At 37.5% G+C, this 72089-nt stretch overlaps 1 protein-coding gene across 6 annotated transcripts; it reads right to left on the reverse strand.

The window, feature by feature from the left end:
• Nucleotides 1–6858: 6858 nt before the first annotated feature.
• On the reverse strand, nucleotides 6859–31913 carry LOC145788984 (uncharacterized). Of its 6 annotated transcripts, none has more exons than XM_082883396.1 (5): nucleotides 31468–31891; nucleotides 30650–31164; nucleotides 28809–29197; nucleotides 27963–28212; nucleotides 6859–7047 (listed from the first exon to the last, which is right to left on the reverse strand). In XM_082883396.1, exons 2-5 carry the CDS (start codon nucleotides 30873–30875, stop codon nucleotides 7022–7024), a joined length of 891 nt encoding a protein of 296 aa, XP_082739522.1. In that variant the 5' UTR covers nucleotides 30876–31164; nucleotides 31468–31891; the 3' UTR covers nucleotides 6859–7021. The 6 variants fall into 6 exon arrangements, with proteins under 6 accessions (XP_082739522.1, XP_082739520.1, XP_082739517.1 ...); XM_082883394.1 differs by lacking the exon at nucleotides 6859–7047 and adding an exon at nucleotides 7444–7514; XM_082883391.1 differs by lacking the exon at nucleotides 6859–7047 and adding an exon at nucleotides 19877–20442 and having other exon boundaries at nucleotides 31760–31913.
• Nucleotides 31914–72089: the final 40176 nt, after the last annotated feature.

Genomic DNA, 72089 nt, shown 5'->3' on the forward strand with positions numbered 1-72089 from the left:
ATTGGTGCAAATATTTTTGTTTTGGGATTAGCTAGGTTTTGAACTTGATACATGAGATTTATCAGTAAGTTCCCCTAAAAAAATCTACGCCGTAGATTAGAGAAGATTAGTCCAAATGGGATATACTAGACTGCTTCTTATGTTAAACATACAAAACAAATACAAAAACAATTTCTATTTTTGAAATTTTGATTAGATAATGACATTTTACATAGCGTTCTTGATATGATTTTGATCTTGATATGATTTTGATTATCACTCATTTAATGGAAAACGAAACAGTTTTGCGGGAAATTTGTTTGATGTGATTTTGTAACCGTTCTTAATTTATTATTATTATTATTTTTTTTATGAATAAATTACAATGACTTTTTTAAAACTTAGAAAACATACATGGGTTGGTTTAGGACGTGGGTTGGTTTTTTAATTTTTTGATTATTTTAATTTGGGTTAAAAAATCTCGTTTGTGATGAGTTTTTTGATTTTTTAACTTTTGTGAACGAAAAAATGAAATGATTATAATTTGAATGTGGCATTTTGTCTGATTAATTTTTTAGTCTATTTTGTTATTTTGTGACTATTTTAGCCAAGATTGGAATGTCAAACGAAGGCTATGTCATAACTTTAGTATAATGGGGGCATTCTAATGTTACGGTGCATACTCTTCAAAAATGTATATTATATGTATCATTATTATGTATTTTTATGATAATATTACATAAATTTGATAGAATTATGATAATTTAAGATTCAAAAATAAAATTACGTATTTTGTCGTAATGTTACACATTTTCTAATTATAAATTATTTGAATATAAAAATTTGTAACATTACTACAAAATGCATAATTTTATTTTTAAATCATAAATTATTATAATTCTACTAAAAAATTAAATATTGCTATAAAATACGTAACATATACTATAAAAATATATAACACGATTGATATGGTACATACTTTAGTGTGTGTACCACAAATTTTGCTACTAAAATAGACATTCTCATATCATTCTAAGAGGATTCCCACCAGCCTACTTAAATTTTACTCTAAAATATTATTAAAAAATTCATTCCCTATTTTAAGAATCACTTTTTCATCTATTTCTTCCAACAAACTTCTTATTCTTTCCCTAAAATATTATTAAAATATTTTTTCCCCATTCTTTTACTTTTTCATCTTCTTCTTGGATTTTCTGAACTGGGATGGTGTTCACCCAGGTTCTCTCTCACAAGTTCTTTGACAAATTGAAATATATATACTCAGGTACTTTGACAAATTGATATATATACTCAAGTTCTCTCTCTCCATCTATCACTATTTGTTTATATCTATACAATATATGCTTCAATTATTTGGTTTAGTTGAGGATAGACAGAGTAAAGCAGAGCAGTGAAAGGGGTGGTCAACCGGCCGAACGTTCGGGTGGTCGATCGGCGAAGTAAGTTTTGCCTACTTCACTCAAATATAAGGGAGTTACAGTGACTCCCTACAAATAGGAAGTCACTGTAGCAAATATTAGTTTAGAGAATTGTTTAGAGTTCTGCTAGAGATATATAAAACGATTTCAACTCCTTAAAATCGGTAAGGGGTGGGTTTGGGGGGATTACTGGGGATGCTCGAATGTTACATCCTACCAATTGTGTGTTGGAACAATCTTCTGTGTAAATAAAATAAATTGAAATAATTCAAACAAAATAAAATAAAACTTACAGAATTTATTTTGTTGAACCGAATCAATAATTAGAGACTAAGTAGAGTGTGCGACACTCTGTCCTTAAGACAGATTTGCCCCGCTATGGTGCTTACGGTTGAGTGGCATCTATCTCCCAAGATACAATGATCTTAACCAATTTATAGTAGCACTCCAAAACAAATTGTTCGGCGAACCAAAACCCGTGATCTAATTCTCTGAATATTTATTCTAAAACTAGAATAAAGAAATAATGCAAAAGGAAAATCTGGATAGCAAGAGAAAAGATTTTCAGACTGATTTTTCGGATGTCTCTAAGTGTAAAGACTGCTGGAATAGAATCTCAATTTATAGGCAACATAGTCCCCGAACAGGTACAATAATTTGAATGAACAGATGCATTTTTGAAAGAACAGGTGTAATAGTTGAATTCAAACAATTCTAACCACTGTACATGAATACTACTAATCAAACATTTGAAAAGCGTCCGTTGGTTCCGGATCTTTGTTGAGTAAGAACGAGTTTAGGTTACTATTTGAGAGTGATAAATTTGTACTTACTAAGAATGGGATGTATGTAGGAAAAAGTTACATATTTGATGGCCTTTTCAAGTTAAATGTAATGACCGTTGTACCCTCAGTTATTAATAATAATACATCTTCTTCTTACTTGCTTGAGTCTTCAAATTTATGGCATGGTAGACTGGGACAGGTTAATTATGGATCTTTACGTAGATTAATTAATATGGAATGTTTACCTAAATTTGATATTGATTCAAATCATAAATGTGAAATTTGCGTTGAGGCAAAATTATCTAAAACTCCTTTTCATTCAATTGAAAGAAGTACGGAACCACTTGAATTAATTCATAGTGACATTTGTGATTTTAAATCAATTCAAACAAGAGGTGAGGAAAAAGCATTTTATCACTTTTATAGATGACTATACTAGATATAGTTATGTTTATTTAATTCGAACCAAAGATGAAGCTTTGGAAACTTTCATTCAATATAAGACTGTTGACTTTTTGGCTTTCGAAGGTTATTATTGTAATTGCGAGCGTGCCAGCAAGGATCAATCAGTCCTTACAGAAATTTAATTGCCAACCAATTATCAGACGATTGTGTTTTAGTTCTCTTAGCCTCAATGAAGAGGATTTTTACTAGTGGCTTGATTTAGGAAAATTAAGCAAAAATATCAATCAAATAAAGAACAACTGAAGCATTTCATTAGAATGAAAAACTTACAATGATTCAAACTCAGCCTCGTAGAGGTTTACAGCGATAATCTACTTGAAACTACTCCTATGAATGAAATGCAGTGCAAAATTTAAAGTACTGGAATGTAAAGAACAGGAAATGTAAAACTAAGTAAAGTAGAATAAGACTGGTTTTTTGGATCTGAGTCTGGGGGGCTTTTCTGGGACCTTCTCTGCTATTTATACTGCTTAACGATGACCATCGAACTGTATTTCCAACCGTCGAACTGCTCCTCCATGATCGCTGATCATGTTGCCTCAAAATTAGCTCCATTACGCCATCACTTGCAGTTAAGCTTCCCTCTTAAATTTGAATTCAAATGTGAGTAACCGATGATGCCACATCACTTTGTATCTCTCTGCTGATCCACTGCTACCCAGATCTCGTAACAACCAATACTAACTGCCACATGTACAATCAGGATCGAAAATTTGAATAGTCTTCCCGTACTACCCTTACTTTGCCACGCGTCGAATTGTAATTGGCTTATACAAAATATGTAGCTAACATTACCCTCCGCACTAATATACCCAATACTCGGTGATATTAGTGGATCAAGGTCTTTTTCCCACGTCTTAGAACGTGCATGGGTATTGCATTTTTCTAGAAATGCAACTGTCATTTACTATCTGCATTAAACTCTCCTTCAATCTTTTGAACCCCCCACCACCTTAGCATTCGAACAGATTAATACATTTTATGGCCGAATCAATTTTCTCCTCTAATGATCGAACACACGAAGAGTCATATGACGATGTTGTTCCTCCTCAAAAGAACCTCTATGCATTAATTAGCCAACTTTACCCACCTTTCTATATTCAGGTCATGGATGCCTTTGAAAATTATCAACCCTTGGACTTCGAACATATTGCCCTTAATCCTTCGATTCAGAAACTCACAAATATGGTCATAGGAAGTTCTTCTTCTGACTCACCCTTGGACTACGAACAAACTGCTCTCAATCTTTTGATTCAGAAAGTTGCAAATATGGATATGGAAAGTTCTTCTTCACAATCCTCTACATGGGACAAGGCTGCGACTTCTTCTTCTTTTGGGGCTTCCGACTGGACAAGCTGGTCAAAACCTGAGGCCTGTGATTTGAGGAAACGAATCAACCATCACTTTGTCGAATTTACTGACCCTTTAGAGTTCCCTTCTTATGCGCGAAGCTCGGTGGTCTATCCCTACGTGCCCATTGACCATCGACGCAGTTTGGAGGAGAATTTGCTTGTGGCATGGTATACATCCTCCATACCTACAAAGATAGTACACATCGCCTGACGCTTAGAAGAGGCATAAGGGTACAATCCATCATTCTTAGCCCAGAAGGCAAAGATTTGTTCTTCTGACTGGCTCGATTATATTAATGCCCTTGTTCCTTCTGCCCTTGTTCCATCTGCTGAAATAGAAGCATCCACACCTTCCCCTCCGCTAAATCCTTGTTGGACAGAGAGATTGAGGCTTGCCCTTTCCGCAGATAAGATCTTTCCACCCTACAAGCCTCCACCTTCCCCTACTCCAGCTGAGCGGAAGCAAGCTCAACTTCTGCTCGCGGCTTTTTCTCACTTGTCATTCAATGTTCTTGAGGACGAAGTCCCTTTCAAGAACCTTCGATGGGCTTGTGATATTCTGACTCGGGGTCATGTCCTCAATCCCCTCGCCCAAGCAGAGCTTCACATGTTTTTGGACCAACTTCCATTGCTTCTCCACTGGCATCGGACCTCTATGGCCACCACACAATCTTTAGACCAACTTTGGTCCCTTCGAATTCATGCCCAGTACGAAGCAGAGAACTTTATTGAAGAATTCGATGATTTCAAGAATAAAGATTCTGCGTACCGGGATGACTTAGAGATAGACGAATTGGAACAAGGATTGAGAGAAACAGCATTCGAAATAAAGGCTCAAGAGCTCTTTTACGAAGTGCGAGCACATCAACTCATGCAGCCAATGTTAGAAGAAATAGAGGATAGAATAAAGAAAGAACAGAAATTCATTGATCATTGTTGGACTAAATTTCATGATCTTGTTATTTATTCCATCCCCTATTTTTATGAGCTTGAGTTTGTACCCAAATAGGGCCATTCGATGTAATTGCTTTGGTTTTTAATACCACTAAGACTTTTTCTTTGTTTGGTATGGTTTGATCTTATCTCCATTTGTCTTTTAAAAGCAAATTCAGAGCTTCGAACTGAACAAGCTTATCCTTCGAACTTGGACTCGATTGTTTTAAATGAAACACTAAAAGAACCAACAATGAACCTATCCAATTTATGGAATATAGTTAACAATTTTTGTTGATTTTTATTTAAAATTGGTGCTTCGAATTTAACAATCTTACCCCTTAAAGCTTGTTTCGATCATAGCCAACATATGGTCATGGTCAGTATGATCAATCAGTTTTAAATTGACCATTTTTCCTTAGAATAACAGTCCATACTTTCAAAAAATATGAAAGCTCCTTTTTAGGGCTGCACTGTTTTAGTCTAAAAAAAGCATCTTTCTTGAATACAAACCAATTATTGGTTTTGATGTTTCGAACAGCAATTCCCACCCATAAGGGATCACAAGTCCTGCTTCGAAGAACATTACTTTTATTAAGAAACCTAAAACAGGTCTTTAATCCCTTTGAAGTAAATGAATACTTGAGCATTCTTGCATCCATTAGGTATGGAATGTGCTTCGAAGCCGGATTCGTAGTTTCAAAGCCGTTGTTATTTGACTCTTGGCGCCAAAATCTGGTTTCGAAGCCAAATATTTTATTTCGAAGCTAGTATTATCATCTGGGCTGTGTTTTTCCCTCCAAAAGTATCAATATTGAAGGAAACTCTTCGTATTCGTACTTTTAGCACTTAACAAATTACGCGATATATTTTCCAGACACAAAGGCTTTTAAAACCCTTTTATTTCGTGCTCTGAAATCACTCAATCGTTCAACACACAAACCCTTCTCCTCTATTAACCCTCTTTTCCTTGCCTTTTCCTTGCTGCTTGTCACCAATGGCTTCTTCTTCTCTCAAAGTGCTTGTTGGTGATCGTATAAGCCCAACCATGGCTTTGAAAAAATGCATTGATGAAGAGATCGCCAAGTTAACAACTAGTGAGTCAAGCGCCATAGACGGCCGTCTCTTCGTCCCTCGCCACAGTAACAAACAAGAATACATCTTGGGCCCCATCTTTCGAGAGGCTCCTGCTCAACTTCCAGTTTTATACCCTCGGCTGGAGGACCATTTTCTTCTCTACGAAGAAGGGCTCGATTGGGGAATTTGGAGGGTGACCCGACCTCATCGCTGCTGGCCAACATTGAGAGCTGAATGGAAAGAATGGTATGACAAAGTTGTACCTGTGCAAGAAGACGACCTGCAAGAGCTCTGTATTCTTGATGCCCTCCATCTTTCCAGGTTTATCATTCCTGAAGACCTTTTCTTGATTCCTGCTGCTCTTTGTTTTTGAAACATGGCCTTCAATTTTTTCCAATTTCAGTGTGGCATGATGGCTCCCACCGTTCTTGATATTTGCCATCTTTTAGGGCTTTCACCCCTTGGCTCTCCTTTCACTCCCAGTTATCCAGACCTCTCTGTTAAGTTCTCCCTTCCACCCTTAAACTCCTCCTACAGTGATTTTGTAAAGGCCGAAAATAAAAAGGTAGGTCCCGTGAGGGATTGTCACGACCCAAACCCGGCCCTATGGGTTTAGCACCGTAACCGGCCAGTAATCCGAGATTACCGAAGGCCTGCAGAACAGTAGTACAGTAAAACAGAGTACAGGGCCTGGCGGAAGCCAATACAGTAAAGAAACAATGCCCAATGAGCTGTGACAATCTGTATGCAAAAAGACTTTTCATACATTCATACATAAACAGTACAGAACAGTATACACAATATTTACAATCATTCAGACTAGGGACTCAATCCCTGCATAACAGTACGGTAAACATTCAGTCTATACAGAACAGTAAGACGGTACAGAAGGGGGAATCTAAAACACCCCTAAGCCTTGGCAAAATAGGCTTGGAACCTCGCAGTGAGGCACATAGGCTGGCTTGACAAAACTGGAGTAACCCTGACGCTCCTAGCCGCGGTCTGGTGCCTGTACACCTACACATATATATGAACAGTGAGCTAAAGCCCAGTGAATAACATAATGCGTAAAGAGGTTAAGAATGAATGTCCTTACAGTATGAAAGCAGTTCATTTAAACAATATTTTAGTCATTCAGGCAGTACAGTCATATACGGTACATCCATTAGCATAACAGTACAGTAAACAGTAGGTCTTAAAAGACCGAGCAGTAATTGATGGCCATCAGTCAGTAACAGTAGTGGTTCCAACAAGGGAACCGACAGAGATCTCTGTAACAGTAACAGTAAACAGTAGGTGCTAAGAATGCCACAATACAGTTCAGAATATAGGACATACATTCATTCAATTAACAGTAATCAGTTCAGAAAACAGTACAGTTCGATTGTTCAGAAGATAATCATTTGTGAACATATCTTTACACAATCGTTACTCACAGAGTTCGGGTGACAGTATGCTAGACCGTGTCTCCCCAGTCGCCAACCCTACACAGTTAACAGATTGAACACACTCTAAGCTACACAGTTGGGAAAGATAATAACTTAATCCCTACTTTGCCTCGGTGTGTTCTACATCTAAGCCCTCAATGAGATGCCTTAAACTAGGCCTAAGAATGCCTAGGATGGGATGAGGATGCAAAGATGTACTCAAAAAGCAGTTTCAGAAGTTTCAGCAAGACAGAGTCCCGCTCGAGCGCAGGTTTACCCGCTTGAGCGGACATGCAACAAAGGTACACGCTCGAGCGTCAACTTTCCCGCTCGAGCGTACTGTAAAAGTACTGGATGGGTGAAATCTCCGCTCGACTCCCGCTCGAGCTTGAGACACAATCCTCTGCTCGAGCGCCCAATCCTCCGCTCGAGCGGACTGTAAAACAGTGCAGAGAAATACTGGATGCTCGGATTCCACGCTCGAGCGCCACTTTCCCCGCTCGAGCGGAAGTGCAAAATCTGGGAATTCCAGATTGCACCTCCAAGCCAAAACCAAGTTTTCACAATTCAAAACTCGACCTCTTGGGCTGAATTTCCAGAAAACATTTGTAAACACATAGAATATCACGGTTCAAAGCTCAATTTTGAGAAATCAAAGCCCAAGGGTGTTTAATTGAAACCCAATTTCAAACCAATTTCATGAACAATATGAACATGCAAATATGCATGAATTCAAATCATTTTGAAGCTCCAATTTGATGCTCTAAGGAGCCAATTGTTTCCAAAACATGATGAAATCATGGCCTACACTCAAAATATGGACATGCATGCAACAATTTGCCATGAACTCAACTCAAAATCCAACAATACTAACACGCATGCATGAATTATGCTCTATATCAACATGTATGAACTAAAACAAGGCTTAGCTCTACAATTTAACATGAACCATGCAAGAATTAGCTCAAACACAAGAATGAGAAGATGAAATCCTTACCTAAGTCTTGTAGTCAAGGTTTGGGGGCTCAAATATGCAATCTATACTTCAATTACCAAGCAATTCCTCAAGAACAAATCTACTCTCTCTCTCTCTCTCTCTCTCCCTCAAGGTCGGCAAGAACAAGAAGAGGGCTGAGGAAAATGTTTGTTTCAAGTGTATACAAGGCTCACATGTTATATTGAGATAGTGGCCACTAGGGGTAGTTTGGTAAATAAGGCCAACTTAAGCAATTGATCAATATTTATTCTAATTTAATCATACCTAATCAGTTTTCAGATAAATATACCATAAAATCACATTAATTATGATGATCATAAAACATCAATCAATTCTGGCTTCGGCCGCCGATAAGCCCTTCAATTAGCAGTTTAAACACTAAAATACGAACAGATCAAATAAACAATCAACAGATAGAATGCAATTCCACGTACATACTCCGTCAATTCAGTTCTAGTTTTCAGTCAGTCAGTTCAGTACTTTAAGCAGTTCGGTTATCAGTCATAATCAGTTCAGTTTAACGGTAATCAATGGTTAACGGTAAGCAGTGGTGAGGGTTATTACAGGGATAGAGAACTTTTTTCCTTCATTTTGTACTGGTTGTGTAAATTTCTTTTTTGTACATCATCTCAGAGGATTATGCCTGAGTTTACTCCACTTGCGAAGGCACTTGTTTTGAAAAAACGTATAGCCCTGGCTCCTTACCTCTTAGGCCATGTTTATAGAGCATGTTCCCAATTTTGTGAGAAACCTCTCGATGTGAACGAAAGGGATCCCCTTTGGGTGCTCCAACTTTGGCTCTTCGCCTATTTCACTGACTTGCATCCCAAATGCTTAAGATTCCTTGTTCAGGACCCTAGCACTTATGGGGAGAAGTATGCTAGGATTGTTCTTTATCCTGCTTCATTTGCTTATTACCTCACATTTTTTCACCAACTCTCTATTTCTCCATCTCCCACCTTCTTTTGTCCCTTTGATGCCAGCAAAGGACCTGCTTGGCTGTAAACCTTTTTGGCTGATAAAGAATGTTCCATTTCACCTCACAAAGATATGTGGGCTTCTATTTTGCTACCAAGGGAGCTGTTTATTGGCACTTTAAACCCTCAAGCTTATAAATGTATAGCTGAGGTGTATTGCCCTTCTCAGTTTGTCAGGCAATTTGGGTTTACTCAGGAGATTCCTGTTCCACTTTGCAGTCTCTTGAATGTCCATCTTACAGCCGGAGACTTGAGAATACCCAGATCAAAGCTAGAGGTAGCTACATTCAGACTGCTGAAAGAATTATATGAGTTCACATTTGTCCCCTTTCTTCCATATGGCTTGGTTTTGAAAAGATTCCAAAACCGGTGGTCAGTCAACATGGAAGTGCGCCTATCAGCACACCCTCACGATTTACTGATAGGGTTAGGAGTGACTTCTAGGGCTAAATCAGCAACAGCTAAGAACATGCCTTCTCTTTCCACAGTTGCCCAAACTGTTCCTGCAGCCTCACCCCCTCCAGCTAGAGTCACTAGAGCTGCTGCAAAAAGGGGTAAGTAATTTTAGGTCACTTTTCTTTTCGACTCTTTTGTTTGCTTCCTTTACACTCATACATTTTGGTACAGGGTCTCCACAAGAAGAATCACCTAAGAGGACTGAAATTCTAGCCGCTCTCAAGGACAAACAACAACAGAAAAAGAAAAGAAAGTTGATACTTACTCCTGAAGAATCTGAATCCCACACCAAAGAGAGGGAGATTGAGAAAGAACAGGAGGTACCATTGCAGAGGAAAAAGAGGAAGCAGATGACTACCTCTTCTGCTGATTTAGTCGAAAACCCTATTCCTGGGACAGCTACCAAAGCAGCAGAAAAAGAACTTGCCCCTGAAGAGTCTGAATCCCATCTTGAAGAGAGAGAGGTTAAGAAAGAACAGGAAATGCCAGCACCAATAAGGAAAAGAAGGAAAACGACTGTCTCTCCTTCTGACTTCGTCGAAGACCCTATTCATGAGGCGGCTGCTAAGGTAGTGGAACAAGAACATTCCAGGGCCATAATTGTCTTTGAGAGAGCTGAGAAAAGACGGCAGTAGCAATTCTTAAGAGATGAAGCTGCTGCTGCTGATGCAATCCAGAGAGAGGCTGCAAAAAAGCAACACATTGCTGAGCACTACTCTCTTCGAAGCTCTCCTATTGCTGATATCACTTTTGAAACAAGTAACTTCTTTCAAGCCTTTATTGTTTCCCTCTTATCAAATTTTGGTGTTGAACTTGACATTACTGAGCCTATTCTTGGTGTTTCTCTTCTTTTGCAGAAACAACTACTGAACCTATTCTTCCAATGAGGACTCCCTCAGTTCCAGTTGAAGTTGAATAGATGCAAAATGTGAGGAATCTTCAGATGATGCTCACACTTCCTAGGCCTACATTCAATGTATCCTCCTTGAGGCCAAGCATTCCTGCATCTCTTTTTTTTGGATTAAATCCATATCTTCCTTACTTGTCTTTGGATCTACCTCAATTCATTTCTCTTTCGAGCGTTGCCCTTCTCCCTCCTCCTAAGGAAGTTTCACCTGCTGCTCCATCTCTGATGGTAGTTGATTCCCCTACAGAGGGTGCTGGTAGCTCTCCAACCCATGGTTTATTACCTTTACCTACTTCCAGCCCTTTTTCTCTTGACCTATTGGTGGCTAGGACCATAGAGACTGCTGAAGATGCTCCATCTATTTCTCCTATCCCCATGCAGTCTTCTGTGCCTTCCACCACTACCCTTTCTGCATCCCTCATGTCCACGGTTGAGGTAGATGTCTTTGAAGCGAGACTAGCCAGTCTCTTTGACATGCCCTCTACTTCTCCAATAGCCAATGATGAAGCTGAGCCATTAGTTTTGGCTGACTCTTTACTAGAAATTTTTTAGAGTCCTTCTTCCAGTAGTAAGCCTTCTACACCTCTGATAGATTTGGACAACTACCTGGAACTATTGATATCTTTTTCAAGGATTCCTTTCGAGGCCCTAGAGAGACCTATAATAAGGAATGGCTTCCTTTAGTGTTGCAAAATTGTTGAGCAATCCGGCATGTCTGTCGCAAGTCATCTATCTCAGGCAGCAGCTACTATTGACTTCTACATCAATATTTATTGTGCTGCCAAGGTTGTAGAGGAGAAATTGGTCAGAGATCAGGACCTTGTTTCAACAGTACATGCTGAGATATCAGAGCTGAAGGGACAACATTCCTCTGTCTCCCAATTTCGCACTCAACTACTGGAGATGAAGGCTCAACTTGAGGAGGAGTTATCTATAGTCAACCAGGCTTTAGCCCAAGCTGATACTAAGTTGCTGATCACCAACCAAGGACTGGCCGATCGAAAGCAAGAAATGACTACAGCCATTCAGTTGTTTTCATCTTTTAAAACTAGAACATCTATTGTAAAAGAACAACTGAGGCATTGTAATGATTTTTGGGCCAATTTATGGCAGAATGTATTCAACTTTTTATGAAAAACAAATTCTTATTTATCATTTGAGTATTTTTGTGTTCTTGTACTTGGCATTTATTTTTCTCCTTGTGTTTCCCATATAGTTGGAAAATAAGGCTTCAAATACCTGCCATTAATCTTTTTAGGATGTACATATCCATTCAAATTTCTCAAATGGTATGCTCCAAAAAGAAGGACTCTATGGACTTGGTATGCCCCCTCCCAGTTAGGTGAACATTTGCCAAACTTATGGCTTTTAATCCCTATTGGGAGTATGGTTTTCCACACCAAATCACCTTCATCGAAGCCAATGTGTTTGACTTTCTTATTGTAAGTTTTGGCTACTTTCTTCTTTTGAAAGAGAATGCTATTTAATGCCAGAATTCTGGCTTCATCTATTCCTTCTAATTCCAAGCACATACTCTGATGGTATTACTCAGGATCTAGCTGGTCTTGGCATCTTACTCTCAAAGACTTAACATTAATTTCCACAAACAATACAGCATCATGCCCATACACCAAGGCATAAGGAGTAACTCATGTGCTTAACTTTGGGGAAGTTCTATAAGCCCATAATACATCCAACAATAAGTTATGTCAATCCCTAGGATTGTCTTCCACAACCTTTTGTATTCCTTTCTTCAAGGACTTATTGGATGATTCAGCCTGGCCGTTGGCTTGTGCATAATAGGGGGTGGAATTAACAAGGCTAATTCCAAACTCTGCCACAAAAGACCTCACCATTTTCCCATCAAACACAGTCCCATTATCAACAGTTATAGCTTGTGGGATGCCAAAGCTATGGATTAAATCCTTGATGAATCAAATGACCTCAGTCTGGTCTACAGCCTTGTATGGCTTAGTTTCGACCCACTTGGTGAAGTAATCAGTAGCTACTAAAATGAAACAATGATGTTTCGAAGAGGGTGGGTGTCTTTTCCCCATCATATCCATGGCCCATCCTCTGAATGACCAAGGCTTTACTACTACATGCAGGTCAGCTATGGGCACATGCCTTATTGTGCCATGCTTTTGACATGCTTGGCAACCCTTTGCATATTCTATGCAGTCTTTAAGGAGAGTTAGTCAATAGTAAGAATGCCTTCGAAGCAGCCATTTCATTTTCACACCAGGCTGATGAGCACCATAGATGCCTTCATGAACCTCAGCCATAGCTGTTAATGCTTCTTTTTTGGGCCTAAACATTCCAGCAATAAACCATCTCCTCCCTTTTTGTAGAGAGCATCGTTATATATGATGTATTGCATAAATTGTAATTTAATTTTTCTGCTGGCCTTTGAGGATGGGCCAGCCAAGTACTGCATTATTGGAGGCCTCCAATCTTGTTCCTGCAAGTCATTATGATTGACTTCCAGGACCACATTCCTTTTATTTAAGGGTGATATAGATTTCTGGTATGTTGTTTGGCTTATGTCCCTTTGAGTATTATCCCTCATCTTGAAATTCGAAGCTTTCTGAGCCACATCATTAGCTCTATTATTCAAGAATCTTGGGACATGAGTTACATTTTCTATTTGAAATTGAGAAAGCAGATGTAATGCAACAACATAGTATGGCAACGTGCTTATACTTTGACATTTGAAAATCCCTTTCACTTGGTTAACCACCAATTGAGAATCTCCAAATATGTCAACTGCATGTACTTGTAATCCAATAAGAATTTTCAATCCCACTATCAAGGTTTCATATTCAGCTTGATTATTAGAACAAGTAGTTTCATCCACTCTAAAACCATGTGTGGTTTCTATTCCTTGTAGTAACTTAATCCCTATACCAATTCCAATTAGGCCATTGGCTTTCGATCCATCGAACCACATTTGCCACAGCTTAACACTAGCCATACCAAGTTTCATTATCTCTTGGCTCTCTGTTTGAGATGGATGGTCTGCCAAAAAATTGGCTAAAACTTGTCCTTTCACTACCTTTTGGGGAACATATTCTAAATGAAATTCTAACAAGGCTAATACCCATTTACCAATTCTTCTCCTCAACATAGGTCTAGATAACATATACTTAACTAAATCTGTGGTTGCAATTACCAAGACAGTTGTAGGCAAAAGATAATATCTTAATTCATTGCAGCAAAATACAATGCAAGGCAAAGCTTTTCTACAGCTGAATATTTACATTCACAAGAATTTAAAAACCTACTAAGGTAATAAACAGCTTACTTCTTGCCTTCTTCATTGTCTTGGGCTAAGAAAGCTCCCAATGAATCTTCTGCTGCAGCTATGTACAACTTCAAAGGCTTATCGCCCTTTGGTGGCATCAGCACTGGAGGGTTGGCCAAGTAGGCTTTGATTCCTTCGAAAGCAATTTGATGCTCTGCTGTACATACAAATTCCTCTTCATCTCTTAACCTTAGTAAGGAAGAAAATACTTTAGTTTTTCCTGCAGTGTTAGAAATGAATCTTTGAAGAAAATTAACCTGTTCAAGGAACTTTTGTAATTCCTTCTTACTTGATGGGGGTCTGGCTTCAATGATGGCTTTGGCTTTATTATGATCAATCTGTATTCCTTTCTTGTGTACTACATAGCCCAAGAAATTTCCAGATAATACGCCAAAAGCACACTTAAGAGGATTGAGTTTCAACTTGAACTTTCTCATTCTTTCGAAAGCTGCTTCTAAGTGAAACAGATGTTCCTCCATGGATTGGGACTTAACTACAATATCATCAATATAACACTCTAAATACCCTCCAATGAGGTCGTGAAAGATAGTGTTCATAGCCCTTTGATATGTAGCCCCAGCATTCTTAGACCAAATGGCATTTTAACCCATTCGAAGGTACCAATATTTCCAGGACATCTGAATGCTGTTTTGTGAACATCCTCATCCGCAATGAAGATTTGGTTATAACTAGAGTACCCATCCATCATTGATAAAATTTGATGCCCTGCTGAACTGTCTACCAGCAAATCTACTATAGGCATAGGATACTCATCTTTTGGGGTTGCTAGATTTAAGTTTCTAAAATCAATGCATACCCTCATTTTACCATTCTTTTTAACTACAGGCACAATATTAGATAGCCATTTAACATACCTGGCTGTCCTAATAAAGCCTGCCTTGAGTAGTCTAAGAATTTCTTCCTTAACTTTCTGAATCACTTCTGGACCCATTCTTCTTGGTTTTTGCTTGTATGACTTGAAGTTAGGCTTCATAGGGAGTCTATGTTCCACTAATGACCTATCCAATCCTGGTAGTTCATTATAAGACCATGCGAAACAATCTTTATATCTCCTCAGAATAACCAACAACTGGTTCCTGTCAAGAGTATTCAACCAAGCACTTATATAAATGGGTTGTTGTACAGCTCCTTCTTTGATTCTTTTTAGCTTCGAAGCAATCTCCTTACTGTGTTCTATTCCCAGGTTCTTTGATTCAACCTCTTTACCCTCCTCCTCATAGACAAAGTTTGTCCACAAGGTTTCTTCTTCATGTATTTCCTGGACTTTTGTTTCTATGTCCAATGCACAATATTTATTAAGGGCCAAAACTCTGGCTTGTTGCTGCTCCTGCTTGTAGCCAATTATCATGGCTTCTTTCTCTTGCTCCTGCACTTTCTGGACTATTGACTTTACATCCAATATTGAAAACTTAATTAAAGCCAAAGACTTGGCTTCTGGTGCTTCATCTTGCTGCCTACAACCAGGCATCATTGTCATCTTTAACGACCACCTCTTCATCAGCACTCTCCTGGACTAAGTGCTTCAGGTGTGTCACTTCCTCATCAACCGTCACTTCGACTAAGCTATCAGATTTCCTCAGTATACTGAGTGGTGCCACTCCCTCAATATACAACTTGGCCTCTGCGAAGTCTGCGCAGGCTATGAAAGGTTGAGGATTTGCATCAATTTCCTCTGCCTCTCCATTGCCTAGGGCCATTATTATTTTCTGATGCAAAGAGGAAGGCACATATTTGTTAGTGTGGATCCAATCTCTACCAAGTAAAGCATTGTACTTAGCATTAATATCGATGACGAAGAACGCCGTCATGCAGTCCTTGGTTCCCACACTCAGGTTGATGGATAGAATTCCCTAGGCCATCTGTTTGTCTCCAGCAAAACCAGCAATGGTTGTACTGGTTGGGACTAACCTGAGATTCTTTTTCCCTAATTTCTTTAAGGAAGATTTCGGTAGTAAGTTCACCGCTGCCCCATTATCCACCAAGACTCGGTTCAACTGTATCCCATCGAAGAAGGCCTTAATATACAAAGGCTTAAAATGTTGTGTCATAGAATTCGAGGGATATTTAAAAGGATACGAGAGGTTAATACTTACCACTTCTTCACTCTCATATTCAGTTTTCATTGGGGTAACCATTCCGGAATTATCTTGCACCATACTCACTTGTGAGTCTTTGCTAGAGATTGGAATTGGGTCAATTTCTTGCCCCTCTTGATTCTCATCTCCAGCTTGGAATTCATGCGGTAGTATGTGTACCATGTTCACTGACACTGAGCCAAATTAGATGGCTGGTTGCGTCTACTTCTCTTTTTGGCCACCTTGTTCAGTTACTCCAGAAGCATCCTCCATGCTGCTCTCTGGTACTTCATCCTTCGAATGGTCTGTCACAACTGGTTTTTCAACTAGAAATGTTTGTTCAGCCATGAAGGCTTCGAACATTTCTTCCCCAGACATTTCTTTCCTTTGGCTCAAACCAACTTCTTTCTCTGTCTCGCTGTCACTCTCCATCAATGCCTTCTCCAATCCCGCTAAACTGGACTTCTCTCTGGCTTTTAGTTCAGAGTGAATTTTAGCCAACTGTTCTCTGCTGCAACCCATTTTGCCTTGTAGAGTTGGTTTTGGAGTATGGTTTGACTCTAGATTCTTCTTTCCTTCTATCTGTACCAATAAAGAACTCTTTCCATTCTCTTTCAGGTCTCGCTGGTACTGAGTGTACCTACGCTGAATTTTTCTCCTTTGTGATCTAGAAATCACGGGGACCATATCTGGTTCCTTTGTTTTTGGGTGCTTAAGCAAGACCCAATTTTTTGGAGCCACCAAAGGAGGTTTGATTATCCTACCTTGGTTTCCAGCAACCTCTCTCTGGGTAGACACCTCCCTAGGTTTGTTCTGCATTACAAACCAGTCTGGAACCCCAGGTACCCACGAACCTACTGACCCTGCCGTTGAACTACTTCCTTTTTCCTTCGAAGCCTTCTTCGAAGCTAGCTGCGAAGGCCACTGCTTGGTCCTGACTTCATGCTTTGGGCCTAACTCAGGCCTTCGATGAAGGTGTCCACTTTCTATCTTGCGTGAGGCTGGTCTAGGGGCCAATCTCTGGCTTTGATCCCATAAACTGAACATTTTTCCAATCTCCTCTCAGAATGACTACTCTCCATTCTGTAATAATTAGGCGGCCTGGATTCATGTAAAGGCCTCTTGCCTTTGGAATGCATCCTATCAGCTGTTGGTTCAACCCTCAATGGCTGCTGCCTGACACCAGATGGATATGGCCTTTTATTGTAAGCATTGGTTGGTTTAGGACGTCTCTGCACATCCTTGTAGTATTGCTTCCCATCAATTGGAAGTCCTTTCAACCACTCGTAGCTTAGTCTGCATCTAGGACACATCATCTGCATTACAGCTGCTTCTAAGGAATCGTCATCCAGTGCTTCTTCCTCAGAGTCTTCCCTCTGGTATGAGAAACCTTGTCCAATAGCTGGTAGATTTCCAGTGTCTTTCTTAATAGTTGTCTGGTTGGCCACATGCATCTGCACATTGACTTCTTCCAATTTTTTCAAAGGCAGGTTCTGAAAATCTGGCACAATGACATTGGCTGCCACCTCTTCAATTTCTGGAAATGGATTACTGTCGATCCCCATGGCCTTTTCAGCTTTGGCTGGGAATTTCAAACTTCCTTTCCGAATTTGTTCTTGGATCCTGTCTCGAAAAACAATACAGTTTTTAGTCGAGTGAGACCAAGAATTATGCCATTTACAATATACTTTCCCTTTAAATTCATCAAGAGATGGAATTTTAACCCCTTTTGGTAACTTAAGGAAGTTGGCCGCAAGCAAATGATCAAAAATGTCATCTGCCTTAGTTAAATCGAAAAAGTATTTCTTGTGAAGGTCTTTCTTTTTAAACTGCTGGTCAATTGTTGTATCCTTATGAATTAATGCTTCACAGATCACAGGTTCTTTCCCCACAATCTCTGCTGCATCAATCTTATAGTTAGGATCTTTGTAGTATGTCTTGTATGATGCATTATTTTGATCTTGTTCCTCTTCTAGTAATGCTTTATACCTAGATACTTTGTAAGTTAGTTCCACTAAGTCCCTGAACTCTGTTGAGTCAAACTTCTTTCGAAGCCTAAACTCTAAGCCATTTTGAGTCAATCTTACGAATTCTGGCTCTGGCAAGATGACTCTACATTTATTTTGAGCCCTTTTAAATCTGGCAATAAACTGAGTAGCCTTCTCTTCAGGCCTTTGACTCAACCTTGCCAGGTCTGCCATGGTCTGGCTCCGATTAGAAGAATTTGGCATGAAATGCCTCTTCCATTTGTTGCCAAGTTTGGATTGAGCCAGGTGTAAGGTTAATATACCATACAAATGCTCTCCCAGTTAGAGAGTTTGGGAATAGTCTCAGCTTCATATAGTCATTATTAGTGAATTCACCGCATTGAGCAGCAAACCTAACAATATGCTCTACTGTTGATTGGTTTTCATTCCCATAAAAAAGGGCAAAATCTGGTATCTTGAAACCTCTTGGGTATTCATGTACCCTATCTACCCATTCTGGGTCTGATTTTCTGTATACAGGAGTCTGGACCCCCCGAGTCATCGGTCTACACATCTTCTTAACGATGTCAGCAATTTGGTCTCTAGGGATCATATTTTGTGCCTGCTGAACCACTGATGGAGGAACAAACACAGGATTTGGTGGACAAACATGTGCTTATGGTCCTCTTGGTCCATAAGGTGGTATGTTAGGGACTGGTTGTCCCTGTGGTGCAGGTTGCTGTTGGGGGTGTGGGTAACCCCTTTGAATTTGTCCTGCGAAAGGTGCTGGAACTGGTATTGTGTCTCTTCCATTTGTAGGAAAACCTTCCAATCACCCGGGTATAAATTCGAATAAGGGATTAGTGAACCCCCTTGTGCCAGGTATAGCTTCGAACGTGGGATTTGGAACCATTCTTATGCCATTTTCTTGTACTGGGCCAGTTCCACCAAATTGCATGGCTTTACTGTTAAATACTGAGGCATTTTGACCTGCTATAGGCCTCGGAATAAGCTCGTACCAAGATTGAGGTGATGGTCTTTCACAGTTCTGATTACTAGTTTGACCATTAGAATGTCCATTAACTTGCATAGGTTGTTTATCTCTAACCAATCATTCCTGAGGGACATTAGAAACTTCCTCCATGTGTCTTACGTTTGTTAATTGGTGGTTATTCATTCGATCCAAAAAGGATGTTGCCCACCTTTCCAGTGTGTTCATTAATTGCTGTCCCATTGCATCTATTAAGCCACCCCATGGATTCATTGGCTGAGTAGATGGAACAGTGGATGGTCCAATTCCTTGGTCTCGTCCAATATTACGAACATATGGTACTTGTTCTGAAATACTGGTCTGTTCGACCATAGGTTCTGATAAAATGGGAGTTTCCACAGGATGTATTATCACATTATCCTCTGGATTAGGTATCTCTACCTCTCCTTCCACGCCTTCTTCTAGGCGTTTATTTTCTCCTCGTCTCCTACGTCTAGCCATTTCAATTGGTCCCACTGGGCGTGCCAAAAATATATGTTGGTTTTTTGGCTTTCGAAGGTTATTATTGTAATTGCGAGTGTACCAGCAAGGATCAATCAGTCCTTACAGGAATTTAATTGCCAACCAATTATCAGACGATTGTGTTTTAGTTCTCTCAGCCTCAATGAAGAGGACTTTTACTGGTGGCTTGATTTAGGAAAATTAAGCAAAAATATCAATCAAATAAAGAACAACTAAAGCATTTCATTAGAATGAAAAATTTACAATGATTCAAACTCATTCTCGTAGAGGTTTACAGCGGTAATCTACTTGAAACTACTCCTATGAATGAAGTGCAGTGCAGAATTTAAAGTACTGGAATGTAAAGAACAGGAAATATAAAACTAAGTAAAGTAGAATAAGACTGGTTTTTTGGATCTGAGTCTGAGGGGCTTTTCTGGGGCCTTCTCTGCTATTTATACTGCTTAAGGATGACCATCGAACTGTATTTCCAACCGTCAAACTGCTCCTCCATAATCGCTGATCATGTTGCCTCAATTTTAGCTCCATAACACCATCACTTGCAGTTAGGCTTCCCTCCTAAATTTGAATTCAAATGTGAGTAACCGATGATACCACATCACTTTGTATCTCTCTGCTGATCCACTGCTACTCAGATCTCGTAACAACCAATACTAATTGCCACGTGTACGATCAGGATCGAAGATTTGAATAGTCTTCCCGTACTACCCTTACTTTGCCACGCGTCGAATTGTAATTGGCTTGTACAAAATATGTAGCCAACAAAGACTGAAGTTGAAAATCAACTTGGTAAGAAAATCAAAAAACTAAGAAATGATAGAGGTGGTGAATATGAATTACTTTTTGGTGAGTTTTGTAAAGAACATGGAATAATTCATCAAACCACTGCTCCTTACTCACCTCAGCAAAATGGAATTGCTGAAAGGAAAAATAGGACTTTAAAAAAAAAATGATGAATGCCATGTTAATAAGTTCTGGATTACCTCAGAACTTGTGGGGGGAAGCAATACTTTCTGCTAATTATATTTTAAATAAAGTACCCCGAAAGAAAGTGAATCAAACACCTTGTGAAATGTGGCATGGTAGAGTACCATCCTACAAATACTTAAAATTGTGGGGATGTTTGGCTAAAGTGGTTATTCCTAGTCCTAAAGGACTAAGATAGGTCTTAAGACCATTGATTGCATTTTCATTGGTTATGCCAAGAATAGTAGTGCATATCGATTTTTGATTCATAAACCAGAAGATTCCGAAATGCATGTAAATACTATTATTGAATCTCGAAATGCATCTTTCTTTGAACATGTATTTCCAAATAAGACTAGACAAGAGACTAGTAACAATAAAAGATCTCATAATACTATTACTAGTCAGGATCAAGAACATGATCAAGAACAAGAGTTAGATCAAAATGAGGTAGAGGAACTTAGGCGTAGTAAACGTGCTAGAACCTCAAAATCTTTTGGTCCAGATTTTCTAACATATTTGTTAGAAAATGAGCCTTTAACTTTTAAAGAGGCTATATCTAGTCCTGAAGCTCCTTTATGGAAAGAAGCTATCAACAGTGAAGTTGAATCCATCTTGCAAAATCACACTTGGTAATTAGTGGACTTGCCACCAAGTTGTAAACCTCTTGGGTACAAGTGGATTTTCAAAAGGAAAATGAAAGCAGATGGATCAATTGACAAATACAAGGTAAGACTTATGGTCAAAGGTTTTAGACAAAAAGAAGGTCTTGATTACTTTGACACATACTCACTGGTTACTAGAATAACATCCATTAGAATGCTAATTGCCATTGCATCTCTATACAATTTAGAAATTCATCAAATGGATGTTAAAACCGCTTTCTTAAATGGTGAGTTAGATGAAGAAATTTACATGGAACAACCAAAAGGGTTTTCTGTTCCAGGGAAAGAAAAGAAAGTGTGTAAATTGGTTAAATCATTATATGGTTTAAAACAAGCACTAAAGCAATGGCATGAGAAATTTGACAAGGCAATGATACCAAATGGATTTAAAATTAATGAGTGTGACAAATGTGTTTATATTAAAAATACAGACAAAGGTTATGTATTTGTATGTCATTATGTAGATGATATGCTCATCATAGGTAGTAATAATGATATGATTAAAACTACCAAGAAAATGTTGAACAAACATTTTGACATGAAGGACATGGGCATTGCTGATTTAATTCTTGGTATGAAAATTACCAAAACATCAGAAGGATATACTTTGTCACAATCTCATTACATTGAGAAAATACTTGACAAATTCAGCAAAGATGATGATCATCTTGCTATAACACTTGTAGATGTTAATTTGTATCTTTCTAAGAATGTATAGGAAAGTATTTCTCAATTAGAGTATGCCCAAATTATTGGAAGCTTAATGTACTTGATGAACTGCACTCGCCCGGATATAGCTTATGCAGTAAGTAAATTAAGTAGATATACGAGTAATCCAGGAGTAGAACACTGGAAAGCTATTATAAGGGTTCTAAGGTATCTCCGATTTACTCGTAATATTTGGCTGAATTATACTAGATATCCAGCAGTACTTGAAGGATACTATTATGCAAATTGGATATCGGATACAAGAGACTCAAAGTCCACCAGTGGGTATGTCTTTACTCTTGGTGGGGCGGCTGTATCTTGGAAATCTTCCAAACAGACTTGCATTGCTAGGTCTACTATGGAATCAAAATTCATAACTTTAGACAAAGCAGGGGAAGAGGCAGAATGGCTTCGCCATTTCCTTGAAGATATTCCAATATGGCCAAAACCGGTGCCTGTTATATGCATACATTGTGATAGTTAATCAGTTATAGGTAGAGCACATAGTCATATGTATAACGGTAAGTCACGACACATTCGTCGTTGACATAACACCGTAAGACAACTACTCTCTAATGGAATTATTTCCATAGAATATGTTAAGTCTAAAGACAACACAGCGAATCCACTAACCAAAGGGTTAGTAAGAGAGTTAGTTGAGAATTCATCGAGGGGAATGAGACTTAAGCCTATTACATAAGAGTTACCACAACAGCAACCTAACCTAGTTGACTGGAGATCCCAAGATCTAGGTTTAATGGGACAACTGAGTTGTGAATGACTCAAAAGGATCACTGGGGAGTTAAACTCCTACCCATTTCTATGATGAAATAGTGACGACTGCAGCATTTAAGGTTAAGTAAAATTTTCATAATTCTTATATCTAGATAAACCTAGTGGAGTATGGCAGGATACTCTTCATAAGCATCACCTATGTGAGTGTGAATTGGGCCGGTTCTGTGAGATTTGTGAAGGGCTACAATTCTCTAGAGCACTCATAAACGACCAGGTTATTCAGGGCCAAAATGAACACAATAGTGAGAACTAAACTGTGTCTGGGAATATATTGTGTGAGTTCTATTGTCTTGGTTTATACAAACGGCTGAACAATTCAAGACATCATGTTCACTTGTTAGCTAGTAAATCCGGTAGTGTCTCACAAGGGAAGGTTCAAAGCCAAAAGCTACCTATCCTTTGCAGAATATTTCCTATTTCTATACTCTTTGTAATTAGATCATGTTGTTGCATTTTCTCTCCGTCAAATTCCATTCATGTGGGGGATTGTTGGAAAAATGGTTTAATATAGGTATATTTTTTAGCCCAATTTTAAGTGGGCCCCAAACGTCTTTTGGGGTGGGTCTGAAGAGGTGAAGTGTTCCTTACCCCGTGGCAAGTCACACGGTGAAGACGGAACGTCAAAACCATTTATGAGTGAATGGGAAGTTGACGTCGTTTTCGGGTCTAACATTAATTTTTTAAATAAAATTCATTTGGGTTTTTTCAATAAAAAATATTGTGAGAATTTAATTTAAATTCTAAATTCAAATTTTAGGTTCCTAAGTGGTTTCCTAAAGTTTGTAATTGTGGGAATTTAATTTAATTCTAAATTCAAATTTTAGGTTCCTAAGTGGTTTCCTAAAGTTTGTACCTCTTACTTTATTTATTAAACTATTCAAATAGTTTAATATATATATATATTCATCTTATTACAATATATGCCAAAATGCAGTAGGTAAAGTTGAACAAACAGTTGATTCTAGTTTTAATTTGAAATCATTAATTTGAGAAATAAGAACGGGATCAGTTAATTGTTGGTCAATACGTTTATAATTAATTTCTTCTTTAAGAAAGTTTAAATGTCGAGTTAGTCTGTGAATAGTATGAGAAATAGAACAATCTTTTAATTGATTTAATTCTAGCATTTCAGGTGGAGATAAAAATTTAAATGTAACAAGTTGGCCTAAAATATGAATAGTTATGCCGTTACTAGATGTAGTAAATGGATATAGTAAATAGATAAACGGTGTTATATATTCCAAATAGTTATTAATAATAAAGTTCCTAACAGTTCATTTGTTTGTCCACCAATGGACACTTTTCAAATAAACTGTTAGGAACTTTATTATTAATAACTATTTGGAATATATATATATATATATATATTAAACTATTTAAATAGTTTAATAAATAAAGAAAGAGGCACAAACTTTAGGAAATCACTTAGGAACCCAAAATTTAAATTTAGAATTAAATTAAATTTCCACAATTACAAACTTTAGGAAACCACTTAGGAACCTAAAATTTGAATTTAGAATTTAAATTAAATTCCCACAATATTTTTTATTGAAAAAATTCAAATGAATTTTATCTAAAAAATTAATGTTAGACCCGAAAACGACGTCAATTTCCCATTCACTCATAAATGATTTTGACGTTCCGTATTCACCGTGTGACTTGTCACGCGGCAAGGAACACTTCACCTCTTCGGATCCACCTCAAAAGACGTTTAGGGCCCACTCAAAATTGGACTAAAAAATATGCCTATATTAAACTATTTTTTCAACATTGTGAAACTCCAAAATCAATATCCAATGACATGACAAGCACTTATTAAATAATTTTTATGTTTTAATAAGTTCCTAAGTAATGACACATCATTTAGGATTGGTTTTTGATCCAAAATTAAGGCCTCTTTTAGAAAAGAAGTTAAAAGCTGCTTTTTAATTTTTAATCTCTTTTAAATCACATTATCTCTTTATTTTTTTATATATATTTTAAATCTCTTTTAGGTTCAAAAACATTTTTCATATATGTTAGGGAAATGCTAGAGAGCTCTAAATCTAGAGCTCTAATTTGAGCTCTAGTGATGTGTCTAAGTAGTAAAAAAAAAAAAAAAAAAAAAGGCAAGACACAAACATCACATCAGAGTGGGTCCTACATTACCATTAGAGCTATTAGAGCTCCTATATTAGAGCTCTAAAGCATTTTTGATTGCGAAATAAATATATAACAAAAAATCCTCATAGCTCCTTGTTCGAATTAAGCCCGTACACAGGTGGAATCTCACACCTCAGCAGACCATCCATCTCATCAATCTTCATCAACTAGAAGTCTTGTCGGACCCTTTTAGAAACTAACCGGAATCAATGTCGGGACAGTTTACAGAGTCTTGTCGGACCCTTTTAAAGTGCACCCTCAAAAGGTGTGCCCAATTTTTTAAAAGGCGTGCCATCAAAAGGCGTGCCCAATCCATAAAAAGGCGTGTCCACTTTATTAAAAAGATGTGCCATGAAAAGGCGTGCCAGTGTGTCGGGCGTCAAGAGGCGCGCGATGCGCGTGGCTGCCTCGGCTATTTAACCATGACAGAGCCTGAGGCCGAGGCAGAAGCAAAAAACCTGCGAAATCCTCTGTAAAACTCTTCGTTGTGCTGAGAGAGAGAGGCTGTAACACTGTTGTGCTGAGAGAGAAACTCTGTAATACGCTGTAACACTCTGTTGCCCAGAAAAATGGCCTCGTCCTCGTCTTCCCGTGCACTGCTCACCCTCTTTCCCGACCTCAACGAGTCAACGAGAGAGAGAACTGGTGCGGTGGCACTAGAACCTCAACCAAGCGCCCCGGAGTTTGCTCCGTTGAACTTTCCGATGCGGTCGGTGGAGCAAAGAATGGCAGTGCAGTCGGATGTGGAGGCCAATCAGTATACTTTGAAGGCATGTGTGGAAAGCATGACGGCGGTCACAAACCTGTCGAACCGGCTGCAGAGTAGGACAAATGAGGTGCAGCATTTAAACTCCCAGCTGGCTCTGCTCCAACGCATGTATAAGGATGCGCGAGCAGAGATAAGTGTGCTGAAGGCAGAAAATAAGGAGCTTAAGCGGAAGGCTACCGTTATGTTCCGATTTGGAGGGCCGCCATATGCTGCAGTGGAGGAGTATGGGGGAGTGAACGTGCTCGGTGGACAAGGAAACACGGAGGCAACACCGGCAAGGACCGTCCAGGACGGAGGCAAGAAGAAGAGGTCTGCAGCAGAGTAGAGAAGAAAAATCCCACTGGGGTGTGTTGTTGTATTTTTTTTTTTTTTTTTTTTTTTTTTTTTGTTTTTTGGTGTAAAATGGTGATCGGGGGGAGCCCCGACATGAATAAAAGGAGTTTGGGGTGCAGTTTATGCCTCTGTGTGTTTTGTTTTTTGTTTTTTTTTTTTTTTGTTTTTTTTTTTTTTTTTTTAATGAAAAGGAAAAAAAGGAAGATAAAAGAAAAGAAATAAAATTGGGAAAAGCGGGATCAGCAGAGATAAGTATGTATCTGGGTTGTTGGTTTGAAAAGAAAAGAAAATAAAGGTGAAGAGAAGTATGGGTAATATAGTATAATAAAAAAAAGAGAGATATATATATATAGATATAAAATAAAAAAAAAGGTGGGTAAAATAAAATAATGATGATGGGTGTGCAAACTTTCGGTTACTTTGCAAAAGATGGAATAAAATAAAGATAAAAAAAAAAGAAAGTGGAGTGCATTGATTATTTAATATAATAATAATAGTAATAAAAAAATAAAAATTAGACCACTTGGAGAATGTAATACCTCCTTTGCAGACCACTTGGAGAGAGAACCTACCTCGAGCTCTCATAGATGTCCAATTCACTCAGTTTTGCAGAGTCCCGAAAATTCTCTTCTTTGGTCCCGTTTTCAGGAGACCTAATGATATGGTTTCCGTTTTTGAAATGACACCGTTACTGCCGATAGGCAGGTTTCCATTGCCAGAAGCTGGAGCACTTAAAGCACGACAAAGAAGTTGCTGCTGCGGAAGGTAAAGAAGGTGCTGAATTTTGACGAGTAGGGGTCGATGGGCGAGAAGCTGACCTATTGACTGAGGTGGATTTATTTGAGTAGGTACTATATTGGGTACTAGAGATTGAAGGGCGAGTCACTGAACTGCTTCTGATTGGTCTTGAGTGATGGTTGTTCTCTGATTGTGACACTAAAAGCCTTGAAGCCTTAGTTGTAGAAACTGATCTAACCGTGGAACTGCTTCTTGGAGCAGCTGACAGTGGTTGAGACTCACTTCCATTCAATGAAGGAAAAAGAGGAGTTCCAGGAGGAGTGAGAAGCCAATCATAGTCATGCTTTCCTCCTTCGGCCGATGACAATAGATCATCCATTCCACTCTTAGCCAATTTTGCTGATCCAACTGAAAGTTTCCCCAATTTCACCAAAACGTCAGATTCATCGGAGGAAGCGACGGAGAGGCTCCGGCGATTCCTAGAGAATAAATCCAAGTTCTCGTCGGCATCTCTGGACATTCCGGTGAGGCTAAGACCTCGACGGTGCTGAGTTCCAGCCGGAATATTCCTCCCGCCGATCATAGATTCCTTCAAATTCCGATTCATATCTACAAATGCGGCTCCAAAAACATCTCCAAAAGCAAAATATTGTGTGGAGAGAGAGAAAAGTAGAAGATGGCAGAGACGGAACTTTTTTGTGTATTTTACGTCATCGAACTAGAGAGAGAGAGAGGGAGAGAGAGAGATTTGAATTGGTTGAGATCCGGCGGGCGGTCAAGGCAAGGTTGCCGCCCGCCGGAAGGCGAAGAACACTAAAATCTTTAACCTATTGCTCTGATACCATGAAAGAAAAACTGATGTATTATTGATTTATGTATGATTGATGTTACAATTACAAGGATTCCTATATATAGAAGAAAATGTGGTAGTAGGTGTAGGAGTGAAGTGGAGGTGGTAGGTGGAGTGTGTGATAGTGGAGGTGGTAGGTGTGGAGTGTGTGATAGTGGAGGTGGTAGGTGGAGATAAATTCTAACATTTGTACTTGACTTTTGAAAAGGGACTAATATTTTGAGACAATGAAAAATAGAATAAGGGACTAATATTTTGAGACGGAGGGAGTATATAAAGGGATTTGCATAGAGCTAGTATGGTTGACGGTTGCCAGTAATACCTCTACACCCATCATGGTCAGCCCGATTATAGTAATTTGTAACAAGGACCCTTTTCTCATTGATTGCAATAGCAAGAAGCCCACACATGCCAGCAATCTGGGCTCCAATACCAAATCCTGGCAGTCTCTCCCAATCAGCTACAAGAAACCTCACATTAGGATCACTGCAATTCACAGGATGCTGGTGGACCCATATGTCTCGCTGCACTTTCCTAGTATAGGGATAATTTTCTTCATCCGATCCTGTTATCTGCAAAAAAAAAAAAAAAAAAAAAAAAAAAAAAAATTATGAAGATTAGGAATTTGGGGGGAAAATGTGAAAAAAGAAAACCAAAGATTTGCTGTCAAAACAATGACATTTCAAATATAAGAGATTCGGCTTGTTGTTGTTGCATTTCAAGTTGGAGCCTTTACATTTCATGTAAAGCAAAAGTAAGGCCAAGTTTGGGAAGACTAAATAAGTGTACTTTTTGACTTTTTATGAAATATGGGTTGGATTTGGGTTGGGTTTGAAGTGATGTGTTAGAGAGATGATGTGACTTAAATAAGATGATGTGACTTAAATAGGATAGTGACTTTTTGACTTTTTGGATTTTTTAGGGGATACCAAACTTGACCTAAATCATTTCATCATCTTTAGTTTCTTTTGCTTTTGACTTTACTGAATTGACAGTTAAAACAATTATCTCCAAATATTGATGAATTTTATGTTTTGAACTTAAATGAACTTAATGAGAAAAACATACATATATGTGGATGCATTTGCATATATATATATATATATAACCGATGAAGCTAAAATTACATTTCCAATTATCTCGAAACTAATAATATCAGGAAACATACCCAAGGAGGATAAGCACCTTCGGATATAGCTTGACGCCTATAGAACTTGAGCTGCGCATCATTTGAGAACGGGTAGGTATCTAAGAATCCCTTCCATGTTGTCCAAAGAGGGAAGCTCTCATTCTCAACATGTTTATCGAGACGTTCATTTAATTGTGCACTCAATTTGCAGTTCTCCAAGTGAGGGGCTTTTGGCACATTCAATCTGCTCGGTCCAACACCTTGCAACAACTCGCCTTCACTATTTGTTGGATTATTTAATAAAGCAGTCCAAGCTGAGTACAAGGAGGACACTCTCTCGTCAATTTCATGGTCGAAGCTTCCATGTGAATACATCACTCTCTCCGTTTCTTTCAGTTTAAGATTGCAATCTCCATTTGTAACCATATCTGCAATACAATCTCCATTTGTGATCATTAGCAAATACTTACCATCAAAACTATATTTCACTAATGAAAGAAACATTTGTGAAATTAATGGATGAGTCATTAAACTAGACCATGATGGATCAAATTTTGCAACAAGTTTGATACATAATGAAAGAAACAAATTATGAATTAGAAATTATTCCAACTTTAATAGGCTTCAAATGCATCAATTTTTTATGATGCATTTTTAATAGTCAAAATTTATTTAAACACCCCAAATTTCAGCCATATATAATTTTTAATCTGTTCGTACAATCATAAGAATTGAAAATTTTAACTCTCAAATGATTATTCTAGTTTCTAATTTTTTCTTTTATTTTACTTTTTTTTTCTTTGCTTTTTATAGCAGATAGTCATTAAACTAGACCATGATCTAGCAACTTTGTGTAAAGTATAAACATAAGGAAATAATGAAATTTTGTGTTAGAAGTAATTCCCACTTTAGACTACTTTAAGTACACTCTTTGAGGATTCTCAATTACATATGTTGAGTGTTGACTCATGAATTTGCACTGAAGTTTGACTGGGCCTCAAAAAAAAAAAATCTAAATTACATTTCTCGCAGCTGTGGCCAAATTTTCGCAAACAGCATTTGTTTAATCTTCAATATACTATTATCTGAAATTTATATATTTCAATGAATTCAGGATTTTTTATTTTATTTTATTTTATTTTTTCTAATCATCATTTGTCACAGTGCCCACACTTTGTTTTCCAAAGCTAATAATCAAATTTTCACAGCAATTTGGCCTTAAAATTGATTAATAATAGTTTTTTGTTGTGGAAAAAAAAACCTCTGTTCTATTGAGTAACCAGGAAAAAGAAGCATCTAACAAAGGCACAAAAACAGAGATAAATTTCTCAGTTTTACGGATAACCCCCCAAAAATAAAGCATTTAATGAAAATTGAACATGAGATGAGGCAATTCAACTCACAACAAAGCGCATATTAAAATCTTCAACAATAACAATACTAAATTACCCAGAAAAGTAAACTCATGGACGACATTAACCACATCACACTAAGGTGTCGTTTGGGAAGAGCTCATTTGGGCTTTTTGGCTCTTTGAGCCACAAAAGACAGAATAGGCTATTTGAGCCATCATACCTAACTCATAATCATTATACTCTTCTCTCACAAAAAAAGTCAAAAAAGTCAAAAAGTGTTTCTTAAACGAAGCTTTTAAAAGGCCAGGCTCAAATAGCCAAAAAAAAAAAAAAACAAAAATCCAACCCGCTTCCCAAACGGAGGCTAACTTTATTTGGGATAAAAAATTATGTGTAGATAGCATTTTTCTAATATCATAGCCAAAAGATTACCAATATGGATCACAGTAAATGGACTGCAATGAAAACATGAGAAGCAGAACATTGAATAACAAAAATAGAAAAATAAATTAAAATGGAACTTACTAGTAATAGTATCTGAACTTGAATTCCAAGAAGTAATTCCAGAAGAAAATGAAATCCCACCAAACTGAGAGGTATCAAATGAAGTGAAAGCAGCCAGAAAGAGTGTTGTGAGACAAACCCCACTGAGAAAACCAACCACACAAATCTGACATGGAAATGAACTTCCCATTTGCAGAGCTTTCTGTGAAACTACTCTTTCAAGACCCTTGTCATTTGATTCCTCCATTTCTTTCCCCCAAATGCCCTTTTTTCAAGCTTTGCTGCTATTAAATATTGTTGTTTTCCTCCCAACCAACCAACTCCTAACTACAAATCACATGAAATTGTGTTGAATTTTCCATCTTTTTCTGACAATCTAATTGAGACCCATTTGAGATAGATTGAAAACAAGCAAAACCCATAAGTTGGATTGTAGTGATGATCAGAAACCACAGAGCTCGAGGAAGATTAGTCTCCAAGTGGTTCAAGAAAGAATAGAATCAAAGTTTGGTGATCCTCTTGTACTTTCCTTCCAACTGCAACAAATAATGAAAAACCCATTAAAAATTCATGCCATAATATTGATACAAAGCAATCACCAAGGACTAATTATTATGGGTAGGAAGGAAAATATATATATATATATACATACATATATATATATATATATATATATATGTATAATACCAATTTGGCAAATAGAGTTTGATCAATCAAAGACCCATATATTTAAAGGATCACACAAGCCCTACCAATTTTGAGAGTAGAGTACACGAAGTATGAAGAGAAAAATAGAAAAAAATTTAAAATGAAATTAAAAAAATCGCCCTTTAAGAAACCTTGCAGTTGGATTGAGAGAGAACACAGAGGAGCAAGTGATGAGTGAGGGGTATCATCCAAGAAGGGAAAGCATGCAGAGAGACACTTGTACTATTATTATCCTCATTGAAAAGTAGAACTCAATTGAGAGAAGAAAGGCACCAAAATATAATGAAAAATAAAAAATAGGCAAAAAGGAAGATATATACATTTTATACAAAAAAGAAAGAAAGAAAGGGCATTTTGAGTAAAAACAAAAGAATAAGGAAAATTGTCAGATCAGAGAGAAAGAAAACGCATTGGGAAACTAACCCTGTAACTGTAAGTATAACCCACAATTTTTTTATTTTTTATTTTTATTTTTTTGTTTGTTTTAATGGCTTTCGAGAAACTCAAAGAAACATTGGAGAGCAAATGTGTGGAGGGAGTCTCTCAGGTCACTACACCAGACCTCCACTGTCTAGATAAAGATGATATACATACATACATGTACAACAGTTTAAAAAATGAGGATTAGGTGGCGTTTAAAAAATAAGGATTAGCTAATAGCTAGTGTAGGTGGCATATGAGAAGTTCTTTTGTGAGGTCTAACTCATTTCTAAATTTAATATACTCTTTGAGTTGACCAATGGAGTTGCTTTGAGCTAAGGGCCTAAACCTAAGGCTTTTAAGCCTATGTAAAATGAAGGCATAACTTGTTATTAAAGCACCGTGATAGTAATATTTTTGTAATTAAATATAATTTAATGAATTCTTTTTTATTAAAATGATAAATTTTAAAATAATAAGAATTTTTTTTAAGGTCCCTGGTATTAAGAGTTTATAGCATAAAGGATATCAAATATTTTCATAATGTCTAAGGTCCCTCATACATTGATCTAGAGAAATTTCAATCTCTAGAGAAATTCTCTCCAAATTTCTCTGGACTTAAATTTCTCTGGACTTCTCTTCAAATTTCTCTGGACTTCCCACTGTCCAGAGAAATTCTCTCCAAATTTTTCTGGACTTCTTTTCAAATTTCTCTGGACTTCTTTTCAAATTTATCTGGACTTCCCACTGTCTAGAGAAATTCTCGCCAAATTTCTCTGGACTTCTCTCCAAATTCTCTAGACTTCCCACTGTCCCCAAATTTCTCTCGATTTCCCACTCTAATTTCTTTGGACAAAGTAAGTTCAAGTCTCATCTTAACCTAAACTCTCTCTCACTCTCTAATATTTTTTCTTTGGATATATGGTTCCAGAAGAAGCTTCTGATTCTCCAAATTTCTCATAGCCATTATTGGTCATTCAAAATCAAAGAATTTCTCTAGTTACCTACCAGGAAATATTTCTTGGTTATCTAAACTTCTTTATTATTGGTCATTCAAAATCAAACCAAACTAGAGAAATTTGGGCTACCTAGAAACAAAAAAACAATTATAATTTTCTCTGTGTTTTGAACAAACTAGAGAAAATTGTAATTATTTTTCTCTATGATTATTTTTCTAAGAAACATTTTATCAAACAGGTTAGCTTCAAAGCTCATAGCTATATGTTTTACAGTTCTAAAAAGAGTTTTGTCAAACCAAATCTCACAGTTATGTGTTTTGGAGTTCTAAGAAGCATTTTGTCAAACAGTTTAACTTCATACTATATACATGGATGTTTATATGTGTATGAGTTGTGAGAGAGAGAGAGAACAATCTCCTCTTGACCAGTCAAGAAGATGAGGACATCACGCTCAGGTTCTGTCAAGTGGATCTCTATAACAGTGATTAGAGATATATCTAGGTAGTCACTTTCTGGCTACTTGGTATAGAGTATCTCCATCGGATAAGTTCTTCCAAGAATTGTAAAGATATTGCAGTTAAAGGAATAACTTGAAAATTTCTCTGCATTTAATGTGACAGATGTGACAATCAATCGAAGGTCAAGTCTCCTCTTTACAAGCTGCTTCAACAATCCAAAAAGGACATCAATGTGGATTGTCCTCTCATGAGCTTCATCAAGCATTATAACTGAATACTGAGATAAATTCTCATCAATCAAAATCTCTCTTAGAAGCATACTATCTGTCATATACTTGATTACTGTATCCGGTCCGGTCCAGTACAAACGACGACGATGAACTAAGATGATGGAAGTAGAGTTTGTCGGAGAGAGAAGAGCAAAGAGAAAAGAAGAGAGAGAGAGAGGGAGTTTGATTTAAAAGAATCAAATTTCTATGTGATATATGAGTGTTGGGGATTGAGGGACCTTAGACATCATAAAATAATATTGTGGATCTCTTTCATTATTAAAAATATGAGAGGGACCTTAGACTAATTTTTTCTAAAATAATCATATCAATTTATTTACAAATTTTATTATTATTTGCATATCATTATTTTATAACAAATAATGATTGGTATTAAGCGAAATCCAAAAACAATGAGCGAAGAAATTACAATTTTTATAATTGACAAATGACAACCAGTGAAGAAATTATTTAATATTAAAATTTGTTTAGAATGTGTTTTAAAATAATGGAATTTTTTTATGAAAATTAAAAATCAGCAAAAAAATGTTTTAAGAGTAGTAAAAGTATGTTATAACTTATTTGGTGTAATTTATTGAATTATTTATAATTTTTTATTTGTTAGTATTAGAATATTAGTTACAACTTTTATTTATTATGTATGAGACATAAATAATTTAAATAAATTTTAAAAAATAATTATTGAAAAGAAAAAAAAATAATTTTAACTTTTATTTATTTATTTTTTAAACTAGCAACTTGCAATTTATAAAATACTGAACTAAAACAAGTTTGTTTACACTTCAATATTTTATATATATATATATATATATATCTTAAATAAAGGGTATGGCTTTTGTCCAGTCCGGGATCGGACTGGACCGTGATGTTGGGCCCGTGGGGGTCCACCACGGGTCCCATTTTGATAATCTGAACCGTTAATGTGTAGAACTCGTCGAGTACTATATGCTTGTAAAAAATCACGTTGATCAGATATCGATAGCTATTTGATCAAATCAGTTTCGTATTAAAAAAAATTAGACAGTGAACAAATTAACAGTTGACAAAAAACTGTTTTGATCACATAGCTATCGATATCCGATCAACGTAATTTTTTATAAGCATATAGTACTCGACGATTTCTACACATTGAAAGATTCAGATTATCAAAACGGGACCCATAGTAGACCCCTATGGACCTAATAGTACGGTCCAATCCGATCCAAAACTAGACAGAAGTCATACCCTAAATAAAAACACTTATTTTTAGTAGGTCCTTAAATAATTTTGAGTGGAGCATATTGTACTTAAAAAGTAGGCTCACTCCATTAAAGTGAGTCATGTCCTCATCATCCCCAGCTGTTACTTCTAAAATATATGTTGATTTTTAGCTTGATTTGTTTTACTTTATTAAAAAAATACATCTACAAAAATAATAATCATTAAAAAAAACCCAAACCAGTTGAGTCGTGACTCGCGGTGTTTTGTTGGGGAAACAGATCTGCGATTTGTGTGGTTGATCATTATAAATACAGTAGTAAAATTTAGGATAAATTATATTGATATTTTTGAAAAAAAAATTAATACAGATTTTTTTTAATATTTTAAAAATTATATTATTTTTTATTAAGTTTGTAATTTTATTATAAATTATCTCTTGAGTTACTTTTGTCATGTTTTAAAATTTTTTAAATGATTATCTTGTCATTTTCCTATCATTTTTTTCCTATCATCATGACTATGGGTTGTTTTGAGAAGATAGTTAAAAGTTGATTTTTTGACTTTTTTTTGAAAAAACGTATAAAAAATAGGGCAAATTACACTAATAGTCCCTATAGTTTAGAACTCGTGTCACTTTAGTGCTTGACTTTTCAATTGTGACACATTTGACCCTGAATTTTAAATCTTGTTCCAAATAAGAACAATTGAAGATACCATTGTTTAATTTCAAGAGCAAAATTGTCAATTTAATAAAATATAAACTAATTTGGCAAAATTAAATGTCAAACAAATATTTTTAATTTTTTAAAAATTATTTTTATCCACCAATGATAAAATTATGTAAAATTGATAAAAATTAATAAAAATAACATGATTATTTTTTAAAAATTAATTTTACATGATCATCCAAACACATAACAAAAATTAATTTGGTAAAAAAATAAATACATGTCTAAAAGATTTATCAATTTTACATAATTTTATTTTTAGTGGGTATAAATAATTTTTAAAAATTTAAAAATATTTGTTTGACATTTATTTTTGTCAAACTAATTTATATTTTATCAAATTGATGATTTTACCCTTGAAAAATCTAATGATATTTTCAATTGTCCTTATTTAAAACAAGATTCAAAATTCAGAGTCAAATGTGTCACAATTAAAAAGTAAGCCCTAAACTATAGGGACTATTAGTGTAATTCACCCTAAAAAATATGAGATACAATGTGACCCAAAATAAGTTAAAAATTGGAAGATGATTTTTTACCATCTTTCCAAAATAGCCTACATTCTATAACATTTCATCATTAAATTTTACCTAAACATATTCTTATTAAGTGATAATATACAAACATAAATTTTATATAAAATTTTCAAACACAATGATATAATTTAATTGTAATATTTCATTTTAAAACAAAACACTCATAAACATTATTTATATTTACAATAATATCACCATCACAACATTTTTATGATATTTTTTTTGTATAAATTTTTAAGTATGAACATAATTTCTCATTTTTATTTCTACCATTATATCTAGATTAGATCAATTTAATCTAAATATATTTAAAAAGTATAAAATTTGTACAAGAAAATTTGAAAAAATCCATTGAGTACAACAAAATAAGATAATGTATTAAATTATATATTTTTTTGATGGTATAATGTATATTATAAGAGAATAATTTTAATTTAAATTTAAAATTAAAATTAAAGCATGATTTTAATTATTTATTTTGATAATATTGGTGCAATTGTTTTATAAAATTATTACTTAAATACTTATATATATTAATTTTGGTTAAAGTATTTGTGTATTTTGATAATTTTAGTTTTATCGTTTTATAAAAATGTAATTATTATATAATAATTTTGTATGATATATATTAAATTATAAAATAGTAAAATAAATACTCATTTGATATTAAAAATAATAGTTAAATTAGAAAAAAAAAATTAGTAATATAAAATTAAAATTAATTCTAACTATTTTATTTTATTTTATATTTCTTTGGAAAAGAAAAATATGTAGAAATAGAAATTATATAAATTTATTAAAAAAATAAATATAAATATGTTGTTATTGAATTATCATATAATGATTTTATATAATATATATATAGATATTAAATTATAAGATTGTAAAATAAACATTTTTAATCAAATTAAAATATTAACTATATAAAAGAAATTCAACAACGACTAACTAAGAAAGAGTTACATAACATCTAAACCAAAAAAATAAATAAATAAATAATGAAAACGCCCAAACGATAAATATATCATAATGTGTGAAATAATTAATCATCTATAATATGATATCCATACATAAAATAACTTATTGTTCAACAATTGAAAATGTAACTCAAGCAGTAAATACAAATTTTAGAGGGTTCTCAAGAGTATTATTGTTGTGCAAATTTTTTTATATAAAATAATGTAGAAAATGAAGTATAATTTTATATATAGAATCACTATAATATATAATAATATAGAATTGATATTGTGCATAGAATAATGCACAGAAAAATAAGAAGAAGAAAAAAAGGCAATTTAGCAATAAAAAAATCTTAATACCCTGAAAAGAATTAAGAATAAAAACATAAAATCCAAAATTGGTATTGGATTTGTGGATTATCTCAATTTATGATGAAAAATATATGGAAATGAAATATTTGTTAAATAGAATCTATATAAAATAGGTAAAGTTAGTATAATTTAGATTAAGTTTGGATTGTATAGAATTCTATACGTAATTAACAAAATATATATTGACGTGACTTTCTTAGAAAAAAAGTAAGTTCTTATAATGTGCCTCTAAGCATGGGAAAAACATTACTTTTAATAATATAAATATATATATATATATATATATATGATGTCATAACTAATATTACAATGGCATTGTTTGGAAAGTTAGTTACTTTAGTTAGTTATTTGATTTTTGTGATTATTTTAGCCAGCCTAAAAAAGGTGTGTTTGGAAAGTTGGTTGCCTTTTTTTTTTGGTTGATTTGATGATTGTGAGAAAAAATAAAATAATTATGGGTTAGATGTGACATTTATCTTATTGACTATTTTAATCTATTTTATATTTTAATTGACTATTTTAACCTAACTGTCTTTCCAAATAAGGCTAATGTGTCATAACTAACAACACAATAAATCATAACCAAAAACATGAAGATCGTAACTAAAGATTCATATGATATTCACCCTAGAGGGAACGTGTACCATAGAATTCTCATTTTGTTGACATGAATTATCATTAAATTCAGCGTTTTTTATTGATTGAATTTTTTTATTTGTTATAATTTTTTTAACTTTTTAAAAAAAGATGTGTATAAAATAGATAAGAGTAATCTTTTTTAGAGTTAATTTTTGGCTAAAATTGGGATTTTCCAAAATAGGTGGTTCTTGAAAAAAAGAGAAGGTCAATTACAAATGCTCCTTAAAATTTACTTAAAGGATGAATTATTTCATATAATTTTGGAAGTTGTATATATCCCTTGTTAAAACTTTTATTTACTAGAATGAACATAAAAATCGCAATTTCTATTACTTTTTTATTTAACAACAAAATATCATTAATTGTTAATTAAAATACATTCATAATATTATTTAAAAAAATTAATTGACTTAATAATTGATTAATAAAAAAGTCATTTGTTATGTAATTAAAAAATTACAGAGATCGAATTTAATTTTTACAATTATATCAAGTAATTCATATTTTAAATAAATCTCAAATTATATATATTTTTAATTTAGCTAAAAAAAATTATGATTATAATATCATTTGACACGTAGCTTTCAAATACAGCTAGTAGTACGAGAACTTGCTTCATGAGTAGCGTACATGAATTTTGATAGTGGATGACGTGCAATAAATCATTGTACTCTCTTCAAATTAAAAAAAAAAAAAAAAAAAATTGTATGTTCAGAGACTATTACGTGATATTGGACCTTCTATTTATTATAAATGCATATATTTTTCACTGTCTTCCAAAATGTACTGAACACAAGTATTAAATTCAATCATAATATAAAAAAAACATTAAAACAATATGCCACATAGCACCTATTTTACTAATGTCTAAAAATTTCTCATTTAAATGGTTGATAAACAGCGAAGCTTTAGCTTTATTGGAGAGGTTATTCAGTATTCTGTCACCTAGAATTTTAAATAGGTTGTGATTGATAAAAAAAATGATATTTATAATTGGGTTAATTACACTTTTACTCCTTAAACTATCACAATGTTATTTATGTAGTCCCTAAACTATTAAATTTGTCTTCTTAGTCCTTATACTTTCAAAAATTCATGCTACTTAGTCTCCAATGGTAGATGACGTTAATTATTTAACAGAAAATGTACAAGGATGGTAAAAGGCTAAATTAGACATTTTACATATATCTCTATTAAAAAAAAGAAAAGGAAATCAATAGGAGGGAAACGTTCCCACCAGTTTCTATATATGCTCATCAAATCCAAATCAAACCATTTTACAGATTATTTTTTTTTTAATGGAGGTATATGTAAAATGTCTAATTTAGCCCTTTTACCATCCTTGTAGCTCATGTGAAGTGCACATGATCCCATTTTCTGTTAAATAATTAACGTCATCTGCCATTAGAGATTAAGTAGCATAAGTTTTTGAAAGTTTAGGGACCAAGAAGACAAATTTAATATTTTAGGAACTACATAAACAAAATTGTAATAGTTTAGAAGGTAAAAGTATATGTGGGGATATATTTTCTGAGTACCAACACGTGGCAAAGTGACGCCGATGTGTCAGCCGAGGTGCCACGTGTCCTGGTCATTATGCCGAGGTTATCTCAGCGTTGCCGAGGTTATCTTCGAAGATATCGGAATTCGAGATAAACGGATAAGGGACAAGAGTCCTAGAATGAAGAGGAGACTTAGTCAAGATGAGGATAAAACTCTTAGGGAGTTTATCTTTATCTCTTGAGGAGTCCAAAGTAAGTACTGAATTGGAGTCCTTAGAAGTCAAGCTTCTAGTGGGACTAGGATTGAGTTAACTATAAAAGAGAGGCACCCCCGTGGGTCTAAGGTACGCAATTTATGCTTTGAGCATTGAGTTTAGCATTGTTGATTATCTTTGAGAGATATACTGACTTGATCGTCGGAGTGCCCCCGGGTGGTAGAACCATCGTCGGAGTCTTCTCTTTCTGTAACAGGTTAGCTGAAGCCATCTATTCTGCCGGTACTCTCTAGCTGATTACTAAATGGGCAGTGTGATCAGAAAATCACCCACACAATTTGGCGCCGTCTGTGGGAAATTAGAAGAATAGATGGCCAGTAATGGACAGAAGAAAAAGATTTGGGACGACACTTCTGCTGGGAGTAGCAGACCAATCGACCTTGATATCGAAGGAGACAACCACAATGCAGAAACTCGTGACCAGGGCCACGGAGAGAAAGATGTCGACCAGGAGGATGACACTTCGAAGAAGACAGACCAAAGCAAGTACTATAACGAAGATAACCTCCAAGTATTGAGGGATAGGTGCCTGCGGAGGGATGAAGAAGTAAATGACTTGGCAAACAAGTTGGCAGACCTGCAGTCGGTCGTCAACTTCATGATGCAAAACAATGTCATGCAGCCACCGTACCCGCTGCAGGGCACGCCGATTCCAGCAACTAATGCCCAGAAGGGAGGAAAAAAAACAATCCCCGAAGCCCCTCAGCACACCAGAAGCGGAAGGCACTTTCACCGACCTTCCAGGGAAGTCAGACGAGAGGAGCCGAGCCGAGACGAGAGTAGCCGAGCCGAGACGAGAGAAGTCCCAAATGACATATCACACGAAGGACCCAAAGCCCAAAGAACATCGGCATGTTCAAGGACAGGCGCTCTGCTTTGACACAACCCATGTAGAAAGATCAAAACGGGCCCACCACAAGGCCGAAAGTAGTGTGCCGAAAAGATTGAAGTCCAAAGATAGCCGAGCTCCAGGGAGGAGTAAAGAAGACTTGAGAGATTACCTCAAGAGGAAGCAACAGAATGCTGAAGCCGAGGACACTATTCTCGGTGGAACTGGACAAATTTGAAGCACCAAAGAGATTCAGTATGCCGAGGTTCCAAATATATGATGGTAAGTCAGATCCCAACTTTTACGTTGGATTATACCTAAATTCAATGGCATTATATAGTGGGAACGAGCCGTTGCTCTGCAAAGTATTCCCCTCATCCTTCGGGGAGATTGCATCAGATTGGTTCCATAAACTACCGAAGGGAAGCGTAAAGACTTGGGAAGACCTGGCCGAGATATTTGTGGCCAGGTTTGTGACGAACAAACTACAGCCCTTGAGGGTCGACGCACTGATGGCTTTAAAAATCACCAAGGATGAAGGCCTTAGGGCCTACGCAAAAAGGTACTATGAGGTGTTCAATCGAATACCCGAATACAACCAAGAGGTGGCGGTTGTGTCTTTCAAGAACGGCCTGAAAGATGACTGCCCACTACAGAAGTCTTTGGCAAAGACATTGCCGAAAAGCATGGAAGAACTCATGGTGAGAATCGAGAAGTACGCCAGAGCCGAGGAGGATATGTCGGGAAACAACGAGACAAAGCAGGAGAAAGGAAACGGCTCGCCGAAGCGAAGCCGAGGTAACAATGGATCGATCAAACAAGAAACAAAATTGAGGGCTAAACAGGCAGTGACGACTATGTTCCGAATTCCGATCCACAAAGTCCTGGATCAAATACGAAACCAATCCTATTTCAAAGCACCGACAAGAGCACTAGGGGAATTTATGGGAAGAAACGTCGGTAGGCGTTGTGCTTACCACAATGAAGAAGGGCACCCAACTCAGGGTTGCAGAGCCATAAAAGCACACTTAGAAGACTTGGTGAGGCAAGGCCATCTGAGGGACCTTATCGATGAGGCTAGGACAAGAGAAGAACATGTAAGATTGCCTCAAGCACCAGCAGCTCTGCCTCCCCCAGCAAAGCAACCACAGGCAGGAGGACCACGGGTGGTTAATGTAATTCACTCAAAGGTGAACGAAAACGCCATACGAGGGGAGACCCAAAAGGTAAAACACCTATAGCACGTAAACCAGGTCGGACATAAAAGACCTCAGCCTGAAGAATGCCAGGGACCGACGATAGCCTTTACTGAAGCCGACCTAGAGATGGTCCAGCATCCACATAATGATGCCTTGGTAGTATCCCTCCAGGTTGGGGAGTGCCAAGTGAAACGCATCCTGATTGATCAAGGCAGGTCTTGCAACATCATGTATGTTAGATGTTACAAGGAGCTGGGCCTTCATCCTGATGACTTGGAGCAGTCCAATGGCCCGATGGTCGACTTCAATAGAACGCCGACGTGGCCACTGGGCGCAACAAGCTTGGAAGTACATGCTGGCACTAAGAAGATCAAGACAGAATTCATGGTGATTGACACGCCCTCGCCCTACAACATCATCTTGGGAAGGCCATAGTTGCATACAATAGGGGCAGTTCCCTCAACGTTGCATCAACTACTACAGTTCCCAACAGAGCATGAGATTGAAGAAGTCAGAGGATATTAACTACAAGCAAAGAATTGCTCCATGGTAGCAATGAAATCCACCTGCAACATTCGAGAACCGGAGAAGGCAGAGATTGAAGACGATGACATGAAGGTCCTAGAGGATGTCGGCAAGGAGCCAGCCACGAAGAGTGAAGAAGTAATGAAGAAAGTCCTCGTCCAGGAGGATGATGAAGAACGCTTCTTTCTTGTCGGCTCGGGCATAGCCGAAGAAGAAGAAAGAGAACTGGAAACTTTTCTGAGAGCAAACATAGAGGTGTTCGCTTGGACGCCTTATGAAATGCCTGGCATTGACCCCGAGGTCACATACCACAAATTGAACGTTGACAGGACAGCCAAACTAGTAATACAACGAGCCAGAAGACCAACGTTGATACACGTCGAAGCAGTGGAGGAGGAAGTAGACAAACTTCTGGAGGCCAGGGCCATCAGAGAAGTCAATTATCCGACATGCCTATCAAACACTGTGGCAGTAAAGAAAAAGAATGGTAAATGGAGGGTCTGCGTAGATTTTACAAGCCTGAACAAAGCTTGTCCCAAAGACAGCTTTCCTCTACCCAAGATTGACCAGTTGGTAGACACCACATCTGGGCATGGAAGGATGAGCTTCCTGGATACTTACAGGGGATACCACCAGATAGCCATGTACCCCCTAAATGAGGAGAAGACAGCGTTTATCACCCCGAAAGGGCTGTACTGTTACAAGGTAATGCCTTTTGGGTTGAAAAACGCAGGAGCAACTTACCAAAGGTTGGTAACTAAGATGTTTAAACACTTGATTGGCCAAACAGTGGAGGTCTACATCGATGACATGGTCGTAAAGACCAAGGAACGTAAGGGTCATCTTGCCGACCTAAAAGAGGTCTTTGATATACTCAAAACATACCGGCTCCGACTCAACGCATCGAAGTGCGCGTTTAGAGTTGGATCAGGCAAGTTTTTGGGGTACCTGGTAACAAGAAAGGGCATTGAGGCCAGCCCGGATCAAATCAAGACCATCCTAGAGCTGAAAAGCGCGACGTCGGCAAAACAGGTTCAGATGCTTACTGGAAGGGCCGCGGCCCTAAACAGGTTCATAAGCTGAAGCTCAGACAAATGTAAACCTTTCTTCAACCTGGCGAAGAAGGCCACGGACTTCCTATGGACTGAGGAATGTGAGGCCGCTTTGGCCAACCTAAAGAAATATCTGACCACGGCTCCAGTCCTCTCAACACCTGAACTTGGAGAAGAACTGTTTTTGTATTTAGCAATTTCAGAACACGCAGTAAATGCAGTGCTAATTCGAGAGGAAAAAGGGGAGCAAAAGGCTGTTTATTATGTAAGCAAAACCTTGGCCGATGCAGAAACAAAGTACCTACCACTAGAGAAATTAATGCTGGCCTTAGTAATGGCTTCAAAGAAGCTGAACCATTACTTTCAAGCGCACAAGATTATAGTGCTAACAGAGCACCCACTGAAGTCCTTGTTACAACAAGGAGACTTAACTGGAAGAATAGCAAGATGGGCAGTGGTGTTAGGCCAGTACGACCTGGAGTTCAGGCCGAGAACAACAATTAAGGGCCAAGTTTTGGCCGACTTCGTGGTCGAATTCACGCTAGAATCCATCGAACATCGGGTTCCGTTGAGCCAAGATGAACGATGTCCAAGCAAACAAGGAGAAGCCCAGCCAAAGGTAAAAGAACAAAGAAAGGAAAAACTCAGACCCTGCAGCATTTACATTGGTGACTCCTTTCGTCTGTTTGTCGATGGGAGCTCAAACAGGCAAGGAGCGGGGGCAGGAGTAGTGTTAATATCTCCTGATGGGGAGATATTGGAATAGTCCATTCGATTAGGGTTCAAGGCCTCAAACAATGAGGCAGAATACGAAGTATTGATTGCAGGACTAAAGCTGGCAGTGGCAGCAGAAGCAGATGAGGTAATAATTTTTTGTGATTCACAACTTATAGTGAATCAGACAACAGGAGAGTTTGCAACCCGAGATGAGAGAATGTCGGCATACGTAAAGGAAGTCATCAGGCTGGCAGCCTTGTTTCACAACTGCCGACTTCTTCAAGTTAGCCGAGATGATAACAGCCACGTCGACGCATTGGCCAACTTGGCAAGTTCAATACAAACTGGAAAAACAAGGACAATAATGATTGATTATTTGTCAGGCTCGAGCATAGAACCACCAATCACAGAACAAAAAGCAATGTGTGTGGACTTAGGACCAAGCTGGATGGATGCAATTATTGCATTCCTAAACGAGGGAAAGCTGCCAGAAGACCATAAGGAAGCACACAAGGTCAGATTGAAGTCGGCAAGATTCAATCTGACAGCGGACGGACATCTCTACAGAAGGTCCTTCATTGGACCCCTTTTAAGGTGCGTACACCCTTTGTAGGTTGAAGATTTCCTATATGAAATTCATGAAGGGATTTGTGGAAGCCACGCTGGGGGTAGATCACTAGCTCACAGGGCTATTACCCAAGGGTATTGGTGGCCCTACATGCAAAAAGATGCAGAAGCCTATGTAAAGAAGTGTGAACAATGTCAGAGGTTCGCACCTTTGATACACCAGCCAACTGTTGACCTGAACCCTGTGTCCAATCCATGGCCATTTGCCCAATGGGGCATGGATCTCGTTGGACAGTTACCCCAAGCAACTGGGCAAAGGAAGTACTTACTGGTAGCAACAAATTACTTCACGAAGTGGATAGAAGCAGAATCTCTTGCAAAATCCGAGATATGGACGTAAAGAACTTCATATGGAGAAACATCATCACCAGATCTGGTATTCCAAGAGCAATAGTTGCCGACAACTGAACACAGTTTGATAGCAAACTCATCAAGAACTACTGTGCGAAATTCAAGATAAAGAATTACTTTTCAACACCAAGTTTCCCCCAAAGCAATGGGCAAGCAGAAGCATCCAACAAAGTAATTTTGGATGGGATAAAGAAGAGACTGCAGGCAGCAAAAGGAAAGTGGGTAGACGAGTTGCCCAATGTACTTTGGGCATATCGGACTACGCCGAGAAGATCAACAGGGGAAACCCCCTTTGCCATGGCTTACGGCACAAAAGTAGTCATCCCACTGGAGATCGGCATCCCAAGGATCAAAACCCAGGGAATAGAGAATGGGACTAATGATATACTTCTAGCCCGAGATCTGGATCTCTTAGAAGAAAGAAGGGAGAAAGCTGCAATTCAGCTCGCAGCATACCAGCAGCAGCTTGCTAGAGCTTACAATAAGGAGGTCAATCCAAGGGATTTTCAGGTCGGCGACCTAGTCCTAAGAAAAGTTGTTGGCAACAAGAAGGATCCCAGAGAGGGCATGCTTGGCCCAAACTAGGAAGGACCCTACAAAATTACTTCGGTATTGGGCAATGGAGCATACCGGCTCGAAGATAATGAGGGCAAAGCATTGCTAAGACCCTGGAACACTTGTAATTTGAAATTTTTCTATCATTAGATGTTTCTTGTTATTTTTTGCCGACGTCATCAATAAAATCTTAGCAGAATTCTCCAAGACTTGTGAATTGATATAAGATGCATAATGTTGTTTCTGAATAATGAGAACCCAAGTGGAACTTAGGTTCACATTGGGGGCAGAGAGAAGACAAAAATGTTTAACACTTGTTGAAATTTATAGCAATTTACAAGTTGAAGTTAAACCGAGATAATTGTTTACCTTCAGTTGTTGAAATTTGTAGCAATTTACAAGTTGAAGTTAAACCGAGATTATTGTTTACCTTCACTTGTTGAAATTTGTAACAATTTACAAGTTGAAGTTAAGCCGAGGTTATTGTTTACCTTCACTTGTTGAAATTTGTAGCAATTTACAAGTTGAAGTTAAGCCGAGATTATTGTTTATCTTCACTTGTTGAAATTTATAGCAATTTGCAAGTTGAAGATAAACTGAAGTAATGCTTAACGCTTGTTGAAATTTGTAGCAATTTACAAATTAAAGTTAAGCCGAAGATTATTGTTTATCTTCACTTGTTGAAATTTGTAGCAATTTACAAGTTGAAGTTAAACCGAAGTAATGCTTAACGCTTGTTGAAATTTGTAGCAATTTACAAGTTGAAGTTAAGCCGAGATTATTGTTTATCTTCACTTGTTGAGATTTGTAGCAATTTACAAGTTGAAGTTAAGCCGAGATTATTGTTTATCTTCACTTGTTGAAATTTGTAGCAATTTACGAGTTGAAGTTAAACCGAAGTAATGCTTAACGCTTGTTGAAATTTGTAGCAATTTACAAGTTGAAGCTAAACCAAAATCATTGTTTGGCACTTGTTATAACTTAAGAAAAGTTTACAAAATAGAAATTAAAACAATATATGTTAATCCTTATTGAAATTTGTAAGCAATTTACAGGACAAGTACTTGCCGAGGTAAATCGTCAGGTGGTATAACTGAGGTGTGTCACCTCGAGAAGATTGCACAAAGAAGGAAGAGTACGTAAGACATGCAAAATATTCTAAGTATAGAATCATGCAAGAGCAGTTAGAAGAAGACAAAGATACAAGCATTCAGAAAAAGAAAGTTGAGTTAGCATTCACAAAAAGGCAATCGGCCATATGCAAAACTTTCATCGTCTAAAGAAACAAAGAAGTACAAGAGTACAAAAGACGAGAAAATAAAAGACATGACATCAAAACTAAGATTTCCCAACATCGGCAGCAGGTTGGGTTTGGACGTCAGAGGACTGCTGAGAAGATACCTCGGCCGCCTTCTCCGCCGCGATCTCGGCATCAATTTGGGCAAGGGTCTCATCAATACTCTTATCAGCAAGAAGTGAATCCGATGATACCTTTGGAGGAATCATATCCTTGGGACCCTCCTCAACCTCCTCGTCTTGAGTTAAGTCTAGGACTTGCTCATTTTGAGAAGGAGACTTGGACGCAGTAGCCTCCTTTGCTTTTCTCACCAAGGCATCATCCTCTTTCTCATCTTCAGATTCTGAATCTTCATCGGACTGAGCTGGAGGAGGAGGTGGAGGGAATGGAAGAGGAATGGCATCAGCTTTCCTCAGTGGTGAGTCCTCTGGGACATTAAGTTTCTTTAGAAGGGACATCCAACCAAGGGTGAAACCCTTGTTGCATGCCTCATTCACTTGTTGTTCGTAGGCATCTGTAATGTCGACTATGCCTTGGGCATACGCCTTCTCGTCGGCGTCTTTTATTTCGACTTTTTTGGTGGCCAGTGCCTCCTGAAGCTCCTTTTCGGCTTGGACCATTTTTTCCTCGGCTTCTCTCTTCTGAGACTCAGCCACTTTCCTGATAGCCTCAGCAGCCTCAGCCTTCTCTTCGGCATTGGTCTGAGCTTTGATTGCAGCCTCGGCTTGGTCCTCTAATTTTTTCATCTTTGATTGAAGACCTTTGTTGGTCTTTTGGAGGAAAGAGAGCTCCCTCTTCATCTCGACAAGTCTCTCCTGATTCTTAAAAGACTGCATTGAGAAAGAGTGGGCATGCTGGATGGCCTGAAAGAAAACAGAGGTATTAGAGAATATTCAAAGTACGAAATAAAGAGAAAGAAAGAAGAAAATTACCAAATAGAAGACATCTACCTGAACGGAGTGCTGAAGCATTATAGCGTAATTCTCATACTCACTTTACTGGGCGTTTCGCTCCAAATCGCCTGGTAACAGCAGAGCAGTATTGAGCGCAATGTCGGCATTAATATCCTCGGCACTGTCATTTGTCATAACAGGCTTGTCTTCCAGAGTAATTGAGGGGGCCCAGGGGGCATCAGGTTTTTTTGATCCCGAGGTTGTTGCAGAAAAAGACCTCAGCTTTTTTGGTTTTTGGAATTCTGGTGGTTGAGACTCAGAGCGCCTCTTCCCAGCAGAAGGCTGAGATTTATCACTCTCAGCCAACTTTGAGATAGGCAAGGTGTCTTCAGATTCAACCTGAGCTATCTTAGCCTTTGGTTAAGCCTTCTTTATTCTTTCAGCTTCGGTGGAGGTTGGATTTGTGCTGGTTGATCGTCAACAGATGATGGAATGCTGGCTAAGAGGTCTTTTGCAACTGGTTTTGGGCAACCCATCTCGGCAGTAAGGACAAGTCGTCGCCGACATTTTCGTTCAGATATTGGGACCAGGTATGGAGCCGAAGTTAATAGCTGATCAGCTGGATCGGATGTTGATCCTTGATCTGTTCGTAATGTGGATGTAGTCAATGGAGTTGTAGCAAAGGGTGGAGAAAGGCTTTTCTTCTTCCTTTTGGGAACGTCGGGCAAAGTTGACTTATATGTTGGAATAAAATTGAGAAGCACAGGCGCTTTCCTTTTATAGACTGGCAAATCCAGAAGTTTCTTCAAATCCTTGCTGGGAACAAAGGATTGGCAAAAAATTTTCGGTAGCTTACGAACAGCTGCAAGAAGAATAGACGTCAGAAACAGACAAAGTATTTAAGACTTTGAAAGAAAACAGGCAAAGTTGAATACTAGGCTCTTACCCTTGCCCTCTAAAACTGATCGAGGAAGAGGGTAGAGATGGACGTCCTCGTCTAGAGCAAACTCTCAATTTTTCGAAGTAATGAAATAGTCATCTCCAGCCCCCTTGTTGGAGTCTGGGAGGTCGGCTACGATTTTGAATTCTGTAGACCTCGGCTTAAGGTAATAAATGTAGCCTTTTTCTTTCAAATTAAGGGCACACATGATATAGCAGTACTGGATATCGGCTAGGGTGATCCTAGCGTTTTCCTGTTTAGCTAAGGCAATGACACCATGGATCACTCGATAAGAGTTAATGGCCAGTTGCATAGGGTTCAACTTATAATAGTGAAGAATCTCACGAAAAATGATGTTGAATGGAAGCCGGAGTCCGCACTCAGTGAAAGCCACAATGGGAAAGGGCATTGAATCATCTGTGGGCATGATGGAGTCATCATCTCCAGCCAGCCTCAGATGGACATCGGCAGGAATGGAGAACTCTTGCCTAAAGTATTCAAGTTTAGTCGGGGTGTCTACCCTATTTCTCCACATACCCATAATACCAGCCTGAATTAGAAGGGTTGAAATTCAGAAAGAAGATGTTTTTTATTGATGGAACCTCGGCAAAAACCTAGGTAAAGTACTAGTTCCAGTTTTTTCCTAAATTATGGGTTCTGCACAAACAAATCCCAAACCTAGATCTATGAAAGCAAGGGTTGAAGGCACGGATCTAGAAGACAGAAAGACAAAGACGTGCTTTAGAATCAAGAATAGGGATGGGATGTCAAGCGCATAAAGAATACGAGAAATAAAGGGTCAAGAACAGTAACGAGAAATAAAGGGTCAAGAACAGTAACAAGAAAGCAACAAAGTGGTGAACAGTATGTATTCAAGATATGGGCAAGATCAAAACCATTTGAATAAATATGTTCAGATATGTGATTCGCAAGATTTGAAACAATAATGGCAACAAGTAATGAAGAATATCAACAGAATTGAAAACAAAAGGAACAGTAGCTTACCAGAAGAAGTAAGGCCGGAATAAGGTTCGCCGAAGTCAAACGATGGTTACAGGAGTAACAGAGTAGCGAAAGCTTCACCAGAAAGACGAATGAAGACAATTGCAGAACTTGAGACTGAAACAATGGCGTATTCAAGAGCTAGAGAGAGAAAAAGCGAAGAGAAATCGAATGCAAAAGTGAAAAAATGAAGAAAGGGGAAAAGATTTTGTCAAAAATTTGAAATGGCGGCAAAATGGAGCATTAAATACGCCTGGAACAACGCATACATCAGACGGCGCCCACAAATGCAAGACAGATTGCAAGCGCGTCATGGGTACGGTCCAATGAGGTGGAGACGCGTGAATGAAACGGTTGAGTAAATGATACGTGACAGCTCACACACGTCAAAAAGTTCACTGGAATTCTTGTTCTCTGAAGAAAACATGTCGACCTGAAATGAATGATCTCGGCTGAGGAGTTCTTGAGCCGATATACAAGAGGAAGTACCGATATAGGTTCCATCACCTCAAAATGTCGAGGTAATAGAACCTAGGGGGCAGTTGTTGAGATATATTTTCTGAGTACCAACACGTGGCAAGGTGACACCGATGTGTCAGCCGAGGTGCCACGTGTCCTGGTCATTATGCCGAGTTTATCTCGGCGTTGCCGAGGTTATCTCCGAAGATATCGGAATCCGAGATAAACGGATAAGGGACAAGAGTCCTAGAATGAAGAGGAGACTTAGTCAAGATGAGGATAAAGCTCTTAGGGAGTTTATTTTTATCTCTTGAGGAGTCCAAAGTAAGTACTGAATTGGAGTCCATAGAAGTCAGGCTTCTAATGGGACTAGGATTGAGTTAACTATAAAAGAGAGGCACCCCCGTGGGTCTAAGGTAGGCAATTTATGCTTTGAGCATTAAGTTTAGCATTATTGATTATCTTTGAGAGATATACTGACTTGATCGTCGGAGTGCCCCCGAGTGGTAGAACCACCGTCGGAGCCTTCTCTTTCTGTTATAGGTTAGCTGAAGCCATCTATTCTGCCGGTGTTCTCTAACTGATTACTAAACAGGCAGTGTGATCAGAAAATCATCCACACAGTATAATTAACCCTTTAAAATTTTATGTTGAGGGATGAAAAATAATAAGAGGACTTAACAAGTCGCGATTGCTTAGTGGTGAGAACATATAATAATGTCTACCTAATAGTTATTTAGATTTATTGATGGTACGCAAAAGATACAGAAATTATTAGAAGATTAGATTCTCTCCGTTAAGAAAATAAAAACATTTTCAGGGTAAATAAATGGCAAATAACAGAAATGTGGTGGTCAGAAAAAATAATTATAAAAAAATAAAAAATATTAATAATAATAATTATAATTATAAATTTTTTTTATTAATGTATAATAATTTTTAAAAATACTGTCTAAATGATAATTTCTTCTAAATAAATCACAAAATATTAATTTACGAGTACACAATTTTAGAACTCATGTGATAATTTGTATTTGATTGGAGGGCGCATGTGACGTGGAGTTAACACGAGTCTTGTTTTTTCAAAATATAAAAAAAAATAAAAAGTCTTTGCTTAAAAAATTAATATTTTTTAATAATGTTGTTTAAAAAAATTAACTTTTAAGTATGCCTTGTCCAAAACAGTCTTAAAAGTATTCTTTTTAAATTACTTAAATTTTACTAAAAACAAAAATATAAAAAATCAATATTTTAAAAAAATTGCTTTTAGTATTTTTTTTTGGGGTATTTTTTTTAAGGTCCCTGATATTATGATTTTATAGTAAAAAGGACATCAAATATTTTCATGATGTCTAAGGTCCCTCAACATCAATCCAGAGAAATTTCAGTCCCAGAGAAAATTGGTCCAGAGAAATTCTGGGAAGAATTTCTCTGGACCAACCCAGAGAAAATTTAGTTCAAAAACCAGAAAATTTCTCTGGTTTTAACCCAGAGAAAATTCAGTTAAAAACCAGAGAAATTTGAAAAATCCAGAGAATGAGGTTCAAAGCAAATTCAACACATCCAACTCTACAAAGCCCATGAATGTACGTGTTGTATGTTACAATAGTTGGGCAATTAATAGTTCTTCTATGAGTTTGTGATAAATTTTCTTTAAACTTAATGGTATGAATTTCTCTGGGTTGAATCCAGAGAAAATTCAAATTTCTCTGGATCACTTTCTCTGGGTTGAATCCAGAGAAAATTCAAATTTCTCTGGATCACTTTCTCTGGGTTGAATTTCTCTGGGTTGAATCCAGAGAAAATTCAAATTTCTCTGAACCTGAAGATATTATATTCAACACTGGATATATATATATATATATATATATGTGCTGACATTGTATATATATATGTATGTATCATATATATATATATATATATACGTTTGCAACCATAGATAAGATAACTAAGAGTGACTGTTTGATTATAGTTGAAAAACCACCACAAAACCCTAGACAACAACAACAATCACATCATCAATGTGGAGACAAGAACCCAAATACCCAGTTCAACAAGTGACGAAGGCACCTTAGATCTGGTTTCGAGAAATTGAAGTCTCCTACTGACTGTTTGTTTCTCGGCGACGCCATTGAAGGCCAGATCCGGTGAAGCTGGAGCTCAATTGGTTGGAGAATGAAGTTAGGGGTGAGGAACAAGAGTTGATCTGGACAGGTATGAGAATGGAGAAGTTTAGAGAGAGAGAGAGAGATGAGTTTTGATTTGGTAAGGTCAAATTTCTCTGTGATATGTTTAGGGACCTTAGACATTAAAAAATAATTTTGTGGATCTCTTCCATTATGAAAAGTGGGAGAGGGACCCTAGACCAATTTTCCCTTTTTTTTTTTCTTTAATTTTTTTACTTTTCAGACCTGTCTTAGTCTAATGGAAACAAAATTGAAAAGTTTTTCTAGTTTTTTTTTTTAAATATTAAAAATAAGAAGTCAATAATAAAATTTCTAAAAAAACAATTGTCAAACTCAAAATAATTTATTATTCATTTTATTTTAAATTTTTTCTGTGTAAATTGACTATTAAAAAAATAAATTGATTTGATTTGATTATAATTATTTTTTTAAACGTTCATTTGGAAAATTTTATTTATTCTTTATTTTAAAATATATATAATAAGGTTTTATTATTATTATTATCAAAATAATTTAATTTTTTAATATTTAATTTAAGAATTTCTTTACAAATATATAATTAACAAATCAAATCGCCAATGGTACGGCCGATAAGCTCAAATTGTATCCGTGCAATCTATTGAGTATCTTACCCCCCAAAAAAAAAAAAAAAAAAAAAAGGGAAATTACCCACAGGTCTTATGTGGAACATGTGGACACCATTTAATCCCGTAACTTTTTGAATACACCTAAAAGTCCTTTCCCCTCTCTCTCTCTGTTTTTTGCTTCCCTTCCTCTCTCGTTTTTTTTTTTCTGTATTTTTCTCTCATCGTCTTTGTCATGGACGACGACCGGTGATCATGTCTTTCTCCATTGATCGGAGTTCACTGATAACCGCCAACCATCGAAATCAACTCGTGACTTCACTCTCACCGACGACGAAGATAATATATTTCCGACGAAGAAGATGATATATTTTCGACGAAGAAGATGAGTGAATCTACTTAGATCTGATGTAGATCTACTCAGATCTACATCAGATCTGAGTAGATCTACATCAGATTTGGCTAGATCTAAACAAAAAATAGTTGCCGGAGTACAATCCTCTCTCTACATGCGCTTTTCTCCTTCGATCTCCTTTTTTTTTTCTCTGCTATACACTTCTGTTTTTCTGTTCTAATGGAGAAAATTTTCGAATTCTGAACAAGTAGTTTTCGAGTTTTAGTTACAGGCGGTGAAAATTGTAAAATTTTGCAGTTTCAAATTTTTTTGGTGGTGGAATGAATCATGGTATAAAATTGTAAAATTTTACAGTTTCATAACATGTTTTTCAGTTTGATTAATAAGGATAAATGCTTAATAGATTTTTGTTTTGAAACTGTAACATTTTACAGTTTCAAAACTTACTTTTCAGTTTGATCACTATTTAGAGATTATTTACTTGAACCTTACAAAAATTAAAAAATAACATATGTTTTCCCCATTGTTGCTGTTTTTTGTCATTTCATTTTTTTTCTTTTAGTTTATCAATATTTAGCACATTTTGCTATGTTTTTTTGCTATAATTTATCCATTTATTCTTTTTTTTTTTTCCGGCAATATTCTAGACATTCCGGTGAGTCTCCAGTGATGTTCTTAACGTCCAGTGAACGTTCTGAACATTCCGGCGACTTCCATTAACGTTCTTGACACTCCGGCGAACTTCCGGCGAAACTCCGGCGACTTCCCGGTGATGTTGAACATTCCGACGAGTCTCCGGCGACCGTTTGACGGAAGTCTTACGGTAGTAAGATGTGAACAGTGTCTGTAAATTAAAAAAAAAAAGAAAAGGATTTTTTAGTAACAATTAAATATGTATTGGACTAATTGGTGCAAATATTTTTGTTTTGGGATTAGCTAGGTTTTGAACTTGATACATGAGATTTATCAGTAAGTTCCCCTAAAAAAATCTACGCCGTAGATTAGAGAAGATTAGTCCAAATGGGATATACTAGACTGCTTCTTATGTTAAACATACAAAACAAATACAAAAACAATTTCTATTTTTGAAATTTTGATTAGATAATGACATTTTACATAGCGTTCTTGATATGATTTTGATCTTGATATGATTTTGATTATCACTCATTTAATGGAAAACGAAACAGTTTTGCGGGAAATTTGTTTGATGTGATTTTGTAACCGTTCTTAATTTATTATTATTATTATTTTTTTTATGAATAAATTACAATGACTTTTTTAAAACTTAGAAAACATACATGGGTTGGTTTAGGACGTGGGTTGGTTTTTTAATTTTTTGATTATTTTAATTTGGGTTAAAAAATCTCGTTTGTGATGAGTTTTTTGATTTTTTAACTTTTGTGAACGAAAAAATGAAATGATTATAATTTGAATGTGGCATTTTGTCTGATTAATTTTTTAGTCTATTTTGTTATTTTGTGACTATTTTAGCCAAGATTGGAATGTCAAACGAAGGCTATGTCATAACTTTAGTATAATGGGGGCATTCTAATGTTACGGTGCATACTCTTCAAAAATGTATATTATATGTATCATTATTATGTATTTTTATGATAATATTACATAAATTTGATAGAATTATGATAATTTAAGATTCAAAAATAAAATTACGTATTTTGTCGTAATGTTACACATTTTCTAATTATAAATTATTTGAATATAAAAATTTGTAACATTACTACAAAATGCATAATTTTATTTTTAAATCATAAATTATTATAATTCTACTAAAAAATTAAATATTGCTATAAAATACGTAACATATACTATAAAAATATATAACACGATTGATATGGTACATACTTTAGTGTGTGTACCACAAATTTTGCTACTAAAATAGACATTCTCATATCATTCTAAGAGGATTCCCACCAGCCTACTTAAATTTTACTCTAAAATATTATTAAAAAATTCATTCCCTATTTTAAGAATCACTTTTTCATCTATTTCTTCCAACAAACTTCTTATTCTTTCCCTAAAATATTATTAAAATATTTTTTCCCCATTCTTTTACTTTTTCATCTTCTTCTTGGATTTTCTGAACTGGGATGGTGTTCACCCAGGTTCTCTCTCACAAGTTCTTTGACAAATTGAAATATATATACTCAGGTACTTTGACAAATTGATATATATACTCAAGTTCTCTCTCTCCATCTATCACTATTTGTTTATATCTATACAATATATGCTTCAATTATTTGGTTTAGTTGAGGATAGACAGAGTAAAGCAGAGCAGTGAAAGGGGTGGTCAACCGGCCGAACGTTCGGGTGGTCGATCGGCGAAGTAAGTTTTGCCTACTTCACTCAAATATAAGGGAGTTACAGTGACTCCCTACAAATAGGAAGTCACTGTAGCAAATATTAGTTTAGAGAATTGTTTAGAGTTCTGCTAGAGATATATAAAACGATTTCAACTCCTTAAAATCGGTAAGGGGTGGGTTTGGGGGGATTACTGGGGATGCTCGAATGTTACATCCTACCAATTGTGTGTTGGAACAATCTTCTGTGTAAATAAAATAAATTGAAATAATTCAAACAAAATAAAATAAAACTTACAGAATTTATTTTGTTGAACCGAATCAATAATTAGAGACTAAGTAGAGTGTGCGACACTCTGTCCTTAAGACAGATTTGCCCCGCTATGGTGCTTACGGTTGAGTGGCATCTATCTCCCAAGATACAATGATCTTAACCAATTTATAGTAGCACTCCAAAACAAATTGTTCGGCGAACCAAAACCCGTGATCTAATTCTCTGAATATTTATTCTAAAACTAGAATAAAGAAATAATGCAAAAGGAAAATCTGGATAGCAAGAGAAAAGATTTTCAGACTGATTTTTCGGATGTCTCTAAGTGTAAAGACTGCTGGAATAGAATCTCAATTTATAGGCAACATAGTCCCCGAACAGGTACAATAATTTGAATGAACAGATGCATTTTTGAAAGAACAGGTGTAATAGTTGAATTCAAACAATTCTAACCACTGTACATGAATACTACTAATCAAACATTTGAAAAGCGTCCGTTGGTTCCGGATCTTTGTTGAGTAAGAACGAGTTTAGGTTACTATTTGAGAGTGATAAATTTGTACTTACTAAGAATGGGATGTATGTAGGAAAAAGTTACATATTTGATGGCCTTTTCAAGTTAAATGTAATGACCGTTGTACCCTCAGTTATTAATAATAATACATCTTCTTCTTACTTGCTTGAGTCTTCAAATTTATGGCATGGTAGACTGGGACAGGTTAATTATGGATCTTTACGTAGATTAATTAATATGGAATGTTTACCTAAATTTGATATTGATTCAAATCATAAATGTGAAATTTGCGTTGAGGCAAAATTATCTAAAACTCCTTTTCATTCAATTGAAAGAAGTACGGAACCACTTGAATTAATTCATAGTGACATTTGTGATTTTAAATCAATTCAAACAAGAGGTGAGGAAAAAGCATTTTATCACTTTTATAGATGACTATACTAGATATAGTTATGTTTATTTAATTCGAACCAAAGATGAAGCTTTGGAAACTTTCATTCAATATAAGACTGTTGACTTTTTGGCTTTCGAAGGTTATTATTGTAATTGCGAGCGTGCCAGCAAGGATCAATCAGTCCTTACAGAAATTTAATTGCCAACCAATTATCAGACGATTGTGTTTTAGTTCTCTTAGCCTCAATGAAGAGGATTTTTACTAGTGGCTTGATTTAGGAAAATTAAGCAAAAATATCAATCAAATAAAGAACAACTGAAGCATTTCATTAGAATGAAAAACTTACAATGATTCAAACTCAGCCTCGTAGAGGTTTACAGCGATAATCTACTTGAAACTACTCCTATGAATGAAATGCAGTGCAAAATTTAAAGTACTGGAATGTAAAGAACAGGAAATGTAAAACTAAGTAAAGTAGAATAAGACTGGTTTTTTGGATCTGAGTCTGGGGGGCTTTTCTGGGACCTTCTCTGCTATTTATACTGCTTAACGATGACCATCGAACTGTATTTCCAACCGTCGAACTGCTCCTCCATGATCGCTGATCATGTTGCCTCAAAATTAGCTCCATTACGCCATCACTTGCAGTTAAGCTTCCCTCTTAAATTTGAATTCAAATGTGAGTAACCGATGATGCCACATCACTTTGTATCTCTCTGCTGATCCACTGCTACCCAGATCTCGTAACAACCAATACTAACTGCCACATGTACAATCAGGATCGAAAATTTGAATAGTCTTCCCGTACTACCCTTACTTTGCCACGCGTCGAATTGTAATTGGCTTATACAAAATATGTAGCTAACATTACCCTCCGCACTAATATACCCAATACTCGGTGATATTAGTGGATCAAGGTCTTTTTCCCACGTCTTAGAACGTGCATGGGTATTGCATTTTTCTAGAAATGCAACTGTCATTTACTATCTGCATTAAACTCTCCTTCAATCTTTTGAACCCCCCACCACCTTAGCATTCGAACAGATTAATACATTTTATGGCCGAATCAATTTTCTCCTCTAATGATCGAACACACGAAGAGTCATATGACGATGTTGTTCCTCCTCAAAAGAACCTCTATGCATTAATTAGCCAACTTTACCCACCTTTCTATATTCAGGTCATGGATGCCTTTGAAAATTATCAACCCTTGGACTTCGAACATATTGCCCTTAATCCTTCGATTCAGAAACTCACAAATATGGTCATAGGAAGTTCTTCTTCTGACTCACCCTTGGACTACGAACAAACTGCTCTCAATCTTTTGATTCAGAAAGTTGCAAATATGGATATGGAAAGTTCTTCTTCACAATCCTCTACATGGGACAAGGCTGCGACTTCTTCTTCTTTTGGGGCTTCCGACTGGACAAGCTGGTCAAAACCTGAGGCCTGTGATTTGAGGAAACGAATCAACCATCACTTTGTCGAATTTACTGACCCTTTAGAGTTCCCTTCTTATGCGCGAAGCTCGGTGGTCTATCCCTACGTGCCCATTGACCATCGACGCAGTTTGGAGGAGAATTTGCTTGTGGCATGGTATACATCCTCCATACCTACAAAGATAGTACACATCGCCTGACGCTTAGAAGAGGCATAAGGGTACAATCCATCATTCTTAGCCCAGAAGGCAAAGATTTGTTCTTCTGACTGGCTCGATTATATTAATGCCCTTGTTCCTTCTGCCCTTGTTCCATCTGCTGAAATAGAAGCATCCACACCTTCCCCTCCGCTAAATCCTTGTTGGACAGAGAGATTGAGGCTTGCCCTTTCCGCAGATAAGATCTTTCCACCCTACAAGCCTCCACCTTCCCCTACTCCAGCTGAGCGGAAGCAAGCTCAACTTCTGCTCGCGGCTTTTTCTCACTTGTCATTCAATGTTCTTGAGGACGAAGTCCCTTTCAAGAACCTTCGATGGGCTTGTGATATTCTGACTCGGGGTCATGTCCTCAATCCCCTCGCCCAAGCAGAGCTTCACATGTTTTTGGACCAACTTCCATTGCTTCTCCACTGGCATCGGACCTCTATGGCCACCACACAATCTTTAGACCAACTTTGGTCCCTTCGAATTCATGCCCAGTACGAAGCAGAGAACTTTATTGAAGAATTCGATGATTTCAAGAATAAAGATTCTGCGTACCGGGATGACTTAGAGATAGACGAATTGGAACAAGGATTGAGAGAAACAGCATTCGAAATAAAGGCTCAAGAGCTCTTTTACGAAGTGCGAGCACATCAACTCATGCAGCCAATGTTAGAAGAAATAGAGGATAGAATAAAGAAAGAACAGAAATTCATTGATCATTGTTGGACTAAATTTCATGATCTTGTTATTTATTCCATCCCCTATTTTTATGAGCTTGAGTTTGTACCCAAATAGGGCCATTCGATGTAATTGCTTTGGTTTTTAATACCACTAAGACTTTTTCTTTGTTTGGTATGGTTTGATCTTATCTCCATTTGTCTTTTAAAAGCAAATTCAGAGCTTCGAACTGAACAAGCTTATCCTTCGAACTTGGACTCGATTGTTTTAAATGAAACACTAAAAGAACCAACAATGAACCTATCCAATTTATGGAATATAGTTAACAATTTTTGTTGATTTTTATTTAAAATTGGTGCTTCGAATTTAACAATCTTACCCCTTAAAGCTTGTTTCGATCATAGCCAACATATGGTCATGGTCAGTATGATCAATCAGTTTTAAATTGACCATTTTTCCTTAGAATAACAGTCCATACTTTCAAAAAATATGAAAGCTCCTTGTTAGGGCTGCACTGTTTTAGTCTAAAAAAAGCATCTTTCTTGAATACAAACCAATTATTGGTTTTGATGTTTCGAACAGCAATTCCCACCCATAAGGGATCACAAGTCCTGCTTCGAAGAACATTACTTTTATTAAGAAACCTAAAACAGGTCTTTAATCCCTTTGAAGTAAATGAATACTTGAGCATTCTTGCATCCATTAGGTATGGAATGTGCTTCGAAGCCGGATTCGTAGTTTCAAAGCCGTTGTTATTTGACTCTTGGCGCCAAAATCTGGTTTCGAAGCCAAATATTTTATTTCGAAGCTAGTATTATCATCTGGGCTGTGTTTTTCCCTCCAAAAGTATCAATATTGAAGGAAACTCTTCGTATTCGTACTTTTAGCACTTAACAAATTACGCGATATATTTTCCAGACACAAAGGCTTTTAAAACCCTTTTATTTCGTGCTCTGAAATCACTCAATCGTTCAACACACAAACCCTTCTCCTCTATTAACCCTCTTTTCCTTGCCTTTTCCTTGCTGCTTGTCACCAATGGCTTCTTCTTCTCTCAAAGTGCTTGTTGGTGATCGTATAAGCCCAACCATGGCTTTGAAAAAATGCATTGATGAAGAGATCGCCAAGTTAACAACTAGTGAGTCAAGCGCCATAGACGGCCGTCTCTTCGTCCCTCGCCACAGTAACAAACAAGAATACATCTTGGGCCCCATCTTTCGAGAGGCTCCTGCTCAACTTCCAGTTTTATACCCTCGGCTGGAGGACCATTTTCTTCTCTACGAAGAAGGGCTCGATTGGGGAATTTGGAGGGTGACCCGACCTCATCGCTGCTGGCCAACATTGAGAGCTGAATGGAAAGAATGGTATGACAAAGTTGTACCTGTGCAAGAAGACGACCTGCAAGAGCTCTGTATTCTTGATGCCCTCCATCTTTCCAGGTTTATCATTCCTGAAGACCTTTTCTTGATTCCTGCTGCTCTTTGTTTTTGAAACATGGCCTTCAATTTTTTCCAATTTCAGTGTGGCATGATGGCTCCCACCGTTCTTGATATTTGCCATCTTTTAGGGCTTTCACCCCTTGGCTCTCCTTTCACTCCCAGTTATCCAGACCTCTCTGTTAAGTTCTCCCTTCCACCCTTAAACTCCTCCTACAGTGATTTTGTAAAGGCCGAAAATAAAAAGGTAGGTCCCGTGAGGGATTGTCACGACCCAAACCCGGCCCTATGGGTTTAGCACCGTAACCGGCCAGTAATCCGAGATTACCGAAGGCCTGCAGAACAGTAGTACAGTAAAACAGAGTACAGGGCCTGGCGGAAGCCAATACAGTAAAGAAACAATGCCCAATGAGCTGTGACAATCTGTATGCAAAAAGACTTTTCATACATTCATACATAAACAGTACAGAACAGTATACACAATATTTACAATCATTCAGACTAGGGACTCAATCCCTGCATAACAGTACGGTAAACATTCAGTCTATACAGAACAGTAAGACGGTACAGAAGGGGGAATCTAAAACACCCCTAAGCCTTGGCAAAATAGGCTTGGAACCTCGCAGTGAGGCACATAGGCTGGCTTGACAAAACTGGAGTAACCCTGACGCTCCTAGCCGCGGTCTGGTGCCTGTACACCTACACATATATATGAACAGTGAGCTAAAGCCCAGTGAATAACATAATGCGTAAAGAGGTTAAGAATGAATGTCCTTACAGTATGAAAGCAGTTCATTTAAACAATATTTTAGTCATTCAGGCAGTACAGTCATATACGGTACATCCATTAGCATAACAGTACAGTAAACAGTAGGTCTTAAAAGACCGAGCAGTAATTGATGGCCATCAGTCAGTAACAGTAGTGGTTCCAACAAGGGAACCGACAGAGATCTCTGTAACAGTAACAGTAAACAGTAGGTGCTAAGAATGCCACAATACAGTTCAGAATATAGGACATACATTCATTCAATTAACAGTAATCAGTTCAGAAAACAGTACAGTTCGATTGTTCAGAAGATAATCATTTGTGAACATATCTTTACACAATCGTTACTCACAGAGTTCGGGTGACAGTATGCTAGACCGTGTCTCCCCAGTCGCCAACCCTACACAGTTAACAGATTGAACACACTCTAAGCTACACAGTTGGGAAAGATAATAACTTAATCCCTACTTTGCCTCGGTGTGTTCTACATCTAAGCCCTCAATGAGATGCCTTAAACTAGGCCTAAGAATGCCTAGGATGGGATGAGGATGCAAAGATGTACTCAAAAAGCAGTTTCAGAAGTTTCAGCAAGACAGAGTCCCGCTCGAGCGCAGGTTTACCCGCTTGAGCGGACATGCAACAAAGGTACACGCTCGAGCGTCAACTTTCCCGCTCGAGCGTACTGTAAAAGTACTGGATGGGTGAAATCTCCGCTCGACTCCCGCTCGAGCTTGAGACACAATCCTCTGCTCGAGCGCCCAATCCTCCGCTCGAGCGGACTGTAAAACAGTGCAGAGAAATACTGGATGCTCGGATTCCACGCTCGAGCGCCACTTTCCCCGCTCGAGCGGAAGTGCAAAATCTGGGAATTCCAGATTGCACCTCCAAGCCAAAACCAAGTTTTCACAATTCAAAACTCGACCTCTTGGGCTGAATTTCCAGAAAACATTTGTAAACACATAGAATATCACGGTTCAAAGCTCAATTTTGAGAAATCAAAGCCCAAGGGTGTTTAATTGAAACCCAATTTCAAACCAATTTCATGAACAATATGAACATGCAAATATGCATGAATTCAAATCATTTTGAAGCTCCAATTTGATGCTCTAAGGAGCCAATTGTTTCCAAAACATGATGAAATCATGGCCTACACTCAAAATATGGACATGCATGCAACAATTTGCCATGAACTCAACTCAAAATCCAACAATACTAACACGCATGCATGAATTATGCTCTATATCAACATGTATGAACTAAAACAAGGCTTAGCTCTACAATTTAACATGAACCATGCAAGAATTAGCTCAAACACAAGAATGAGAAGATGAAATCCTTACCTAAGTCTTGTAGTCAAGGTTTGGGGGCTCAAATATGCAATCTATACTTCAATTACCAAGCAATTCCTCAAGAACAAATCTACTCTCTCTCTCTCTCTCTCTCTCCCTCAAGGTCGGCAAGAACAAGAAGAGGGCTGAGGAAAATGTTTGTTTCAAGTGTATACAAGGCTCACATGTTATATTGAGATAGTGGCCACTAGGGGTAGTTTGGTAAATAAGGCCAACTTAAGCAATTGATCAATATTTATTCTAATTTAATCATACCTAATCAGTTTTCAGATAAATATACCATAAAATCACATTAATTATGATGATCATAAAACATCAATCAATTCTGGCTTCGGCCGCCGATAAGCCCTTCAATTAGCAGTTTAAACACTAAAATACGAACAGATCAAATAAACAATCAACAGATAGAATGCAATTCCACGTACATACTCCGTCAATTCAGTTCTAGTTTTCAGTCAGTCAGTTCAGTACTTTAAGCAGTTCGGTTATCAGTCATAATCAGTTCAGTTTAACGGTAATCAATGGTTAACGGTAAGCAGTGGTGAGGGTTATTACAGGGATAGAGAACTTTTTTCCTTCATTTTGTACTGGTTGTGTAAATTTCTTTTTTGTACATCATCTCAGAGGATTATGCCTGAGTTTACTCCACTTGCGAAGGCACTTGTTTTGAAAAAACGTATAGCCCTGGCTCCTTACCTCTTAGGCCATGTTTATAGAGCATGTTCCCAATTTTGTGAGAAACCTCTCGATGTGAACGAAAGGGATCCCCTTTGGGTGCTCCAACTTTGGCTCTTCGCCTATTTCACTGACTTGCATCCCAAATGCTTAAGATTCCTTGTTCAGGACCCTAGCACTTATGGGGAGAAGTATGCTAGGATTGTTCTTTATCCTGCTTCATTTGCTTATTACCTCACATTTTTTCACCAACTCTCTATTTCTCCATCTCCCACCTTCTTTTGTCCCTTTGATGCCAGCAAAGGACCTGCTTGGCTGTAAACCTTTTTGGCTGATAAAGAATGTTCCATTTCACCTCACAAAGATATGTGGGCTTCTATTTTGCTACCAAGGGAGCTGTTTATTGGCACTTTAAACCCTCAAGCTTATAAATGTATAGCTGAGGTGTATTGCCCTTCTCAGTTTGTCAGGCAATTTGGGTTTACTCAGGAGATTCCTGTTCCACTTTGCAGTCTCTTGAATGTCCATCTTACAGCCGGAGACTTGAGAATACCCAGATCAAAGCTAGAGGTAGCTACATTCAGACTGCTGAAAGAATTATATGAGTTCACATTTGTCCCCTTTCTTCCATATGGCTTGGTTTTGAAAAGATTCCAAAACCGGTGGTCAGTCAACATGGAAGTGCGCCTATCAGCACACCCTCACGATTTACTGATAGGGTTAGGAGTGACTTCTAGGGCTAAATCAGCAACAGCTAAGAACATGCCTTCTCTTTCCACAGTTGCCCAAACTGTTCCTGCAGCCTCACCCCCTCCAGCTAGAGTCACTAGAGCTGCTGCAAAAAGGGGTAAGTAATTTTAGGTCACTTTTCTTTTCGACTCTTTTGTTTGCTTCCTTTACACTCATACATTTTGGTACAGGGTCTCCACAAGAAGAATCACCTAAGAGGACTGAAATTCTAGCCGCTCTCAAGGACAAACAACAACAGAAAAAGAAAAGAAAGTTGATACTTACTCCTGAAGAATCTGAATCCCACACCAAAGAGAGGGAGATTGAGAAAGAACAGGAGGTACCATTGCAGAGGAAAAAGAGGAAGCAGATGACTACCTCTTCTGCTGATTTAGTCGAAAACCCTATTCCTGGGACAGCTACCAAAGCAGCAGAAAAAGAACTTGCCCCTGAAGAGTCTGAATCCCATCTTGAAGAGAGAGAGGTTAAGAAAGAACAGGAAATGCCAGCACCAATAAGGAAAAGAAGGAAAACGACTGTCTCTCCTTCTGACTTCGTCGAAGACCCTATTCATGAGGCGGCTGCTAAGGTAGTGGAACAAGAACATTCCAGGGCCATAATTGTCTTTGAGAGAGCTGAGAAAAGACGGCAGTAGCAATTCTTAAGAGATGAAGCTGCTGCTGCTGATGCAATCCAGAGAGAGGCTGCAAAAAAGCAACACATTGCTGAGCACTACTCTCTTCGAAGCTCTCCTATTGCTGATATCACTTTTGAAACAAGTAACTTCTTTCAAGCCTTTATTGTTTCCCTCTTATCAAATTTTGGTGTTGAACTTGACATTACTGAGCCTATTCTTGGTGTTTCTCTTCTTTTGCAGAAACAACTACTGAACCTATTCTTCCAATGAGGACTCCCTCAGTTCCAGTTGAAGTTGAATAGATGCAAAATGTGAGGAATCTTCAGATGATGCTCACACTTCCTAGGCCTACATTCAATGTATCCTCCTTGAGGCCAAGCATTCCTGCATCTCTTTTTTTTGGATTAAATCCATATCTTCCTTACTTGTCTTTGGATCTACCTCAATTCATTTCTCTTTCGAGCGTTGCCCTTCTCCCTCCTCCTAAGGAAGTTTCACCTGCTGCTCCATCTCTGATGGTAGTTGATTCCCCTACAGAGGGTGCTGGTAGCTCTCCAACCCATGGTTTATTACCTTTACCTACTTCCAGCCCTTTTTCTCTTGACCTATTGGTGGCTAGGACCATAGAGACTGCTGAAGATGCTCCATCTATTTCTCCTATCCCCATGCAGTCTTCTGTGCCTTCCACCACTACCCTTTCTGCATCCCTCATGTCCACGGTTGAGGTAGATGTCTTTGAAGCGAGACTAGCCAGTCTCTTTGACATGCCCTCTACTTCTCCAATAGCCAATGATGAAGCTGAGCCATTAGTTTTGGCTGACTCTTTACTAGAAATTTTTTAGAGTCCTTCTTCCAGTAGTAAGCCTTCTACACCTCTGATAGATTTGGACAACTACCTGGAACTATTGATATCTTTTTCAAGGATTCCTTTCGAGGCCCTAGAGAGACCTATAATAAGGAATGGCTTCCTTTAGTGTTGCAAAATTGTTGAGCAATCCGGCATGTCTGTCGCAAGTCATCTATCTCAGGCAGCAGCTACTATTGACTTCTACATCAATATTTATTGTGCTGCCAAGGTTGTAGAGGAGAAATTGGTCAGAGATCAGGACCTTGTTTCAACAGTACATGCTGAGATATCAGAGCTGAAGGGACAACATTCCTCTGTCTCCCAATTTCGCACTCAACTACTGGAGATGAAGGCTCAACTTGAGGAGGAGTTATCTATAGTCAACCAGGCTTTAGCCCAAGCTGATACTAAGTTGCTGATCACCAACCAAGGACTGGCCGATCGAAAGCAAGAAATGACTACAGCCATTCAGTTGTTTTCATCTTTTAAAACTAGAACATCTATTGTAAAAGAACAACTGAGGCATTGTAATGATTTTTGGGCCAATTTATGGCAGAATGTATTCAACTTTTTATGAAAAACAAATTCTTATTTATCATTTGAGTATTTTTGTGTTCTTGTACTTGGCATTTATTTTTCTCCTTGTGTTTCCCATATAGTTGGAAAATAAGGCTTCAAATACCTGCCATTAATCTTTTTAGGATGTACATATCCATTCAAATTTCTCAAATGGTATGCTCCAAAAAGAAGGACTCTATGGACTTGGTATGCCCCCTCCCAGTTAGGTGAACATTTGCCAAACTTATGGCTTTTAATCCCTATTGGGAGTATGGTTTTCCACACCAAATCACCTTCATCGAAGCCAATGTGTTTGACTTTCTTATTGTAAGTTTTGGCTACTTTCTTCTTTTGAAAGAGAATGCTATTTAATGCCAGAATTCTGGCTTCATCTATTCCTTCTAATTCCAAGCACATACTCTGATGGTATTACTCAGGATCTAGCTGGTCTTGGCATCTTACTCTCAAAGACTTAACATTAATTTCCACAAACAATACAGCATCATGCCCATACACCAAGGCATAAGGAGTAACTCATGTGCTTAACTTTGGGGAAGTTCTATAAGCCCATAATACATCCAACAATAAGTTATGTCAATCCCTAGGATTGTCTTCCACAACCTTTTGTATTCCTTTCTTCAAGGACTTATTGGATGATTCAGCCTGGCCGTTGGCTTGTGCATAATAGGGGGTGGAATTAACAAGGCTAATTCCAAACTCTGCCACAAAAGACCTCACCATTTTCCCATCAAACACAGTCCCATTATCAACAGTTATAGCTTGTGGGATGCCAAAGCTATGGATTAAATCCTTGATGAATCAAATGACCTCAGTCTGGTCTACAGCCTTGTATGGCTTAGTTTCGACCCACTTGGTGAAGTAATCAGTAGCTACTAAAATGAAACAATGATGTTTCGAAGAGGGTGGGTGTCTTTTCCCCATCATATCCATGGCCCATCCTCTGAATGACCAAGGCTTTACTACTACATGCAGGTCAGCTATGGGCACATGCCTTATTGTGCCATGCTTTTGACATGCTTGGCAACCCTTTGCATATTCTATGCAGTCTTTAAGGAGAGTTAGTCAATAGTAAGAATGCCTTCGAAGCAGCCATTTCATTTTCACACCAGGCTGATGAGCACCATAGATGCCTTCATGAACCTCAGCCATAGCTGTTAATGCTTCTTTTTTGGGCCTAAACATTCCAGCAATAAACCATCTCCTCCCTTTTTGTAGAGAGCATCGTTATATATGATGTATTGCATAAATTGTAATTTAATTTTTCTGCTGGCCTTTGAGGATGGGCCAGCCAAGTACTGCATTATTGGAGGCCTCCAATCTTGTTCCTGCAAGTCATTATGATTGACTTCCAGGACCACATTCCTTTTATTTAAGGGTGATATAGATTTCTGGTATGTTGTTTGGCTTATGTCCCTTTGAGTATTATCCCTCATCTTGAAATTCGAAGCTTTCTGAGCCACATCATTAGCTCTATTATTCAAGAATCTTGGGACATGAGTTACATTTTCTATTTGAAATTGAGAAAGCAGATGTAATGCAACAACATAGTATGGCAACGTGCTTATACTTTGACATTTGAAAATCCCTTTCACTTGGTTAACCACCAATTGAGAATCTCCAAATATGTCAACTGCATGTACTTGTAATCCAATAAGAATTTTCAATCCCACTATCAAGGTTTCATATTCAGCTTGATTATTAGAACAAGTAGTTTCATCCACTCTAAAACCATGTGTGGTTTCTATTCCTTGTAGTAACTTAATCCCTATACCAATTCCAATTAGGCCATTGGCTTTCGATCCATCGAACCACATTTGCCACAGCTTAACACTAGCCATACCAAGTTTCATTATCTCTTGGCTCTCTGTTTGAGATGGATGGTCTGCCAAAAAATTGGCTAAAACTTGTCCTTTCACTACCTTTTGGGGAACATATTCTAAATGAAATTCTAACAAGGCTAATACCCATTTACCAATTCTTCTCCTCAACATAGGTCTAGATAACATATACTTAACTAAATCTGTGGTTGCAATTACCAAGACAGTTGTAGGCAAAAGATAATATCTTAATTCATTGCAGCAAAATACAATGCAAGGCAAAGCTTTTCTACAGCTGAATATTTACATTCACAAGAATTTAAAAACCTACTAAGGTAATAAACAGCTTACTTCTTGCCTTCTTCATTGTCTTGGGCTAAGAAAGCTCCCAATGAATCTTCTGCTGCAGCTATGTACAACTTCAAAGGCTTATCGCCCTTTGGTGGCATCAGCACTGGAGGGTTGGCCAAGTAGGCTTTGATTCCTTCGAAAGCAATTTGATGCTCTGCTGTACATACAAATTCCTCTTCATCTCTTAACCTTAGTAAGGAAGAAAATACTTTAGTTTTTCCTGCAGTGTTAGAAATGAATCTTTGAAGAAAATTAACCTGTTCAAGGAACTTTTGTAATTCCTTCTTACTTGATGGGGGTCTGGCTTCAATGATGGCTTTGGCTTTATTATGATCAATCTGTATTCCTTTCTTGTGTACTACATAGCCCAAGAAATTTCCAGATAATACGCCAAAAGCACACTTAAGAGGATTGAGTTTCAACTTGAACTTTCTCATTCTTTCGAAAGCTGCTTCTAAGTGAAACAGATGTTCCTCCATGGATTGGGACTTAACTACAATATCATCAATATAACACTCTAAATACCCTCCAATGAGGTCGTGAAAGATAGTGTTCATAGCCCTTTGATATGTAGCCCCAGCATTCTTAGACCAAATGGCATTTTAACCCATTCGAAGGTACCAATATTTCCAGGACATCTGAATGCTGTTTTGTGAACATCCTCATCCGCAATGAAGATTTGGTTATAACTAGAGTACCCATCCATCATTGATAAAATTTGATGCCCTGCTGAACTGTCTACCAGCAAATCTACTATAGGCATAGGATACTCATCTTTTGGGGTTGCTAGATTTAAGTTTCTAAAATCAATGCATACCCTCATTTTACCATTCTTTTTAACTACAGGCACAATATTAGATAGCCATTTAACATACCTGGCTGTCCTAATAAAGCCTGCCTTGAGTAGTCTAAGAATTTCTTCCTTAACTTTCTGAATCACTTCTGGACCCATTCTTCTTGGTTTTTGCTTGTATGACTTGAAGTTAGGCTTCATAGGGAGTCTATGTTCCACTAATGACCTATCCAATCCTGGTAGTTCATTATAAGACCATGCGAAACAATCTTTATATCTCCTCAGAATAACCAACAACTGGTTCCTGTCAAGAGTATTCAACCAAGCACTTATATAAATGGGTTGTTGTACAGCTCCTTCTTTGATTCTTTTTAGCTTCGAAGCAATCTCCTTACTGTGTTCTATTCCCAGGTTCTTTGATTCAACCTCTTTACCCTCCTCCTCATAGACAAAGTTTGTCCACAAGGTTTCTTCTTCATGTATTTCCTGGACTTTTGTTTCTATGTCCAATGCACAATATTTATTAAGGGCCAAAACTCTGGCTTGTTGCTGCTCCTGCTTGTAGCCAATTATCATGGCTTCTTTCTCTTGCTCCTGCACTTTCTGGACTATTGACTTTACATCCAATATTGAAAACTTAATTAAAGCCAAAGACTTGGCTTCTGGTGCTTCATCTTGCTGCCTACAACCAGGCATCATTGTCATCTTTAACGACCACCTCTTCATCAGCACTCTCCTGGACTAAGTGCTTCAGGTGTGTCACTTCCTCATCAACCGTCACTTCGGCTAAGCTATCAGATTTCCTCAGTATACTGAGTGGTGCCACTCCCTCAATATACAACTTGGCCTCTGCGAAGTCTGCGCAGGCTATGAAAGGTTGAGGATTTGCATCAATTTCCTCTGCCTCTCCATTGCCTAGGGCCATTATTATTTTCTGATGCAAAGAGGAAGGCACATATTTGTTAGTGTGGATCCAATCTCTACCAAGTAAAGCATTGTACTTAGCATTAATATCGATGACGAAGAACGCCGTCATGCAGTCCTTGGTTCCCACACTCAGGTTGATGGATAGAATTCCCTAGGCCATCTGTTTGTCTCCAGCAAAACCAGCAATGGTTGTACTGGTTGGGACTAACCTGAGATTCTTTTTCCCTAATTTCTTTAAGGAAGATTTCGGTAGTAAGTTCACCGCTGCCCCATTATCCACCAAGACTCGGTTCAACTGTATCCCATCGAAGAAGGCCTTAATATACAAAGGCTTAAAATGTTGTGTCATAGAATTCGAGGGATATTTAAAAGGATACGAGAGGTTAATACTTACCACTTCTTCACTCTCATATTCAGTTTTCATTGGGGTAACCATTCCGGAATTATCTTGCACCATACTCACTTGTGAGTCTTTGCTAGAGATTGGAATTGGGTCAATTTCTTGCCCCTCTTGATTCTCATCTCCAGCTTGGAATTCATGCGGTAGTATGTGTACCATGTTCACTGACACTGAGCCAAATTAGATGGCTGGTTGCGTCTACTTCTCTTTTTGGCCACCTTGTTCAGTTACTCCAGAAGCATCCTCCATGCTGCTCTCTGGTACTTCATCCTTCGAATGGTCTGTCACAACTGGTTTTTCAACTAGAAATGTTTGTTCAGCCATGAAGGCTTCGAACATTTCTTCCCCAGACATTTCTTTCCTTTGGCTCAAACCAACTTCTTTCTCTGTCTCGCTGTCACTCTCCATCAATGCCTTCTCCAATCCCGCTAAACTGGACTTCTCTCTGGCTTTTAGTTCAGAGTGAATTTTAGCCAACTGTTCTCTGCTGCAACCCATTTTGCCTTGTAGAGTTGGTTTTGGAGTATGGTTTGACTCTAGATTCTTCTTTCCTTCTATCTGTACCAATAAAGAACTCTTTCCATTCTCTTTCAGGTCTCGCTGGTACTGAGTGTACCTACGCTGAATTTTTCTCCTTTGTGATCTAGAAATCACGGGGACCATATCTGGTTCCTTTGTTTTTGGGTGCTTAAGCAAGACCCAATTTTTTGGAGCCACCAAAGGAGGTTTGATTATCCTACCTTGGTTTCCAGCAACCTCTCTCTGGGTAGACACCTCCCTAGGTTTGTTCTGCATTACAAACCAGTCTGGAACCCCAGGTACCCACGAACCTACTGACCCTGCCGTTGAACTACTTCCTTTTTCCTTCGAAGCCTTCTTCGAAGCTAGCTGCGAAGGCCACTGCTTGGTCCTGACTTCATGCTTTGGGCCTAACTCAGGCCTTCGATGAAGGTGTCCACTTTCTATCTTGCGTGAGGCTGGTCTAGGGGCCAATCTCTGGCTTTGATCCCATAAACTGAACATTTTTCCAATCTCCTCTCAGAATGACTACTCTCCATTCTGTAATAATTAGGCGGCCTGGATTCATGTAAAGGCCTCTTGCCTTTGGAATGCATCCTATCAGCTGTTGGTTCAACCCTCAATGGCTGCTGCCTGACACCAGATGGATATGGCCTTTTATTGTAAGCATTGGTTGGTTTAGGACGTCTCTGCACATCCTTGTAGTATTGCTTCCCATCAATTGGAAGTCCTTTCAACCACTCGTAGCTTAGTCTGCATCTAGGACACATCATCTGCATTACAGCTGCTTCTAAGGAATCGTCATCCAGTGCTTCTTCCTCAGAGTCTTCCCTCTGGTATGAGAAACCTTGTCCAATAGCTGGTAGATTTCCAGTGTCTTTCTTAATAGTTGTCTGGTTGGCCACATGCATCTGCACATTGACTTCTTCCAATTTTTTCAAAGGCAGGTTCTGAAAATCTGGCACAATGACATTGGCTGCCACCTCTTCAATTTCTGGAAATGGATTACTGTCGATCCCCATGGCCTTTTCAGCTTTGGCTGGGAATTTCAAACTTCCTTTCCGAATTTGTTCTTGGATCCTGTCTCGAAAAACAATACAGTTTTTAGTCGAGTGAGACCAAGAATTATGCCATTTACAATATACTTTCCCTTTAAATTCATCAAGAGATGGAATTTTAACCCCTTTTGGTAACTTAAGGAA

This window comes from Camellia sinensis, chromosome 8, assembly GCF_055761805.1.
Source record: "Camellia sinensis isolate YWXY chromosome 8, ASM5576180v1, whole genome shotgun sequence".
Classification (NCBI taxonomy): Eukaryota; Viridiplantae; Streptophyta; class Magnoliopsida; order Ericales; family Theaceae; genus Camellia; species Camellia sinensis.

Bases quoted from the DNA above. Each gene is read 5' to 3' on its own strand.
- LOC145788984 (XM_082883391.1), bottom strand. From the start codon at position 30,875: ATGGAGGAATCAAATGACAAGGGTCTTGAAAGAGTAGTTTCACAGAAA. The intron at 29,198-30,649 runs GTAAGTTCCATT...ATTGTATTGCAG, and splicing joins AAGTTCAGATACTATTACTA to ATATGGTTACAAATGGAGAT. The intron at 20,443-27,962 runs GTATTACTGGCA...TTTCAACTTCAG, and splicing joins TGACCATGATGGGTGTAGAG to TCTTTGTTGGCTACATATTT.